Source organism: Cebidichthys violaceus, unplaced genomic scaffold (genome assembly GCF_023349555.1).
Source record: "Cebidichthys violaceus isolate CVI_PGR_0920_01 unplaced genomic scaffold, fCebVio1.0.p SCAF_9, whole genome shotgun sequence".
NCBI lineage: Eukaryota > Metazoa > Chordata > Actinopteri > Perciformes > Stichaeidae > Cebidichthys > Cebidichthys violaceus.
Window position 1 is genome coordinate 3,223,939 of NW_027176975.1, and position 69,270 is coordinate 3,293,208.

Genomic DNA, 69,270 nt, shown 5'->3' on the forward strand with positions numbered 1-69,270 from the left:
CCTCTTCTTCGTTGAGTCCCTCAAAGTTCCAGTATCTGACGACGTGACAACACTCACAATTTCCACAGCTGTAAAAAACAGAACGAAACATAATGAGGTGGTGGTCTGGTCTGTGGAGAGCATTGGTGGTGGTGTTTGTGGCAAAGAGAGGAGAGGGAAACGGTGCTCAACGATGTCTGGTCACGCCCCCCTGCCGACACTCCAGTCGCTCCGCTCTCGCAACAAACGGCGTTGAGGTGTTCGTCGGCGTGTCTGGGGCTGCGGCACCGGTAAAAACAACCCCCCCCCCCCCCCCAAAAAAAAGCACTGTATTCACTCTGAAACCGGCCGGCCCTCCTCCGCCTCCGCCTCCTCCTCGACGCCGGCGGGGCTCAGGGCGGAGCGGCGCGGCTGGGTCGGGCCGGAGTTGGAGCCCAGGGGGCTGACGGGGTCGTGGCTGGAGCAGCAGGGGCGGCCTTCGAGGGCGGAGGAGGCGAGCGCCCCCGCCTCGTGTTCCCGGCAGAAGGAGCGCGGGCAGAAGTCGCAGAGAGACGAGGCCGGGGCGCCGCACACGCTGCAGTCGTGCCACGGACACTCCCAGCGTCCTGCGGACAGAGACGGAGAAGAGAAAACATTTCAGATGCGTTCTTATCTCTGATATTTCACGTGTCTCTTCGTCACACGGGCTCAGCGTGTCCTTACCGTACGGCGGCTTGGTGAGGTTGAGACACAGCAGGTGGTACGCCTTCGGACACTCCTTCCTGTCGCACATCACCAGCTCGCCTCCCTCTCCGCAGCAGAAGCAGAAGTACTCGTGCGTGTGCTTGCCCTCCGGCCGCAGCTTCCGCTTCTTGGGCTTCAGCTTGGCGTTCCTGGCCTTCTCCTCCTTCTCCATCACCACGGCGCTCTGGAGGAAAGAAACGAGTGGTATCAGACAGCCAGGGTTGCTCGAGAAACACGCGTGACGACGAGAGCCCAACGTCCTCACCGTCGGCTGCACCCCGAGGAATCCAGAGCAGTTGTCTGATCCGCAGTGACAAGACGACCTCCGGTTGCCCACGCAGTGCAGGTTGTAGTTGAACGTCAGCTCCGTGTCTGCGGGAACACCAGAGACCGGGGTTTTCAAGAGAGCCCGTAACGTAGGAACGCAAAACAGAACGTACGCGCCGAGAGGAGAGAGAGAGAGAGAGAGAGAGAGAGAGAGAGAGAGAGAGAGAGAGAGAGAGAGAGAGAGAGAGAGAGAGAGAGAGAGAGAGTGTTTCTACGTAACTCACCAGCCTCGATGTCACAAAGGGTGAAGAGTCCGATGCGAACGTCCCCGTTCACCGTCCACTTCTGGGTCTCGCAGTTCGGGCTGCAGCTGTGGTTCATGAAGCGGGCGGAGTTCCCCTTCGGGCCGGCGTCGATCACGCGATCCTGCGAGGACAGTAGGGACGATTGAGACGACCGGGTGTTTTAAAAAACAACAACAACAACAACAACAACAACAACAACAACAACAACAACAACGTTCGCCAGCATCACTGCTGTTACCTTGGTGAGGGTGAGCATGTAGAAGTTGGCCGTGTGATTCTCGTGGGCGCGTTTGATCCGCTGCTGGCACTCCTCCGAGTCGATCACCTCGCCCACGTACTCCGTCACAAAGTCGCCCTGGAGGGAAGAAATAGCTTCAGCGATCTTCTCCTAAAACACTACTGCGGTGCAGGGATGTCAACTCTGATGCCTGCATCGTTTATCACCTCCAGTGCGGTCGGGTCTTTAGTTTCCACTTGTGAAATTCAAGGTGGATCCTGATAACCTGATGTGTCTGTTTTGTAATCCGATGACCCCACTGATGCCCGTTTTGGATAAAATACAGGACTGAGCTCAACACCCACCTTCCTGAGAGCCTGGGTGGTCCTGAGGCCCCAGCCGCGGCCGTCCGTCTTGATCACTTCCGTCTCTGCGTACAGCCGCTTGGAGAAACACTGGTTCTCACAGCTGTCTCCTGCAGGACACACCTGACGACGGCAACACACACACACACACACACACACACACACACACAAATAAATAAGAAGGTAAGGTGTCCCTTCAGAGGGGCGTCTCGCTGGTTTTTAAAGTTTCAGAGAGGTGAGCTAAATAACAGATATGCAGACCTGTGGGTGACACTCGTACTGCAGCATGCGGTTGAGACACTGAGAGTGGAGGCTGCAAGGATGCTCGTCCGCCGGTCTGCAGTTGCATCGCGGGATTTCCGACAAGTCAGCGACGTGCACCTGCACTTTCCCCACCGGTTTGTTGGACTGGTGCAAGAAGACGGCAAAAGCAGAAGTAAAAACGCAGAACTTATACAGTTTTGGGCTTATTTGTCCGAAGCGGGATTTTAAAAAATCACCTTAATGATTTTGTAGGGCGGAGGTTTGCGAGAGTTGCGTTCCTGCTCCAGAGCCTCCCTGCTCTCCCTCTGCGCCTTGAGCTCCTGAAACCGCCGGGCCGCTTCCTCCAGAGCTGAAACGCACCAGCAACCTCTCAGACGTCTCATCCTTGAACATAACAGAATATTTGGCCCAAAAGCAGGGGGAAGAAGTTACCTTTCTTGAAAGTTTTGTTGATGTTGATCTGACCCGTGACAAAGTTCTTGTCGTTCTCCACGTAAGGGAAGACGCGGCCCTGGTTGATCCAGTAGTAGTCGTGGGAGCCGAAGAAGAAGACGGGGAAGTCTCCGACGTCGTGGCGGAGGCTCTGGATGTTGGACGGCACCAGGCGAGGGTTGCAGATCTCTGCTGGCCACCACCTGCGAGGGAAGCGGGACGTTGAAAAGTGAAGAAGAGCGCGGTGAAACAACCAATTTGTTTGCACTGAACTTCTACAATAAGACTGTATTTTCACATATCTAATGCTAATGCTAGTGGCCATAAATCTGTGGTTGGTTTTGATGTTCTGGCAAAAAACACAGAACATCACCAGACTTATCCTTTAAAAAAAAGTCACCGTACCATTAACTGACTGCACAACCCCCACAGCAGGCCCGTGACCGCTGCTCTGTGTGTGTGTGTGTGTGTGTGTGTGTGTGTGTGTGTGCGTACCTGTAGTTGCCCAGTTTGACCCAGACAATCTGTTTGTAGTGCGGCTTCTTCCCCGCCCTGCAATCGCTGCAGGACCACGCCCCCGCCGGCATCTCCATCTCCAGACACTCCGGGTGGAAGGAAGCCGGGCATGTGTCGCAGCACAGCAACTTGCCTCCTACATTGGTAAGATGTATACGTGTGTGTGTGTGTGTGTGTGTGTGTGTGTGTGTGTGTGTGTGTGTGTGTGTGTGTGTGTGTGTGTGTGTGTGTGCATGCGTTGTGGTAAATGGGTATGCAAAGAGAGGAGCAGTGTATGATTAGGTGATGCACCTTAAAACCTGGACAAACTCTGAATCTCATTTGCAGACAAGCCCGAGAGAAAAAGTACAAATACTACAAACACATCTGGTGCGATATGAAAATAGCGTTCATGTCGGGAACATGTTCTGATCAATAAGCTATCATAATTGATTTTTTTTTTTCCCCTGTTTGAGTGGAGGCTCCTGTGCGGTTTACGGCGTGTCTGGCAATCAGATTCAGAGCAATGTACCAAGACCAGTCTAAAGGGAAACACATGCGGCAGCACAGGAATAACAACAAACAAAGAAATTAAATAAATCAGCCAGCGAGTTAACAATGAATCAGGGTTATACTTAAAAAGCAGGCATGCAGTCCTGCTAGTAAAGCAAACGTTTCCCCATCACACAAACCGCATCCTGCACAGACCAGCTTGCATGGAATCATGGATCTTTAGAATTTCGCAATACGCGAAACCGCTTTCACGCATCTTTGAAAGAGAGAGCGATCTCACTATTCTCGCGCTGATCTTTGCTCGACTGTGATCAGATCGCGTCCCGATTGAGATTACATTCCATCCAAGGCAGGTCAAAGCTCGAGGAAATGAGGTGAGCAGAATTTTTTGTTTTTTCGTCTGAGAATTTCAGTCGAAAATAATAAAAAAAAAAAAGTTGCAGTCAGCATAAAAAAAAAAAAAAAAAAAGGTGCGAGGCCTTCCAAATAAAAAAAATGAAGCCCAGAGTGCTGAAGCAGAGAAGCAGTGTCTGCCCCTCCAGCAGCGATAAGCTCCACAAACCACAGACAGGACCTGGACTAGTCCACGGCATCCTACAGTACTTTAAGTACCGGAGGTTTGGTGACCAAACAAAGAAATTTCACTTGTTGAAAATGAAAAGAAAAGTTTGGATTTAACTTGTTCGTAGCAGCTTTATTGCAGAGATTGTTCATGCACAGCGCGAAATAATCTCACAATGGGCCATCGTGCAAGAACCACGAGCAGACTGGTCGTTAAGTACGAGTGATTCAAGAGAACCTGTCGCGGTACCGTCTCCCTGTACAGAGACAAATGTACAGTCAGTCCATTCTCCACAGGAAGAACAAAACGGACCTTCAGAACTCCAAAGGAGAATGATAATGCTATAATAAATTATAGATTTATATATGAAGGTTAAAAAAAACCAAAACGTCTTCTTTGAAAGTTGAGGTTCATTTTAGACTTCAGAATAAATCCTACGATTTCTCCACTCAATGTTGTCCTCCAACGGGACGTCCCATTGGAGGACAACAGAGAGAGACGGGGGCTATGTGCCCACCTGTTGTGACTAGGGACGCTCCAATCTGACGGGTTTTGTCCGTCCCGACACAGACAGCGACACCTGTGCTTAAAAAGTGCTTCCTTAGCTTTGTAAAACAAAATGCATCAACTAAATGTATAGTATTGTTGTTTATTATTTAAATATGAATCGTCTTAAATTAAAGCATTACAGTATATATATATTGCAATTCTGGGGGATCAATTATCCTAACTGTGATTGCGACGAGCTTTTTCCCCCCCAAAAGCAGGTGTTGATAACATTATTAACATGGTTCTCTGTTCTATTCTAACCGGACTATGAAAACTGCAGCTAAATTGGATTCATTCATGTTATTTACACCCGTGTTGTTCCTACTGTGACGAGTCCAAAAAAAACACAACACGTCCAGCTCCGTTTGGTAAATCCCACTTCAGAAAAGAGAGGCTGGGAATAACAATAGAAGAGCGTTCTTGCATGAGGCCCATTGTCTTCTGTTAATGTGTTAGGGAACTTGGCTGAAGTTACTTTGCGCCACTCTGCATTGAAATTAACTGCATTCTTTTTTTTTTTAACCAGTTAATTAACTTTGCACCTCAAGGCTTTGAAATGAAAGATGCCTACAAAAAAAAAGGGAGGGGGGGGGGGGGGGGGGGGGGGGGTATGCAGGCACGACACAAACACAGACCAGTGGGACAAAAGGAGAAAGAGAAAAACGGTTCAGTTACCTTTCCCAACATTCTTTTTGGTAGCTGACGAAGGAGAGGGAATCATAGGTAATTTCAACTCAGCACGATTTGACTCAGTCAGAAGGTAGTGGGACTTATAGGCATATGAACTTAATATGGTGTCAGTAAGGTCTTGCACTAACAGTCCTACACAAGACACACAGGAAGAGACGGGGGTGAGCCGCAGTCAAAACTCGAAAGTACCCAAAATTCACAAAAGAGAGAAAGAGCAAACACTCACAGTCTCTCTCACACACACACACACACACACACACACACACACACACACACACACACACACACACACACACACACACACACACACAGAACAAACAAGTAAAATAAAGTTTGTTCCGACACAAAAAGGCTAAACAGTGCACTCAACCTGGACAGGAAAACACATCAGATCTAAACCGGTTGAAACTGGTGGATCCAGTGTTTTCTCACTGGTCACCATCCAGGACCGGCGGGACCGGCGGGACCGGCGGGACCCGGTCTAAGCAGAGTGCAGTGTAGCCGCCCGGATCATTCAGAGTATTAGTATCGTGATGGAACACAAACATTACATCTCATGAAACACGTAATATTAAAAGATTAAAATGATCTTAATGTTTATGAGATGTTACTGCTGTTGTGACTTTGTGGAAAAAAAAAAGGTTGTATTCCTGAAAAAGAAATGGTGGGCGATCACGTCCTGCTGATGCAAGACAGAAGAACTGATTGTTGCCGTTTTGTGGCGAGTGTGGAGATATTAAGAACGCCCCAAAAAAAATGTGTTTGCTTGCTTCTTTTTTTGTTGTTGTTGTTGTTTGGAATAACTAAAACACGGCTGCAGGTGCTCAGTGGCGAGAGCTTACCTCTGGCACACAGGAAGCACCAGCCCACGTTGATGGGGGAGGTGAGGAGGCCGTTCCGCTTGGCGCCGCCGTGGCTGCTGCAGATCATGATGTGGTGGGTGAGGGCCACGCTGCCCGCCGCCACGCAGCTGTCCCCCGTGTGATAGGCCACCGGGCAGCGGATGCAGCGCATCAGGCGACCTGGAAGGAAGGAAGGGGGGGGGGGGGTCAAAGCAGTCAAGCAGCTGTGATAGTGTGCAGCACACACACACACACACGATTCCCTCCTTATCACTGCAGAGTCTATAATGAATTAGGTCAGACTCCTTTACGGGTTTCTGCTGTAATTAAAAAGGGATTCAGAAAGTCTCTGGTGGCCGAAACAATCAAGTCCTCAGCTATTAAAATGTCCCCCCCCCCCCCCCCCACCCCCCACCCCCCTTTTGCCTCATCGTACTTGAAACAAACCAAACAAAAAACGTGGAACATGATCTCACATTAAACATTTACGCTTGATGTTTTGGACCAGTGGGTCTCAGCCAAAGGGGTCTTATAAACCTGGAGGGTTGTGAGGGTCTAATGGGGTCTAAAGATGGGTGATTTCCAGCAAACACAATGCAGGAACATCACTTTAAAAACACAAATGGAGCACTTTAAGCTTCAGGTGAAACCGGATGTTTGCAGCAACAATTGCGTCGCCGAACCCTCTGCAGGATGTGCAGTGCAAGATCTGTAAAGTCCTCTCTTTCTCAATCCGATTTCCCTCGAAAAAAAAACACCATTTCTTCCTCTCGCACTTCTTCTCTCTCCCATATTCTAACAGGGAAGTGCAGCTTTTCGAAAGTTTTGTTTTTCACACACTTTGCTGATGTGGCACCGGCTCGTTGCCCCACAGCTTCCACTGCAGCCTCAAAGAGGAAGTCAGAGGAGCTTGAGAGCAAAGCCGAGGCCGCTTTACCTTTGCTGGCCCGCTGCAGGTCTCTCTCCAGGCAGCAGGTGGAGCAGCTGTGCTGGGGGCAGCAGAAGCCTCCGTCCGAGCCGCCGGTCGTGCCCGGGAGCTTGCGGACGCAGTCCTCGTGGTAGTAACAACCGCACCCGGACACGGAGCAGCGCGTCACCTCCCGGCCCGCCGTTTTACAGCTAAAACAAGTATGATTGCCTGGAGAGAAGAAAAAATGAAAAAAAAAATGAGAGAGAAGTCGGTGAACGCACAACGGCTGCGACGGTTGCGCGTCCAGAGTCGCTCACCGTTTCTGCATTCCAGGCAGGTGAACCTGCCTTCAGGCAGCGACGTCAGGCCGAGACAGTCCAGGTGAAACTGTCTGCCGCAGTCGCCTTCGCACACCGCCAAGCCGTCTCCGTACACCTCGCAGATCTACGCACAAGAGAGAGAGAGAGACACACACACAAAAAAGAAACCCGATGAGTGGAAGCTCGTTGAGAGAGTCCGACGCGACGGAGAATCGCTGACCTGGCAGACGGTGTCCCTCTTGCCGGTGCTGCCGTCCTGACGGGACAAGCCAGAGTCCACGGACTGAGTGTCGGAAGCGTCGGCGTCGGCCGCCGCCGGACTGTCGAGACTCTTCCCGAACAGACCCTGCGAGACGGAGAAAGAGCGGCGAGCTTAGTGTGAAGAAGCGCAGGTGTGACCACATGTATATAATGAATGAATCATTTGATTCATGGTTCGCAACTTTCAAGAGCCCCTGATGATGTTTTCAGGTACAGAGCCGCGAAATATTCAGATCACAATCAGAACAATAACAACACACAATCATGCGTGTGTGTGTGTGTGTGTGTGTGTGTGTGTGTGTGTGTGTTGTTGTGAGTCTACCTGTGGGTCGTTGAGGCCTCTAGAGTCGGAGTCAGAGGTGTCTCTGTACTGAGAAGAAGCCATCTCCACGTCCGTCGACGCTCTGCTTCTCTTCTTCAGGGGCTTGCAGGCATCCGAGATCTCACTGGCTCCTAGAGGGTGGCGAAAAAAAAAAAATGACCTTAGACTTTCCTACAGCAGAGGTTTAAAAAAAAAAAAAAGGAGCCATGACTGAAGGATCCCCTACCTTTCTGTGAACCGGTCCTCAGCGTGGTCTCAGGAGCCATCTCAGCCTGTGAGGGGGTTAAAACGAGGAAGTACGCCCCCTTTTAACAACCCTTGTAATTTTGTATTTTTTATAATTTGCTTTCATTTTATAGCTGACACAGTTGAGAAAGAGTGTTCAGGAAAAGTGGGGAGGGAACGATATGACGTGTACGGGACGGATACCTGTTCTTTTTTGGTTTTCTTCTTCGGGATGGGATCGCTGCCTCTCTCCGACTCAGACCTGCTCCTGACTGAGCGCCGCTGCAGCTTCCTCTCCTGAGAGCCTGAAAAACACATTTTAAAGAAATCTGGTATTGACCTGACAAACACGTCAAAGATTCGGCAAAAACACGCCCTGTGCGTCGGTGCGTTACCAACCGTGTGGACTGCTGTGGTGTGATCCAGGAGAGGAGGTCTGCTGCGTTCCTCCCTCCTCACTCCTCCGACTGGCGGGGGAGCCTCTCCTCTCCTCCCCCTCTTCCTCCCCCTCGTCCCCGTCCTCCTCCTCCTCCGGACTGGGCTCGGGTTTAGCTCGGCTGTCCTCGGGCGAGCAGTATCCCAGGTCGGGCTGCCGGGCCTCCCTCGCCCCCGTCTCCTCCTTCTCCTCCTCCTCCTCCTCTTCTTCCTCTTCATCTTCTTCCTCCTCTTCTTCTTCTTCTTCCGGCTCTTTTTTCGGAGACGGAGCGGCTTTTTTCTGCAGCAGAGGCCAGTCGCACTTCGTGATCTCCACGTTCAGCCTCTTCATGGTGATGGAGAGAGGCAGCAGCTTCCTGGCGGCCGCCGTTTTCCAGGCCCTGACCGGCGGCGGCGAGTCGCTGCTGGCGTTGGGCTTCGGGGAGCCGGCCTTGCGCTGGTCCCCCCTCTGGCTCTTCTCTTCCTGCGAGGCCTGGGAGTTCGCGCTGTCGTCCGTGTTCGAAATGCTACACTGGCGGCGCGGCAGCAGTCGTCGCGGCGGCTGCTCTCTCTCCGGCGACTTCACCCCCCCCTCTTCCTTCTTACCGACCGAGCCGCTGGAGCGCCGGTTTCGCTTCTCGGCTCTGATGCCGGGTTTCCTGCCGGACGGACCTTCGATGGGGTCTGGGTCGACGTAGATGAAGGTGTAGTTGTCGATGCGCTCCTGCCGCGACATCGCGAGGGCGTCCTCGGCGTGGCCCACGCCCACCTCCCACTGAGAGCGCTCCCGCTGAGGGATGGGCTTCAGGAGCTGGAGGAGGAAACACAGGTTAGACACCAAACAGCTGACGAGCTTTATTTCTGAATGGAACCTGATATTATCAATATTGGCTTACCCAAATATGTACCCATACATGATGGTTCAAAAATGAAAAAAAACCAAAACACACATACATGGGATCATTCAGTGTCATCTACAGAGTTTGATCAAATTTTCCATAGAAAGTGATTTTGTGTTTTGCAAGTTATTAAGTGAATGCATGAGAGTTTAGGGAAAGAAACTGTTGAACTATGAATATTAATTTTTTTGTTTTGTTTTGAATGGATGAGCCATGTGATGGTATAACATAAATAAAAGTAAATTCAGTCATTTATACAGTAAAGAGCCCCGAATAAGTCTTTAGAAATAAGATAAATTTGAGATTGGTATGATTGGTTTATACAAATAAAGAGGCATTTTTCCAAATACAAACACCAATAAATAACAAAAAAAATGTAAATAACGCGCCCTGATAATCCAATGCATTGAGTTGAACTGTGAAATACTTCTCCTCTGACTTATGTCTTTCTGACAGCTGCACTTATCCTGAAAAACAACATAAGAAAAGGAGGAGCGGCTAACATGTTGTCACTCCTAAAGATCTGCATCAGGTCTCAGAAGTCCAGCATGAATCGGGTTCTACTTTTACCAAAATGTTCATCTTTTTCTACACGTTATATCCAGCATATACTCGTTACTACGAGCACTGGACTCCTGGAACCACAATACTGGAAGCTGAGATCTGAAAAGACTCTGGTCTTCATACTGGACCGGGCTGACAGCACTTCTCTGGTGGATCCGTACGTACTTTGTGTTTCTCTACAGGGTTCGAGGCCTTGCGCAGAGTCTCGGCCTGAAGGTCCTCGTACTGCTGCTTGCCCTGGTACAGGACTATCCTCTTCTCGTGGATCCACGCTCGCTCCGCGACGCTGCCGAAGAACTGGACGTGGTACTCCCTGTGACCTGCACAGAGACACAGAGAGGAAGACGAGGAGCACGTTCAGACGTTTGTCAGAGGAAACGAGAAGATCCCGTTGAGTGATATTATTTTTTTTCTGTGCCCGTACCTCTGGTGTTGATGCGAGTGTGGACCTTCATCTGCGGGTCAGAGGAGACCATGCAGGGCCACCAGGGGTAGGTGCCCACCTTGGACCACACCAGATCTCCTATCACAAACTCCTTACAGAAGCCCGTCTCCTGGATCACTGACGGATGGTGGACCTTCGGAACCTAAAACGGGGAAAACAGGAGCGGGTCACCGATTGTTCTCTACAAGCTACGGGGATTTGCGTGGACAGAATTTCAAAAAACGGCCACGGAGCGTGAACCGCCGCGCTCTTGCCTTCGGCGTCTTTGGTTCGGTTTTGATGACGGTCTTCGGAGGCTTCTCCGTCTGGGCCGGGGGCGTCTCCGTCGGCCGGGGCAGGACGTGGGTGTCCTCCGTCTGCTCCGCGGTACCGGCCTGCGCCCGCGCTGGGCTCTGGTCCAGGTTCCGTTCCTCGACCTGCAGCTGCAGCCGCGCGCTCTTTTTCCTCTTCTCCTTCTTCCTCTCGTGGCGGCGCTGAATCGGAGTGGCCTCGTTCTTCTGAGACTCCTTCTGAAGAGCAGAAAATAGAAAAGCAAACAGCAGTGGTGATGAGACATCGGTTGACTTTTCTTCTTTTTTACATAAAAGGCAGCTCAAAAATGGATCTGTGTGTGTGTGTGTCTGCTGAAATCACAACTCCCTCAGAGCTCCACGAGCAAAAGAAAACAGCGTTACAATTCCATATGAATATTAATGGCTGTGTGTGTGTGTGTGTGTGTGTGTTTAACTAAGACATTACCTGCAGTTCTTGCAGCAGGTCTCCGCACAGCGCAGACTCAAACAGCTCTTTCCCGTTCTGATACGTCTTTATGATCTTCAGCTTGATCTCCGGAGAGCTGGTCTTCTTCAGAACCCCGCCGGGGGTGCTGGACAGACCGTGGGCGGGTTGAGAGGACGGGGTGCTGTCCACGAGGGAGGGCGGGGGACTGGAGGAAGGCAGGAGCAGCGGGGGAGGCGGGGGAAGCGTGTGGGTCATGATGTGAGGCGTGTGGGGCAGGTGGTGCTGGGAGGGCGGCGGCGGCGGCAGCGGGGGACTCTGCGGGTGCGGCTGGGTTTGTAAGTGAGGCGGGTTCGAGTGGAAGTGGTGCGCGCCGTGGTGCAGGGGGTGGTGGTGGTGGTGATGGGGGTGATGGTGGTGGTGGTGGAGGTGCGGGTGCAGAGGCGGGGACACGGGGGACAAAGGCCTCTCCTGGAGACCCGGGCCCCTCAGGACCGTCCCCTCCCCCGGCATGAGGCCGTGATCGCCGTAGCTCCGTATGGCCCCGTAGCCGTTGGCCGAGCCGTTGGGGAACTGCGAGTACATGGAGAACTTGGCCTGCGGCTCGTACATGCCCAGGCCGGGCGGGTAGCCGTTGGAGACGTGAGACATGTCCTCCGAGGCCGACGGCGGGTAGGAGAACTCTGCATCCAGGGCAGCATCGTAGGAGGGACCACCATCCTCGCCGGGGTCACTGCCGGTGTCGCAGGTGCCTTCCTGTCTGATGTTGGCTGAGTCAATGAGCTGAGGGGGTTGCTGAATTGTATTTCCCATGATCCCTTGCATGAAAGAGAAGGAGAAATCCATTGTTGGGCTCCTGCATCCTTAACTGTCTTTTTCTTTGACTGGACCTGATGACAGAGACGTATGCAGTTAGAAGAGGCTCCGATTGAATCCTCGTCAGCGTTCATCACAGTCATCACACCAGAACCAAGACGCACAAATACCTCGTTCAGGATCGTCTCATTTATCCTGTAAGAAATGATGCGACATGTGGCACCAGCTCCATATCACACACATCAAACCTGCTCTCTGCATGACCCCTGGAGGGCCCCTGTTGACCCCACTGGCTCCTGTCACATTCTATTCATTATGCACGTATATATACACACGGGATGCACAAGTTCATCTGAATTCCAGTATGGCCAACTGCAAATTTTCAGATCGCAGAATAGCATTTTAGCTTAAATACCGTGGTCCTGGTCTACACAGCCTAGTCCACAGACTTCAGGAAACATCTTTGTTCGGTACAGATCCACGCAAATATCACACCATTCAAAATGAAAATGAGAGCAATGATGGAAAAGATACAATTCCCTCTGCCGTCGCAAATCATAAACGCACACAGAGGTGGCAGCTCCAGAAACCGGATTACCAGGTAATCCAGCATTGATGCTTTATGAAGTCACAGCATATTATGTGACACTGACGAATACATACGGTACCCTAACCCTCAGCTACCAAGACACTGAAGAGCTGAAAATCACATGTTGTTGTTTTCTATGATAATAAACTGAATTATCTTTGAGTTGTTGACTTGGACATTTAGTTAGGTTTCCTTGGGCTCTGGGCAATTTTGATCAAATGATTCATCCATGTATTTAAAAAAAAAAAAGAAGATCTGCAGATATTCTAATAAAACAAGGTTGTTCGTCGAAGCGCTGATAAACTCACTGGGCTGTCTGGATGCTGGGAGACAATAAGAGGACCTGTGTGGTCCAACTCTCTCCAAAATAACAGATCCACAAATCACAGTCAACTACCGTAAAATGTATCTCCAATTAAACCCAAAAACTAATTCCAGGCAGCTCCTACTTCTAATTAAGAAGTTTCTCTCTCTCTCTCTCTCTCTGACAGCCATTAACCATCTGTGCAGTGCCTCTCCTCACGAGATCATTTAGTGTTTCACCAACACAAACACATGGTGGCCTGCGATCACAACACAAAACAAAGAGCAGCTACCTGCTGCCCGCGTAGCTCTCAACTCAACACTTTTAAATATACATGCATATAAAATGATCAACTGATCAGGTTAAAAAAAAAAAAAAAGGTGTCGGCGCGTGCATGCTCACGGTGAATCGACTCCACTGATCGTGGATCCGTTTTGTGAACACGCTCGGGTTTTTTTTTTTTTATCCCAGCGGTTGGCAAAGGTGGATAACGGTGATGTAAACATCCATAAAGGTGTCAACTAACGGCCACTAGCTACCTATAACTTGTCGTGTTACCATGTTAGGGTTCGTGCGTGTCGTGGGAAACATTGATAGCCGCTCACAACTGTGACAAAAAACCACTGCGCACACAGAAAGAAGAAGAAAAAAATGTTTCTCTGAATGATCTTATAGCTTTCTGCGATGTTAGCCTAAAGCTACCTGCCATCAAAGGGGGGCTAGTCTTGGGAGAAAGGAAAAAAAGATGTGGACCGTTTTTAGCCGTTAGAAAACAACCACGACACAAGAGGGGGGGGGGGCACCATTTATCTGTTAGTCTTATAAGCGTTGACAGTTATTATTTATCCGTTTGTGTGCGCCACACATGGAATAAGATGAAATGGGGGGGGAGCTAACGGTGGCTAAGCTAACGCTCCGTTGCCAATATGGCTGCCTTTGCCCCTTTAAATCAAATTGTCTGGCGTTGATTATACCTCCATCGCTGGCGGCTTTGGTGAGAAATGTGCCCGAAAATAAGCTAGCTACGTCCCCCCAAAAAACAAATGGTCCGAGCGGACGGAGACACGGAGAGAGAGGGAGAGAGAGAGAGAGAAGAGGAGGTGGGGGGGGGGGGGGGACAACAACATGCAGCAGCGATGGCCAACACGCTTATCGCTAAAGAGGAGAGCGAAGGAGCAGTACAGATTTAGATGCCGAGCAGAGAAGATGCAGGGAAATATAAATATATATATATATATTAGAAAATATCAATACCTTCAGCGTGTCCCATTCTAAACACATACACCAGCCAGCAACGGTTCCTCGTATAATATATAAGGAGAAAGAAAAAAAACGTCCTGTTATATAGATAAAGCTCAGGCCTTTTTCCCTTTCTCGATTTAACGCAATTCTCCACAGAGAGGAGGAGGGGGTGTTACGCTATCTGGTCTCTGCCCAATCCCAAAGCTGGGCTCTTCTTCAGTGTAGGGACTGGAGCCTTTAGCAGAACCACTGCTACAGACAGATGTGTGTTCAATTGTCGTCGACCTCCTGTAGTCTTCTTATTAATAATAGTCTCTAGCTCCCTCTTCCTCTGGTTTAACAAAAGCACCCAGCTTTTTCCTTTTTTTTTTTCTTCTTCTTCTTCTTCTTCTTCTTCTTCTTCTTCTTCTTCTTCTTCTTCTTCTTCTTCTTCTTCTTCTTTTTTTTTTTTAGTCTAGGCCTAGTGGTCGATCTCTCCTGCAGCTCAGCGCCAAAAATCCCACAGATCCGGACCCGGAGGGGTTACGAGGAGCACTCCGGGATGTGTAGTTTACTTCTGAAGGCATCTGCGTTCATGGGAAAGAATGTGGGCCAGAAGAAAAGGGAGGTAGAGGAAGCAAATGTAATATAAGTCTCTCTCACACACACACACACACACACACACACACACACATATACACACACACACACAGACTGAAATGAAAGGAGGAAATGTCTTTTGAGGAGGGGATAGTGTAAAAAAAAAAAGAAAAGAAAAGAAAGAAACCTTAACTGTTTAAAATATATATTTCAATACCGCCATATAATTAAAGGATGTGAACAGTATTAAAATATTTGTTTTGATTATTTCTATTTCATGCTGACCACAACGTGATGCAGATCCCGTAGTGACGTTTGCACCAACGTCCAGTCGAGTCTGATTGGCTTTTATACGCCTCCTCTCCTGATCCGTGGCTGAGAGGAGCGGGACACGACAGACCTCTCACTCTGCCTCAAAATTCCTGGCACCACAAATGCTGCGTAGTCCACAGATTATTGGCGCCACGGAAACCAGTTGGACATAAGAAACAGAATGCATTTCTACATATAGCTTGTTATATGATAGTACTACTTAGATTAAAGTGAACTCAAAACCCACGTACTTACGTATTCAGTAAAGTTTGGGACAAGGGGCTACAAGTTGTTCAGAATATTTTGAGATGTTAAGTCGGCATGTAGACTGGCTTTGCAAGAAATTAAACTTCACTTCAGCTTTGGGACCCTGTATAATAATAACCATTATTGATATATATTAAATACACACCAGTTTCACCTGTGTTTGGCGTTCATATCATATATGTCTCTCTTGGTATTGTACTATACCACAGTTTACCATGTGATATTTGATATTCTATTACATTATTGTTGTACTATACTACATATTATAGTATGTTATTATACATTATACTGGGTCTCTACCCATACTATATCATCATGTACCATAGTATGCAACAGTATGTTACATTGACTCACTATATTCTATTATATTCATACAGACACTGATTTCATAGACTTGTTGACCCAGCTGATATTAAACACGCCACTGTCACTTTATCAGCGCCACTCGCTTTACCATGTGTTTGTCTCCAAATGCTGTTGTGTTTCTATTTTTGTTTTATTCTTATTCTACTGTATGTACCTCCTAGTATTTATATATGCATCTGTTCTTAGTTCAGTACTTGTAAAGCTGCAACAACCACATTTCAACCACAATCAGTAGACGTGTGTACTTTCCAATTCAATGATTTTGCCATAAGGAGGAAAATTATGAGAATTACAACTCTGGCAAGCTTAAAGATACTTTTTTTTAACAGAAACGTTATTATTTTTAACCACAGAGTAATTCATCCTTCCAAAACATAGACGATCTTCGGTGGGACCGCACACAACATTCACGCATGTACAGTGTGACCTTTCAGTGCAGCTGCCTGGGAAGGCTGCGCACAACGAGGAGCCGAAACACGACGAACTTTAGAAGTGTAAACCCACCGTAAATGGGTTTATCAGCACATCAGCCGTTACTTTCGTCACTCCCGATTACCTCGACCGATTTTTGTGGATGGATTATTATTATTCACGTCTCACCGAGAAGCCTTACAACGCCCAGTCAGCAGCGGCAGCCATAGCTCCGTCATTGACGCTGGAGGTTAGCGAAGCTCGTCATCCGCCTACTGCCATTTCAGTAGCTAGCGTTAGCTTAGCCAGCAGCAAAGCTAACGTTAGCTTAGACAGCAGCAAGCTAACCCGCTAGGATAGCCGAGGTGTCCTAGCTAGCGTTAATGGTTGAATCTCCTAGCACGATGCTAATGTGAATCTTAACCGTACCGGCAACTGTCAAAGGTTTCGAGAGTAAAATTCTTTATTTGTTTTTAGATATTTGGGATTTGGTTTGTACACCAGTAACCTCAGTTAACGTTACTGGTACATTATCAAATGGTTGAGGATTTTCTTCCAGAGTTTAGCATTATGTAAACGTTACGTCCATTTAGCACAACAGACGCCGTATCACTCAAACTGACGTTCGGCAGAAAGCACGGTCTGTGCAACTCATGGTGAGGTTATTCTCCAAATACATATGATCCATTAAGAGTATTGGTGGATTTTAACGGTGAGTTAATCCGTTGTGCGTTTACAGTGACCGGGTTGATATATGCGATATCTGTCGGATAAGCAGCGAGCCGGTGTTCCTGTAGAGCTGTTACATAATGTTGAGCTAACCTGCTGTCTGGTGCGCTCAATGCTAATGTTAGCTCGGTCGTATTTCAACCATAGCTAGCTCACTTGCACAGCATAATATCTGTCATGTGTTAGCTAGGTGTGTGTGTGTGTGTGTGTGTTTGCGTGTGTGAGATCTGACAGATGTTGCTCGTTGTATTTTTCAATGTTTGCCTGTTGCTGCACCGTTCGAGTGAGTTGCAACCAGACACCTAACATTACTCTCTGTCTGTCTGTCTGTCTGTCTGTCTGTCTCCGTGTGTGCTTTAACAGAGTACTGTAACCTGCCCCTGCAATGGCAGTCTTTAGTCACCAGGTGCTCCTTGCAGTCACAAGATCACGGTAAGTAAGCAGCACGTGGCTACATTTACGTTCCGTAAGTTAGGAAAACACGAATTTCTAGCAATGCAAAGCAGACTGAGTCCCACTAATTCATTACCAAAAACGCAGAGTTCAGTGACGGTATCTTCAAGCTCTTACGCTTTCCGTTGTGTCTTAAGGAGAGTCCCAAGCTGTCTTTGTTTACCTGCTGTGAGTCTATTCAATGTCTCACGTGACGTGAGGTAAACACACCACTGCTGTGGCTTCGACTGATGATGCAAGATCAGAACCTGGCAGCTGATAGGCCAGCATTGTCCTCACTGTCACTACCCTAAATTCCCCCATTGCTACACAATGTAACTCGGTTGTACATCAGGGTTTTGGCAACATGGCAATATATGATCATGAGAAGATCTTCCAATTAGTCAACTTAACCATACGATGGATACTAAGTTAGCTCTGCTTTTCATGTCTCTAGGTTAATAAGGCCACCAACTATATTGAATTTACAGGTATTTGATCAGCCATTCCTATGTGGTTATTTTATCTGGAGGAAATGTTTTATTTATTTAAACTGAGGTTACAGAGACGTTTCCCTTCTCTGTTACTTATTAAGATTTCTATCCATATTGCCCAACCTTTGGACACATGTGCGTCCCACTAAAGGTTGACGTTTTTGTAGTAGTGCCGTGGAGCCCTTTGCAATGAATGGCTCCATGTTTTGTTTGTATTTTGCACACAAGGGACGTATTTCACATTATTCCACGGAGCAATTTTGGGGTTAAGTCATTGACATGAGACTAGTGGAGCAGGAGCCGGGGATCGAACCGCCGACCCTGTGATTGCAAGGCTCTGCTCTCCACTTAGCCACGTAGTAGTAGTAGCCGCCAAGTAGTAAAGCTCCAAGAGACGTAGCCGTGCGCCAGCAAAGGCTGGGAAGAAGAAGCCTGAAATGACGTAAACAATTAACCATTACAATAGTCGCCAGTTGCTAATTGTTGCAGCTCTATTATCTGAATTCATGAGTTTTCCAAATTGTAGTTGTTTATTGTAAATGTTTGAGCTCTATTGTATTCTTTCTTTGCTTTTTTGAAGTGCATCATATCATGTAATCACTAACCGCTCTCTCTTGTTGCTGTCAACAGGGGATCCTATTTGTTATCCAAGAGGAACAGCTGCTCCTCTCTGTCTTCCAAAGCCTATCTCCACGTCGACCCTCCTCGTCAGGCCTCGTCCCCGCTCGCACTCAGGCACTCCCGCTACGGCTCCGCCCACTGTTACCGAGGCCACGCCATCGGCCGCGGCCACAACCCGGCCCTGCTCGCCCGCTCTCTGCACAGCTCGGCCGTTTGGCTCCAAGAGTTAAAGCAGGAGGACACTAAAACTTCACCGCCCGCCGCCGCCACCGCCGCCGCCACCGCCACACAGGATGCTTCGCCGGAAGCTAAAAAGCCCCAGCCTCCGTCGGCGGCCGCTGCGACGTCCGCCGGCGCCGCCACAACGGCCGCCGTCCCTCCGGTGCAGGAGAGGGCGGTCGTGAAGAAGGCTCTGTATCAGAGGATCGTGGACGAGTTGAAGCACTACTACAACGGCTTCCGGTTGCTCGGCATCGACATCAAGATCGCGGGCAGGATGGTGTGGAGGCTGCTGCACGGACAGCTGCTCACGCGCAGGGAGAGGAGAAGGGTAAGAGAAGCTTCTTCCACTTGTCACACAGGAAGCTTCGCTCAAAAGTGTGGCTCTAAAATCATCAGTTAATGAACGACATTTAAGAGAAACGGGTGCAGCATTAAACCTCCTGAAAGTAATTGAGCTCATGGAGATCTTTAGGCTCCACACACTACTTTTTCATGAGGTATTGTAACTCAGACTTCCCACACCTGTTTCCCAAGTTTAGGCCTCAGGTGTTCTTTGTCTTGGCCCGGTCTTCTGCACGGAATCCTCCTCCGTCGCCCTCTGGTCACAGCAGCACCGTCTGTCTAGCTGCCTTTACAATCCTCTGGTTTTTTTTTTTTATCTTGACCAGAAGACTCCAGAAGTAGTTCTCCCGGTTCTTCCTCTGTGTTGTGATCAGCGAGAAGAAGTATAACTTATGGCCTCAGGGTTGAGTTGAATGTCTCACACCTTCGCGTGTCAAATAGTCATGTGTACAGCGTGTTCCCGAAGCCGCAACTCGCGCGAGCAGCGCCAGGTATGCAGCCATGCGGCGCAGCGGCGAGACCGACATTCCTGTAAATAATCATTCACAGTGTAGTCACAATACTTAAAACACACTATTAATAATCCTGAAGTAGGTTTACTGTGAGACGTTCAGCTCTAGTGTTGGTCTGTGTTTTAGCGGTGTTTAGTTTCACACTGATCATCTGCAAAAGTTTGATCAATTATTCAGCCTGAGTCACTTTGGTTTCCTCCTGAGGCCAATCGGAGCTCTTGAATATTGATCTGAATTGATATTATTTTATTCTCTCACATTTTTAATAACACTCTAGTAATGGATCTGGACACGAACAACAATAGAAACATACTAATGCTGTTTTTAACTCGGAGCGTCCCTGCAGAGGAACATGTTGCAGACATGTATCCAACATGGATGTGTCTTTATTAAAGCCTGGAATCTTCAGGCAGATATTCATATTTTGAGACTCTAAAACATCCGATATCGGTCAGTATTCATTGCTTTACATGAATGCTATTTTTGTTTTAAAGAAGAATCCTTGAAATTTAATGAATTATCAAATTCATTAAATTTGATAATTAACAGTAAAAAAGAAAATAAAGTTTTCAGTGCTCTTTGGTGGACAAACTATATAACAGAGACATTTTTGTTTTAAATTCCTCAAACATCCTGGCTGCTACTTGTCACTTATTGGTCGACTCCCACTGATCAGATCTGTGATCAGCTAGTCAGCCGATCAGTTCTGAAAAGTGATGGCTGTGTTTTTAATCTGCGCCGTTTACTGGATCACAACTCTGAGCAATTCAAATGTCAGCAATTATGAAATTGTTCATTTTCAGGTTCTGTTATGAAACAGCGGATCGCATGACGCGGTCAGCTGAGCCGGTCTTGGTTGCGTTCAACAAACCGTGACAAGAGTTGTTAATACCGGCTGGCTCTGCTCAGACGTTCTGTCTTCAGACTAGATCTTCCCTGAACTCAAATCTATGCAGACGTCAGACGAGAAGACGCCGGTAGATCGTTGAGAAAAGGACAAACTGAGACTGATTGGTGTACACAATATTTGTCTTGTGCCGATCTTGCCGCCCTCTTGAAAACAGAAACGATCTCCTAACCCTAATATATGCAGCCTCATATCTCTCTCTCTCTCTCTCTCTCTCTCTCTCTCTCTCTCTCTCTCTCTCTCTCTCTCTCTCTCTCTCTCTCTCTCTCTCTCTCTCTCTCTCTCAGTGTCCCAAGTTGTGCACAGTGGTAAAACTATATTTCGGCTATTTAAAGACTGGCAGAGTAATGGATCTCACATGCAAAGACCCCTCTGAAGACGACCGCTCATGCCCGTCGTCCACATTTCCTCACGTTGACCTCCGTTTTTTTTTTTTTTTTCTTTTTTTTGTCTCTCTTGCTTCCAGCTGTTGCGGACCTGCGCTGACCTGTTCCGCCTGGTCCCCTTCACGGTCTTCATCATCGTCCCGTTCATGGAGTTCCTCCTCCCCGTCTTCCTCAAACTCTTCCCGGAGATGTTGCCCTCCACCTTCGAGACGGAGTCCAAAAAGGCACGAACGAACACACACACACACACACACACACACACACACACACACACACACACACACACACACACACACACACACACACACACACACACACACACACACACACACACCACACACACACACACACACACACCACACACGCCTGCATGACCTCGCCAAAGGGTTCATTGTAATTACATGTCTGCTGAACTAAGAGCCTCAGGCAGCCGACTTTATCTAACCTTCATTTACTTCAGGAGTCGTAACATACATGTGTTCTGTAGCCTTTGTTTAAAGAGCTATTGTTCCTGTAATTATAAGGATGCCACATTCCTTTTGTTAGCTTCTACGCTCCTGTAAAAGTCCAGCAGCAGGTGTCTGTGCTTGGCCTGTCCTCTCTGGTGGTTCTGGAGGACGGTTGAGTGATTCACTGAAACGCTCTCGTGCTCCTGGACGGTGCGGACGCGTCCGGCCTTTAAAAATGTGACTGCCGTAAGTGAAGAATAGTTAGTTTCTAACTAACCGGTCTCTCCCTCGTTCATGCAGGAGGAGAAGCAGAAGAAAGGTCTGGCGGCGAAGCTGGAGCTGGCCAAGTTCCTCCAAGAGACCATCGCCGAGATGGCTCGACGGAACAAAGCGAAAGCTCAAACGGAGGACGAGACGCAGCGCTTCTCCACCTACGTTCAGAAGGTAAAAGTACAAGACGGCGCTCCGACGTCTCGTGCGTCGGTTCATAACGAGCTCCTACGAGGCTGACTCTTTGTGCGTCCTCGTCAGGTCCGGGGCACCGGCGAGCAGCCCACCACGAAGGACATCGTCCGGTTCGCGAAGCTGTTCGAGGACGAGCTGACGCTGGAGCACCTGGAGCGCCCCCAGCTGGTGGCTCTGTGTAAACTGCTGGAGCTGCAGCCCATCGGCACGAACAACTTGCTGCGTTTCCAGCTGATGATGCAGCTCCGCACCATCAAGTCAGACGACGAGGTGAGACGGAGGACCGGGACGCGCCGGTGTTTTACGGTCTGAAGGGACTGTCGGCGTGAAACGTGTGACTTTTATATCGTAGCGAACAAAGACATTGTGTTTTTAGGTAAAACCAGTGTAAAGTTTCAGATCGGGTTCTTCCCGTCCCTCTCAGTGTGTGATTCTTTCCCGAGCTTGTGCGACAGTGTCGGACTTCCCTCTCCGTCTCTTCACAGATGATTGCAGCGGAGGGCGTGGCAGCTCTGAGTGTGTCCGAGTTACAGGCCGCGTGCCGCAGTCGAGGGATGAGGTCTCTGGGTCTCACCACCGAGCAGCTCCACCAGCAGATGCAGCAGGTGAGCAAGGCGGCGTTGGGCTTGTAGCTTTTAGTTTGTTGATGAAGCTTTCTATGTTTTGTCATTTGTTCCCTAAATAATACATGTTCCTCTCGTCTAGTGGCTGGACCTGCACCTGAAGGAGAACGTTCCTCCGTCGCTGCTGCTGCTCTCCAGAGCCATGTACCTGACGGACCTCAAACCAAAACCTCCAGTCATCCCGCCGGTTCCCAAGCTCGAGGTTCGGCCTTTTACGACCTACATAACGTCTTTAGTGCGTGTCCGCTTGAATGTACGGATTAGAGAAAGCTTAACGTCCATGCTGGTAAATCTCCAGCATGCAGGTCACTGACGTTTGGTGCCGTTCGGTGGTCGCTCTGCTTATGGAAAGCACCAGGTGTTTCATAACTATCTATGTTTCTGGTGCCTGGGCTCAAACTAGCGATCGTATTGATTTATTGATACATTTTTTTAGTCGATCAAATCTAAAATCTATTAAGCAGGGAATCTCTTTCTGTCTATATGTGTGTGTGTGTGTGTGTGTGTGTCCTTTGCGTATCTCAAGAAGCGTTCGTCCGATCTACCTCACACTTGGTGGGTGTGTTGCTGGCGATCCGAGGGAGTGCAGGGATGAATTTGGTGCGATTTGGATCTCGCGACGCGCTTGATATTGATACGTTTTGATAAGCGAACAGCGGCGGTGGCAGGGCTTCAGGGATCTGAGAAGAGCGCGTCGTCCGTACGCGGCGGGCCTTTTGTAGGAGTGTGGTTAACCTTCGCTGCTTGATTGACTAACGTTAGAACCAAACTCTTCACTCTTCAGCAGCTCTAGTGAAAATGTTAAAAAAGCACGGTCAAACGGCAGACCCAGAAGAGGCGTCTTCAAGCTACTTTGTCTCACCAACAGTCCGAAACCCAGAGACCTCTTATGTGCTGCCATATACAAACACCAGACGTCTCCTACTTAACGGACTTTAACACAGCCGTCGAACAATCACTTACTTGTGCGATGTGGTCTTCTTATCGGATGTTTGTTGTTGTTGTTTTCTGCAGAAATCTACCCCCCCTCCAGCGGAGAACACGGGAGCAAACACGACCTCGGTCAGCACGGACATGTTGGCGGACCCTGCCCTCATCATCAAAGACAGACCGGTCAGTAACGCACACAGATAACATCAGCTTGTGTTGACGACGGAGAGGAAATAAGGTCATCGCTGCAGAATAGATTCCCGTTAAAAACAGAGAACTTGCTACATGTAGAACTACAAAAGGTGCAATCAGTAGAGTGCAGATCTCCACCAGGTGTCTCTACAAACGACCACTGTAGTCTTGTGTGATTTGAGGGAATACAACCCACAACTGGCTAAACCCCCGTCTAGACACCGACGGCCTGTAAAGCGCCGTTTATACTCGTACGGGACACGGTAGCGCGAGCCGCCACAGACGCCATACACACAGCTGTGTTATCACCAGCGTCCCCTACCAGCAGGCCGTCAACGGGCAACACAAGGTATTTAGAAAACGTTTGAGTCACTGCAACTGCGAGAAGCCCTCGATCATGCAGCCGTAGCTGGCCGCCCAAAGTATGATGCAGTTTTGCTGCAGCAGAATGCGAGACTAGCGGCGGACAGACGCAAGAGGCGCACGCTCACTCACTCACGACACCGAGCGCATGACCTTCCTGGCGGAGATGAAGAGAAAAATGTACGGTTCCTTAAAGTCACTGATCTTCACAGTATTGGTCCAGTTGCCTGAAGGCGTGTTCGTAGTTGCAGATTTACTTCACTTAAGGTGGACCGACCTTTTAAGGTGGACCAGCTGTTCTCGTCGCTCCTCCGAGTTTTGCATAATCTTATGCATGTTTTGTTTTTTTTATCCGTCTGTCGTAGGTGGAGGAGATGAGAGACAAGGCTCCGATTGTGTCGGACAAACCTCTGACTCCTGCCGAAGTCCTTCAGGTGAGCGCCCCGTTGTCTCTTGGACCTGTGGAATCCACAGAAACCAGCATGAGACGTTATGCATCACGGGGTTTCCATAATCCAGTTAGTTCCCCCTGGCTCTGATCTTCCTCACATGACGTGCTAATCTCTACACTTCTAGAAAGTGCTTGAACACAATAGAGAGACTTTTGTAGGGAATCTGTTTCAGTTCAGATGTACAGACGTGACGACGAAGAGGTTTGACAGAATCGCAAATACAAAAAAAAAAAAAGCTACCGGCTGAATTGGAACTGAACATCTCAAGTGAATCTGCGTGAGGTTTAAAAATAGCTGATAAATATAGAGCTGCCACACACGCTCTTAAGAGACTCTTCTTTAAACCAACCAGTCACTTAAAGAGACACTACGTCTCTCTTTCTCACACTCGTTCTGACACTCTGTCTCTGTCTTAACACTACTGGGTTAGTGCGTTTAAATGTCTGTACCAGTCAACCATAAACTAAATGCTGTACACATTAAAAAGACTAATACGATTTTAATGTTAGTAATGCAGAAAAACTGGATATTGCTGTTGTGCTGACCTCTGCGACCTCTTCTGCTCCGCAGGCTAAAGCAGCGACAGAGCTGTCCCAGAAGAGCAAGATGAGTGCCAACGGTGTGTAAAGTGGAGCGGGAGACTCTGGACTGGAGAGAGGAGTGACTCGGCTCTGTGTCCTCAGGGCGGGGGGGGTGGAGGGGGGATGACAGGGACGTGGATGACATCTAGGAGTCCCGTCCTCTGCTCGTCCCTCTCTCTGTCCACACCCACAGGAAGGTCTGCTGCCTCTCTCTCTCTCCCCAGTTGTCCCCGCAGGTTTGTCTCCGCACCGTCAAACCCTCTCGCTTCCACATTTTGTAGCACTCCGTTCTCCGTCGGTCTCCGTCGGAGCTGGACGAAACCGGCCCGACGCCTCACCGGACTGGCAGACCGTTTTCTTTAAAAGGCGCGATAACTTTTGACCCTGACGTCCTGGAAATTGACGCCCAAAACCGGGAAGAGTCCCCTCAACAGTCCAGACGGTCTCCTCCTCCTCCTCCTCCTGTACATTTGTAAATATCCTGTATATTTGCGTCTCCGTCGTGCAGCGCAGCGGCAGCGGCTCTGTACATTTTGCTGTGCAAAGGCAAACGCTCATCTCTCTCTCTGCAGTTTTACTTTTGTTTTTATCTGGATACCTGTTTTTCGCTCCTCTTCAGGGTTTTATAAGAGAAGTCATCTATTTTTTTTTTTTTTTTTTAAATATGTTGCTGAACTTTTGGGTTCAGTAGCTCCTCCCCCTTTCCCAAACAGGGTGACATAGCGTAGCTGCTTGCTGCTGCATTTAACAAATGAAGACTGGTGTATTATTAAAGAGAGAGGTCACTCCTAAAAGCCAGAGGTCACCGTGGTAACTGGTGGACCACTGGACATAAAAGTGATTTTATTTGCAAATACAGTTCATGTATTGAGTTTTAACACTATGATACTAAGATTTCTTTAAACTGAAGAGAACAAATACTTGATGTTGTCCATTGAGAGATATTATTAATATGGGGGAGCTGCTTAAATCCTCGAAGCCACTAATGAGATGCATGTTTTATTCAGCATTGCGTCTCCAGAAGATTCTCCTAACTATCCGACTGCATTATAAGACCCTGACCGCTGTAATTGGAAGGTTTACCACATCATCGTGTTGCTGCATAAATTCAGGGTTGTGTGTGTGTGTTTTGACAGTGGTTAACATTTCCCCATCCCTCTTCATACATTTTGACAGTGTTGGAGTAACTTTCTGTCTCCACACATTTGCTATTTTATCCGTCGACACGTCCCACAAGCGGATGCAATAAGTGAAAGGATATTTTTTAAACAAAAAAAAAAAACCCATTGCAAATGAAGATTTATATTATTGGTTTCTACATATGTGCCTACAGTTAAAGGGCGATTGTGTTTGTGTTTGCATTTTTCATCAGAGTTTCTATATTGTACCATTTGTCAGTTTGTCATTGATCCGTCACCTCCGTGTGTTTAAAGCGCCCAGTTAAATGTTTTCCTTTCCATATTTGATCCAAATTTAATAATTTCCTCATAATCCAATGTGTTGATACTGATGAGAAAGCAATCACCTTTTCAATCAGCTCTGCACAAATGAATTAAATGAATCGCAGTAGTTGCTTTATCACATCTGGTTTGTAATCTGCTGCCATATTACAACAGAAAGTCACATTTCTGACCTTGATGAGTGGTAGCGCCTACTGCGACGTCTCTGCTGTGCCTCTGAGACCCTGGAACTGAAAAAGGAAAAAGTGTAAATTTCTGTCCCAGTTGTTGGAGAGAATGCATTATTCTGCATCCACAGATATTACATGTCGTGCTGGATGATCTTCCCTTTTATCCCAGTGTGTGTGTTAACAACAACACGACGCCTGTGTGGAAACCTACTGCCGTCTCACGTTGGTACATCGCTGCCATCAGGATGTGTCCTCCTTGTCTTTAAGGATTGTTTCTTTTAGTTTAAAAAAAAGAAAAAGAAGAAAAAAGAAAAAAAAAAAGAATGCACTGCTGTCCAGTTTCCATCTTACCCTGCATTGAATGTATGCATCACTTGACCGGGGCAAATGAGTGTGTGTGTGATGGAAAAAACAACAAATTCACACAATTAAAATCATTAAACCCTTTGCAGACTGTGTCTTCTCTCTCCAATTCATTTAGATCATCACTAGGAAACCACTGAAGTTTATTGCTTTGCTCTCTCTACATATTAAGGTCACATGGTTACCCTCGCGTCAGGATTTTAAAATGTATTTCTTATCATGGCCAGCAGGTGGCACCATCTGCTCAAGAATCCACGTCTACACCTGCAGTCACAGGAGAGTCTACAACGTCTCTATATCGAAATATAATGGAGCAGAAGTACAGCAACTTCAGTCACTTCCAGTTCAGATACTTCAATGAAATGACCCTTTAATTCACACCGTCACCTGTGCGGCGTTCAAATCCCACGGAATATGAAAAGTTAGGAAATGCAACTCTCAATCGCGTTGTTACTTTTACCCTCAAAAAGCTAATATATCCGACTTTGACACCCATAACACTAAGTAACGTTAAAACAAACAAGTCTGTCACTCAAAGCTCAGGCTAAAAGACAATTAAGTTAAATTGAAATACTAATTTGATAAAATGCACATTATCCTTCACCACCAACAACTAACTTACTCTGTCCAAACATTAACATTACCGTTTATGGTCGAGAGGTTTAAAAATATGTTACCCTCAAGGGAAGAAGAAGAAGGGGGGTGGGGGTCTACATAAAGTCCTGGAGGCTCCGTCTCTTAAAGAGAGAGAGACGCCGGTGAAGTGGACACCAACGTGACAAGGTCAGTGTTATGTGTCCACGTTGTCAAGAATATGCAGTTTTCCAGTTGAGAGTTGTCTCGTAACTTTTTCCACAGCTAGTGTTTTTAGAGAATAACATTATATAATTAAAATCAAGCGTGTAAAGAGCAAAACGTCTCCTCCTCGTGCTATTTTAAGCCTGGCAGCTCGCGTCATGTTGCTTCATGTCTAATGTTAAAGGACTACAAGCAAACAGGTGCACAAAGAAGTGGTGCACAATAACATGTTTTCAGCGCCCGTGACCATCAAATGAAATACAATAAAAAACAAACCGGCGCTGGTAAGTCACCTGATACACAACCGTTCAGTCCTCTAATGCAAATATTGACTTGCTGTTCCTCTGGAGACAAACTCATTACGTTTATGATACGTTGACGGAAAAAAAAGGCAGAAAACACCTGCTGTGGAATAAGTGACGCGTGCAAAAGCACTTCAAGGTTGTTGACGTAAGTGTAAATAATGAAATGTGTGGTGAACATGATTTAGGTCAATATATCCTCTCCAAAAAGAAACGTTGCCATGTGAAGTAATGTATTCTATTTTAATGTAGATCATATGCTGTGTGCTCAACAGGAAGACTTCTTACATTTTAAATAATATAATCTAACTTTTTCTCTTTATATTTTCTCTACCTCTTGTTCTCTTTTATGTTTCCTTCCATGGATCCTCTCAGCAGCTCAAAAAGATGGAGCTGACTGTAACACATCTGTTGTGTCTGTCCCTTCTTTTGGTTCATACGAATGTTTCGTTGGCCAAGAAAAGTGGAGGGTTTGGTGGGAAAATAAGTCTCTTTAAGAAGACCCCCAAAACAGATAGTCTGGACAAGAAGTCCAAGGGTGGAACCCTCAAACAACCTAAACAAACTGAACAGTTCAACCAGGGAGGCCAGCCTCAGCAACCAGACCGACCAGGAAGCTACCCTAATCAAGGAAGCTACCCTAATCAAGGAAGTTACCCTAATCAAGGAAGCTACCCTAATCAAGGAAGTAACCCTAATCAAGGAAGCTACCCTAATCAAGGAAGCTACCCTCAGCAACCAGGCCAACCAGTAGGTCACCCTAATCAAGGAGGTTACCCTAATCAAGGAGGTTACCCTAATCAAGGAGGTTACCCTAATCAAGGAAGCTACCCTCAGCAACCAGGCCGACCAGTGGGTTACCCTAATCAAGGAGGTTACCCTAATCAAGGAAGTTACCCTAATCAAGGAGGTTACCCTAATCAAGGAGGTTACCCTAATCAAGGAGGTTACCCTAATCAAGGAAGCTACCCTAATCAAGGGGGTTACCCTAATCAAGGAAGCTACCCTCAGCAACCAGGCCGACCAGTGGGTTACCCTAATCAAGGAGGTTACCCTAATCACGGAAGCTACCCTAATCAAGGACGCTACCCTAATCAAGGAGGTTACCCTAATCAAGGAGGTTACCCTAATCAGGGAGGTTACCCTAATCAAGGAGTCAGACCAGGATTCCCAGCTGGAGGTTACCCAGCACAGGGCTCCCCATACGGAGGAGGTTACGGCAGTTATGGTGGTCAGGGCGGATATGGCGGTTATGGAGGTTATCCAGGTGGACACATGAACTACAACCCAAACAACAAAGTCCTGAGCCCTCACTACGGGGGCAGCTTTGGATACGGGGGCCACGGTGCCGGTGGCGGCTCTCCCTTTTCCCACTCGGTTCAGGCAATGGGCATGCGTCCCTCTGACAGATCCAGAGGGTTCGGACGCGGCGCGGTGATGGCAGCAGCTGGAGGGGCTATGGCAGGGATGGCCTTGGGCTACGGGCTTGGGAGGTTCCCCCGTCCTCCCTTCAGCTTCCACAACCCCCAGGAGGAGCATTACTACAACCACTACATGTACAGGAGGTATGGGGCCAAGTCCACCGACGCCAACGACTACAGCAGAGACTACCGGTACAGCCAGCCCCCTCGAACCTACGACAGCTACATGGACTCCTGCATGAAGAGGACCGACCTTCTGCCAGCGGGGAACCCAAAGCCAAACAACAACCCGGCTGCTGCTACCACAACCACAACTACAACCACAACCACCACAACTACAGGTACTCCTGTAACTAACACAACTACTTCCGCTGCCCCAGACTCTGGCATCGACAGCAACACAACAAAGAGCAACGGCACCGCAGCAGAAAACTCCTCGACCTCCACACCCTCCACTCCACGCCTTCTAAATGAGTCTAAAGCCGACCCAGTGCCTCCAGCTTCACGGGTTCTCAGAAAAACTGCTACTGCCGACGACAATGACGACGACACGGTCAGCATCGTGGAGATCGGCTACCCGGCACTGATTGAGCAGGTGAAGGCCAGGAGATGTGTGGAGCTGTACATGGTGTACTCTGAAAAGTACCTGAAGAAAACGACAGAGCCCAGCCCCACCGGTGGGGTGCAGGGACTGGAGATGGGTTTGGGAGGTCTAATAGCTGTGATCACCAGTTCTACACTGATGCTGCTGAGCTGAGTCCTTCAGTAAGAGTTAAAGTGATGGAGAGTGTTTGGAAATGAAGTGCACAATAAAGAACGTGTTAAAGATATTAAGTACACAGCGTGGCTCTACGGATGAATCCCAATAACACGAGGCCAATTTGTTTTGATTTAGAGCAACACATCTTGATGAGCTTTGGGTAGATTGCCGTGATGAATTGATCTCCAGACTCATCTGAACTTGCAAATTTTAGGATGGAAACACACTCAACTAAAACAGTGAACATGGCAGTGGCAGATCTAGAGAAATATCCATGGTATGACATGGAGAAATATAGATATAGATAGATATGTATGGGGGCTTGGATCCTCTCTTGCTGCATACACATGCACTCAGACATCAGAGTTTCTCTCTTATAAATTTACGACCAGCCACAACTTTTCATGTATGTATTTTTTTCTTTTCTTAAATGAATGTTAATTATGTTAAACGTTGTGAACACGTTAGCAGGCCGACACTATAGCATCCAGCTCAAAGCACCACTGGACCCTCTGGACGGCCCCACAGAGACACGAGCATGCTGTAGCTGTAGACTCAGTCCAGGGATTAGTCTGTACCCTGGGGCTGGAACATGGTGTCTGTCATGGTGATGGATCTGTGTACATAAACAGCTCTGCTATAATGAGGACGCGCTAATAGTAATGGTTCTAACTCGTGTTGGAGTCCTGCCTAATTCAAGGACGGTCCAAAGCAGAAACGAGTGATTATATTAGATAATAAGAATATAGTTCATATCAGAAGATTAATAATATTGGTGATTTAGACAGAGAGGTTTTACATTGAGAGTAATTGTAATGGATTGTATCAATTCATACAGGTCATACAATTATACAGTTTATTAAAATATAAGAAATTCAATCAGAACCCTACTTAAAACTTTTTCTAAATATGTATGTATGGTGGATAATTATTGTAAAAAAACCAATATATATATATATATATATATATATATATATATAAAAAAAACAATATCTCCATCCAATATTCTGCCTCTCTCTGGTAAAATGCTCTTAAAGACCTCTGATTCACTAATGACATCCGATTAATCCTGTTAATTGAGTTTAATTTATCTGTGAAAATATTGCTTTTGTCCTGCGTTATAAGAGTAGTACAAATATATATTCATATGAGCATGTAGCATTATAACTGCAATAAAGACGCCATAACCAAAAGATATAACGAATCGTTGGTCTGAATTATTAACTGAATTAAGAGGGGTTTTTTTTAATGTCATGACAGATTTTTTTATTTTATAGAAACTGGTGGTTATGGCTTCACAGAACACATTAATTATTAGAGTTTTGAATGTTGGACTTTCGTCTGTATTGAAGACTGTGTAGTGCACCACTGAGCTGTTTTGTTCTGGCACCTGAAGCAACCATTAGCTCAGCTACCTCCATTGAAGTTCTTTGCACTCTGCTTTTAAGAATAAAACACAATGCTGCTAACTAGCCAGCAGCTGGGAGCTTCTGAGTTGGACGGCGAGTGGCTAAAAGGTTTAGTCTGCGTCGTGTCAGTGGGTCTCCTTTTACAGAGCACATTAAAAATGAATGAAACCGGCATCGTGTTCAATGAGACTCTGGGTTTTTTTCCCTTTTCTGAGGGTCATCGCTAATTTAAGCATGAAGCATTTAGATCTTTTATGTAAATAAACGTGGCAATGCCCCAATACCACAGTAAATAAGTATGCCCAGTGTACACGTCCTGCATAAAAGTACACAGGTATTATCAGCACTTTTTACCTCAAGTAAAACACACATTATATGTTCCCTTTCAGATATTGGCTTATTTTTTTATAAAATAACATGCAAGCAGCAGTTTAATGTTTAATCTGAATCTTACACTATCTTATACTGTACTGCCTTGCATCACATTTTAAAAGGTCATATGTTTTATATCTGCAGTTTGTTTTCACATTAAGGTAGTGTTCAACGCGTCCTGGAATGTATAGGATAAGTGGATTAAATGGGTATATACACAGTACTTCATAGTTGTACTTAAGTACAGTAAATGTAGTTAATTTGAACGTAATGTGTAGAATTGATTACATTTTACCACCACGTTTTGCTCCATACGACTCATTTACGTGTGGTGATTTTCCGAATATAATCAACATCATCACAGGTTTGAGGATGCTGGGAAATGTTGTCAGGTGAAACCACGCCCCTGTGTCCTGTGTCTACGCACGAGACAGACCAGAGACCGCTCACAACCGGGTTCAAACGAGCTTTTTTCTTTTTTGACATATAAACAAAATATAAACATTTAACAAAAACAGAAAATGCCAGCGAATCAAAACACCGACAGCGATCTTAACTCAATAAATAAAAGTGTTTTATGTTTCTATTTTTATAATCTAGGATTGATGAAATACATTTGATTGAATCCATTTTTTTTTTCTTGTGATGAAAAACCGATGGTTCATTGGCGGAGCTTGCGCGACCACGTCCCCTCGTGCCACGTGACGTCATTCGGATTTTAACCAGTTTCCAAACTCGAGCCGTTGTGAGCTCGCGCTACATCAACACTCGAGTGGAGGGAGACAAACCCGGGACGCTGCTTGAGGCTCAACAACCAAAATACATCCGCACGGTCACCACCACGGTAATGCTGCTCCTTTATCTAAAGAATGTAGTGCCGCTCTGAGGGATGAAATACACAGTGTTGTTGTTGTTGTTGTTTACCTCACGCGACCATCTCTGTCTGTAATTTAAAAAAAACGTAGTATTTAGCTAAATTACTCGATAGTTTATTGAAGCCATGTTGTGCCGGAATAAAAGGACATTGTCATCATTGACAGGTGACGTTAAAGTGAGTGCTCTGTCCACACACGGTCTAGTGGTCTAGTGTGAACACAGCGGGGTACTGATGGATAATCCCGGTCTGGGTCGCTTCTGTCCGGAGCCGGGACTGGTTATTGTTGCATCACCGGCGACACCTTGAGGTCCTGTGCCGCTGTGTCATTGTGACTCGTGCGTGATTATTAATGAGCATCTCGTTGCTCGCGATTATTAAAAACCTAATCTCACGAGGACAAAGACACGGATCTCGTCATAATGCTAGTGATTGAATATGTTGCATCGCGGTGAGTTCACACACAAAGACTCGCAGCCCTCGAGAGGCGAAAGGAGATTTCAACGTTCAGCAGATCAGCCACAGCCGGTGCTCGCGTTGCTGTGGAAACAGCGCGAGTTTACTCGCTGCCGCCGGTGTGACGTCACAACACGCTGGAACTGCACGAGCCATTCTTATAAACTCCATTACTCGTGTTTGAAATCTGTGAAATCATCTAGGAGACCAAAAGTGTCAAGACATCACGAGGAGCTATGAACTCTGGGAAATTATGATGGGCGTTTTAAATAAAATAATAAAGTCACATCTTTATAGTTTGATATATCGATACACAGTAAAGCATGATGGATACAAGAGATGCTGATGACACTGATGCGACTACAGTTTTGCACCATTGCCCACAATAATCCTTCACATCCAGGAATATTGAAGTGATAGCTTCTCTAATATAAACAAGATGGCAATAGACATATTTCTATAATCTCATAAAACCGGGTGAGCGTCTTTATGGTTCATGGATACAGATTTGTAATAAGGAGATCTTGCAGTAACAGAGCACTGAGCTATTTGGAGCCAACCTGGAAACCTCATTTTGTGGCCCCAGAGCTCTGTGTTCCCTGAGGGGAACTAGGTGGGCTCGAGTTAGCAGAAGACGGTAGCCAAAATACAGCAGGGCTGTTTCCAGTCCACTGCAGCGTTGGGTGCACGCTCTCTTGTAAGTCAAAGTTGAAGCGATGTGCAACTCAACGACTATTTAAGGGTACGATGATAAATCCAAGTATTATCTCATGTTTTCCTCTCCCTGCAGGGCGAAGATGAAGCTGCAGTCGCTCTCTGTGCTGTGTCTGACGCTCCTGTTGTTTCATTCTTCTCTGGCCAAGAGAGGAGGCGGCTTCGGGAAGGGCTTCGGCTCCAAGAAGTACCCCACGTCCAACCGAGGCAGCACCAACAGCAACCGGAATAATGCGGGCTCCAGCTCTCAGGGTGGGTACCCCAAGCAGCCCGGACAACCCAATCAGGGAGGCTACCCTCCGCAGTCGGGCAGGCCTGGGAATCCGGGTGGAGGCTACCCGAACCAGTATCCAGCGCGGGGCTCCCCATACGGAGGAGGCTATGGCGGTTACGGTGGTCACGGTGGTTATGGAGGTGGATTCATCAACCAAAACCCGAACAACAAAGTCCTGAGCCCTCACTACGGGGGCAGCTTTGGATACGGGGGCCACGGTGCCGGTGGCGGCTCTCCCTTTTCCCACTCGGTCCAGGCAATGGGCATGCGTCCCTCTGACAGATCCAGAGGGTTCGGACGCGGCGCGGTGATGGCAGCAGCTGGAGGGGCTATGGCAGGGATGGCCTTGGGCTACGGGCTTGGGAGGTTCCCCCGTCCTCCCTTCAGCTTCCACAACCCCCAGGAGGAGCATTACTACAACCACTACATGTACAGGAGGTATGGGGCCAAGTCCACCGACGCCAACGACTACAGCAGAGACTACCGGTACAGCCAGCCCCCTCGAACCTACGACAGCTACATGGACTCCTGCATGAAGAGGACCGACCTTCTGCCGGCGGGGAACCCAAAGCCAAACAACGACCCGGCTGCCGCCACCACAACCACAACCACTGCTGTCGCCTCAGGTCCAGACGCCGGCTCAGGCAGCAACACAACGGAGACCAACGGCACCGCGGCAGATAACTCCTCGACCGCCGCACCTTGGCCTCCGCGCCCTCTCAATCGGCCAGCAGATCCCGAGCCGCCGGCGTCGCAGGTTGTCGGGGGCGCCGAAGACGACGACGACGACACGGTCAGCATCGTGGAGATCGGCTACCCGGCTCTGATCGAGCAGGTGAAGGCCAGGAGGTGCATGGAGCTGTACATGGTGTACTCTGAAAGGTACCTGAAGGGGCCGACCGATGGGGCGCAGCGGCCGGAGACGGGCCGGCTGGGGTTAGTAGCCGCGGTCACCAGCACTACCCTGATGCTGCTGAATAGCAACATGCTAATGTCGCTCCACTGAGGCCTTTGGTGACGGAGCGTTTATTAAATATAAGGAGTGGAGAATGATCGGGGAGAGAGGACCTTCTTTATCGTGTGTGGATTTTCTACTTTTTTTTTCTTAATATTTAGGCATCGCATCCTCATCGTGGAACTGTGTGTTCAAAGAAAGGAACGGAAATGGTTCAGCCAGCGATGGAACAGATTGCTCTTGTGTTTTTTCCTCTTCTGAGACACAAAGGGGCCCATTTACTGTCCAGAACGCTCCAGGCTTCTGGACCGAGGGGAAATCCGACCCATTGATGTCCATCTAGATGCTCTCTACCCAGGACAGATTCAACTACAACAAACTATAAGTGTTAAAACTACTCGCACTGTGCACCTCTCGCCATCGAGATCAAGAGCGGCACTCATCTCAGTCGCTACATTTATGTGCTGCCCGTTTCGGGACAGATATCGAGGTTGATTCACTCGCATCAAAAAAAAAAATTGCAACGCTGTTTCACCTGAACTCGTCTGGAGTGGAGGATGACATTTTGACGCTAACATTCTGACATTCGGCTGAAGTCCAGCTCTCACGGACGGTTTACTCACAGAGGAAAAGTACCCCCAACAAAAAAAAAGCTCCCATCTCGACTGCGTTATTCGGCTCTACTTATTTACGCGAGTCAGCCGCTTCCCCACGTGAAGAATACCAAACACCGTTCCACCGTGACTGATGGTCATTTGAAGTCTGCTCGAGGCTGAGGCTGGCTACCAGCAGCCACTGTCCGGACTATGCAACTCCTGGCCGATTCCATTCAGTGCAAGTCATCAGAGTACGGGAATGACCGAAAATGTACAGAATTGTATTGTGCCATAAGGATTCATGCAGTTATACGAGGTACGCCAACATATACCGTAAATATAAAGCATATACGTTCATATAAACAAATAGATATTTAGCATTTTGAATGCCCCTGGTTTAAAGAGATGGAAAACACAAACCATGAACGTACTTATTGTATGTGTAAACACAGACAGTAGTATGCATGCTGGTGTACACAATTACTTTGGAAGTGCGCTTTTCCCCCCAAGTATGTATGGAACCACGTGTACTGCTCAGTACTGTGTGACGTATATTTTCCAGGTACTTTTTTTTTTATATACACTGGCGTCTGTCCGTTGTTCTGCCTCCCTGGTAGCTTGCGATCCCCCTTGAAGTACTTAAATCCTGAGCCGGAGAGTCCTCTCCAAATCCTCCTGAATGTTCTCTTGCGATATCAGCCGAGTTTATGATCGTTAAGGCCGGCGGATCCAGATGTGTGATTTTTTTTCTCTCTCACTTAAAAAAAAACCCAAACTATTTATAAAAAGGTACACTGTGGCGTTTTAACAGTTCCCATTCAAAATGCCTACAAACCCATTTTAAGTGACTAACACTCATTTCAGAGCTCATAATGTATGACGTGAACACGGATCATCTGTAACTGCAATAGATCTGAATGAGCCGTTTGAGGTGAGAATTATGAGCTCGATTAAAAACAATGCCATGTGATCCTCGCTTTACTGTTATAGCTGATGTTTTGGGGTTAATATTTCAGGTACATTAAAGTGTACGTTTAATCTAGAGCAATGCATCATATTCAATAAGATCATTATATGTTTCTCGGGTCATTAAAATAACAAAGAAGCTTAACTCTTCAGTTGATCAGAAAACTAAATAATCTCATTTAAAATGTGGAAGGTTTTCATGAATTGTAATCTGAAATGTATCAGATGCAGTGGAGTAAAAAGCAGAATATTTTGCCTCTGAGATGCAGCGGAGTAGAAGTAGAAAAGCAGCATAACATGGGAAATACTCAAGTGAAATACCTTTAAATTTGTAGAAGTATTTAGTGACGTTCCACCTCTACAACCAGGAGGTTCACCTTTCAATCACTGAACTGCAATCACAACCAACAGGTTTTCATAGATGGACCCCACAGTGTACCTTTAATGTGCTGTCACATGTGAACTTTGAATGTGTTTGAAAATGCTGACGTGGCTCTTTTAAACGGACCCTTTTTAACTCTGTTCTGTCCCGCCGGAGCTCCTGCTGAACACTGAGGGTCGACGTCGCACCTTTTTGGATTTGTTCTTATCAAATAAACTTTAACTTTACTAACGTGAACCTGCAGACTTTTGTTTCATGACTTTCAGAGTTTGGGTTCGGGGAACTTTACAAAAGTGTGGCGATTCCATCTGAATTTCGTCTTCGTACCGAAGGACTAACTTGAGGACGGGGTTTCGGGTCTGAGCGTGTGGTGAAGCGTGATTATCGGATGCGAGCGGTCCAAAGAACACACGGCTGGATGCCGCTTTAGGACAGCAGTGGTGTGATCTGATTGGCTGTGAGCTCATGAAGCCGAGACAAGTCATGCGAGCGCTTCAAAGGCCCCATCAGAGTTTCCATGTGTTCATTAACTATAGCTTAATAATAATAACAGTAGCTTATTGGAACTGATGCATTAGGGATGCATTCAATGTCAAAAGTAGCCTCGACTGTAACCAGTTGAATAACGTCAACAACATAACCTGTTTGTACGTACAAACAATCATAGTCTAACCGTCTGTATATACAGCCGATTATCAATGAGTCACACTAGTATACTGGAATAACCGGTCCACTCAGCCTCTATGTCCCGGTACAACCGGTCCACTCATCCTCTATGTCCCGGTATAACCGGTCCACTCATCCTCTATGTCCCGGTACAACCGGTCCACTCAGCCTCTATGTCCCAGTATAACCGGTCCACTCATCCTCTATGTCCCGGTATAACCGGTCCACTCATCCTCTATGTCCCGGTACAACCGGTCCACTCAGCCTCTCTGTCCAGTGACGTACGGTGAGGCTCGTGTCTGGTGAGGTACTGACGCTACATAAGTCAGATTCACAAATATATGAACCCAATAGAGTAGTTTAAATCACCATTCAATTGGCAGCTTGCACTTTGACTACTGGTTGTTTTTCATATTTCATATCAGCATTCTTTACACACACATATAGGTAAAATACATATTTGGTTCCACCGGGAGGGTTTCAGAAGCGGAGCGCTCGCGGGCACCACCCGCGAACATCGTGAGATTCCGCGATAATCTGCGTAACAACCCCGGATGTATAAAGAGAACAAGAAACACGTAAAAGGTTACTTTACCTGTCCGACGTTGAATTGATGTTGATTTGTTCATATTTCCCTGTTTTTTGAGACATTTTTAAGCTTATAAGATATAGAATCTTACATTATTGTGGTCAAAGCAAAATATAAGAAGAAAAGTGTAGAAGAAGAGCAACGACAGAACAAGCATGAACCCGACCCGTGGGCTCTCGCACGCCCTCTTCAGTGAGGCAGAGGTACAGTTTGCCCCTCTGTGCTTTTTCACTGCGGTTTAATGTCGGATCAGCAACACTAAATATGTTCTACACACACGTGACATACATTACCTATTAAAATAAATGCCTCACCTGTCAACCTCTCGGTCCCGGTATAACCGGTCCACTCAGCCTCTATGTCCCGGTATAACCGGTCCACTCAGCCTCTATGTCCCGGTATAACCGGTCCACTCAACAGAGCTGAATGAGGCTCCGCCGACAGGAAAAGCGTCCCACTCGGCACATGTTAGCATTTAGCGTGTTAACTGGATCCAGCGTGCACCTGTTGATGACGCGACATCGTCGGAGGTGCGTTTGATTCGAGTCACGTGAGCTTGCTGACCGGGTGGTAGACTGCAGTAGATCAGTGGCTGATTAGGGAAGAATAAAGTGAAGGTAGCATCTGAGCATTACTGAGCTGAGCCACATTACTGCTACTCACACTCCGTCATGACGTAATCCTCAATGTTATTGCGTTGGAGTTGCAAATCCAAAGCAGTGGATTTAGTAAATTGTTGACTAACTAAAGGCCCTGGTCCAGATGTGGCCCTGGTCCAGATGTGGACCTGCGTCCCCTGACACCGACTGAAGCCAGTGAAGCTACACATTGAACAGCTGAGCGTCTTCTTTGTGGAGCTCTGCTCTTCTACCAGATGCTTCTTCTCTGCTGCTGATAATTTGACTCGCGTGACTAAAATGACCTATTTTCTAAAAAGTCTGTTCGTATAAAATCTATTGCATGTATCGTAGTAATACATTATTGCTTTTTTACATCAACTTAAAGGATGGACTCGAAACGGCAGCGGAGACCGATGTGCTGATTAAAGACCATGAGATACAGCTGAAAGCTCTGGAACAAGAAAGGCAGCGGCGCTCGTGTCGAGAATAAAGTCAGATTTAAACACCGTCTCTTCTCACAATAACGTAGACAATAAAATTCAACACAAAAGTTTGTCCTAAGTTATTTTTTTTATTGTTTTAACAATAATAAACATGGAAGCACATTTTGCTCTTTTTAACATAAAAGTCAAAATGGCATAAAACATGTACTTTAAGTAGGTAAAGTATACATAAACAAGCAAAGTACTGAAAAAAGTAAGACTGGAATACACTGTTTAATATGCAGAGTTCTAGAATATAGGTATAATGAAATACACTGAGAAATGGCATCATCATAGCTGCTCTCAAACTCTCGTCCTGACTTGTTGAGGTAGACTTAACCTAATTACACATCCAACCTGTTCTATCTTCACGGAGACATATCGATCAGAAAACAATCATCAAAAGTATAAAAAGAGAGAGAGACTGCCCTGGGGGAGAGGAAACCATGTTCCTGACTTATTTCTACAGGAGGTGGTTTTGTCGGGCTGCAGAGTGAAGCTTGGTGTCGTGTTGTGGAGGTCAGAGGTCCTCACAGACTCACTGAGGAGCAGAAGGGAAACACAGCGGCCACGTCTCTCCATCAATCCGTCATTCAAAAGGTCATATTTCAGGTCACGTTGGACTATTTTATGTCAGGTTGAAGGGTTGTTTCGTTTAGTCAGGGTTTGTTCGGACCCGTGTGTGTGTGTGTGTGTGTGTTTTTTGTTGGGATCCCAGCTCCGGCTCCGGGCTCTACATGAAGGCCCCCCAGTGGCCCATCAGCAGGGCCATCAGGGAGCCGATGACCACGATGATGCTGTTGTAGATGGGCCCGCTGGACGCTCCGGTGTAGTACTCCATGTCTCCGGAGCCCTCTGCGTCGTAGCCGGGCCTGCGGCCGCCGCCTCCGTATCGCTGGGAGCCATAACCACCTCCATATCCTCCATAACCGCCTCCATATCCTCCATAGCCCCCTCCATACCCTCCATACCCTCCATACCCTCCATACCCTCCACCGTACCCGGGGCGGCTCAGGGCAGACCCGATCACGGCTCCTCCTATGGCGCCCGCTGCAGCCGCCCCGGCTACTTTCCCCACGCTGGAGCCGCCGCTCTGGACCGGCCTGTAGCCTCCGCCTCCGCCTCGGCCGAAGCCTCCACCCCGGCCAAAGCCTCCACCTCGGCCGCCTCCGAAGCCTCCGCGACCGCGTGCCTCCGAGCCGGGCAGCAGCGTGCCGAGGAGCAGCAGGCAGAGAGCTGCCGTGAGGGGGGCTTTATGCAGGACACGCATCATTGTTTTATCCTGCAACAAGAAGACAAAGGAAGCAGTATGAGGAGGAGGGACGGTGTCGCTTCTCTGGGTCTGTTGCTCCTGTTGCTGGACGCTGATGGAGGAAGTATTTAGTTGCAACACCACAGTACATCAGTACCCTGTAACAACAATTCATTTCAAGAGAACTTTTCAAGCAAGAAACATTTGCCTCACAAATGCTGCAGATAATGAACATACTAGTGTATGTACTTGGCTGTACTTGGCTGTACTTGGTTGTACTTGGTTGCACTTGGCTGCACTTGGCTGCACTTGGCTGTACTTAATTTTACTTGGCTGTACTTGGCTGTACTTGATTTTACTTGGCTGTACTTGGCTGTGGCTGTACTTGGCTGAACTTGGTTGTACTTGGCTGCACTTGGCTGTACTTGGCTGTACTTAATTTTACTTGGCTGTACTTGGCTGTACTTGAATTTACTTGGCTGTACTTGGCTGTGGCTGTACTTGGCTGAACTTGGTTGTACTTGGCTGCACTTGGCTGTACTTGGCTGTACTTAATTTTACTTGGCTGTACTTGATTTTACTTGGCTGTACTTGGCTGTGGCTGTACTTGGCTGAACTTGGTTGTACTTGGCTGCACTTGGCTGTACTTGGCTGTACTTAATTTTACTTGGCTGTACTTGGCTGTACTTGATTTTACTTGGCTGTACTTGGCTGTGGCTGTACTTGGCTGTGGCTGTACTTGGCTGAACTTGGTTGTACTTGGCTGTACTTAATTGTACTTGGCTGTACTTGATTTTACTTGGCTGTACTTGGCTGTACTTGGCTGTACTTGGTTGAACTTGGTTGAACTTGGCTGTGGCTGTACTTGGCTGTACTTGGTTGTATTTGGTCGTACTGCTCCCTGAAGGTACACGCTGCTCATGAACGATGGGGAGATGTTCTCTTTGCCGCTTTAGTCCGGCTGCATGTTATTTTTACGTCGCTGATGAATTAAGAGCAGGACAGATCACGGCTCGTAATCCAGCTTTGACAAACGCATCTTACACAAGCGGCGTCACAATGCGACACCGCGGCTGACCTGGGATCAGATGGCTTTGATAATCTCTAACGCCCTTTCATTAGGGTCTACTGGAGGAGGCGAGGTCTGGTTCTACAGACCTGCTGCAATAATGAGCCCCAATATATACGACTAAATATATATATATATATATATATATATATATACACATAAATACACATCAGTGTTTAAACCCAACGCCTATCAAACAGAGAGAATAACGTACAACTTCAGGGGAGTGACAGAACTAATGGAACGAAATAAATAGAAATAAGGGAAATGATGACATTAAAAAGCTATTTACAATATATGCCTCACAATACTATACAAGAAATATATATCAGAAAATTGTGCATGTATAGTGCAAGTATAAACAAGACATAATAAAGTATTTAAGTAGTGTTATACATTATGTTATATATTATAGCATATGTGTGCAACATATGTAATAAACACGTGTTACACAGTAATAATATAGTCCTACAACATGGTGGAAAGTAACTACAGCAAGTACATGTACTTTATACTCATATTTCACCATATTTAAGACAGAAATGTTGTATTATATATATTGCAAAATACATAATCGGTTTGTAAAACATAACGCATTACTTTAGATTAAAGCACAAAGTGCTTGCTCGCGTATTAAAACGTGGCGCTGAAGTAAACAATGAGATTACTTCCTCCAACCGTCCAGCAGCATGACATCATTTGCTCCGCCGTCGACCAAACAGTACGCGGTCTAATCTGCGTCCTCTACGAAGACGAGTCGAGCTATAATTACACGAGGTCACTTAGTCTGACAATAATCCAGATTAAAGACGCAGCAGCAGCAGCAGCAGCAGCAGCAGCGACTCACAAAAGGAGGATTGAAAACATTTCATTGTGAAACTCGGAGCCCTGAGATGTGTTCACGAGAGAAGAGAACTTTATTCACACAATCAGACGAGGAAACTACGTGCTGCTCAGATCCTGAAGTACTGAATTCAAAAGGTTACTTCAGTAAAAAGTACACAAGTATTATCCCCAGAATGAAGCTGAAATATCAAAAGTAAAAATACTTACGGCTCCTTTCAAAGTGTTAAACATATATTATGATATAATATCACACATGAATACATGTATGATAGTTTGTCAACGTGGAGCACCTTCTTGATACTTTGTGTACTATTGGGTAGATTAGTAGTACAGTACCGCTTCAGTAAATAAATGTAGTGGAGTTAACAGTACAAGACAAAACAGTGTTTAAGTACAACACTTAATAAATGTACTTTTGTTACACATCGTTAAAACCCGCTCAGCTCGATAGAAGCTTGTATTAAAGAAGTAGAAGTGAGAATGAACGAGCTCACCTGTCCACTGTCTGTCTGTCTGTCCGTCTGTCTGTCTGCGATGGACACAAAGAAGACGGTCCTCTTCCACGCTGCGTTCGCTGACGGCCGCTCAGACTCTTCTGACCGAGAGAAGCAGCGTTTTCGGTGACCAGACGATCTCCAGCAGGTGAAGCGGATCACCGTCTCACACCTGCTCATTGGCTGGGCGAGCAGTAAGCCGCTGTAGCGCCGGCATCATAAATACCTCTGTGGGTGTGTGTGTGTACATGTGTGTGTACATGTGTGTGTACATGTGTGTGTACGTGTGTCCTAATTTAGTCTGAATTATTTAACCACTTAGTGAATAAACCAGAACACTTAACGAACTCTCCCGAAGCTTTGACTCCTCCAACTACTCCTGTTATTTTTCCTCTGTCATTTTGAATTATGCAACACGATTTACAGTACATTACAGTCATTTAGCAGACGCTTTGATCCAGTATCTATCTACACACCGTAGGCACAGATACAGGAGCAATTTTTGGGGTTAAGTGTCTTGCTCAAAGGACACGTTGACATGAGACTAGCAGGAGCCGGAGCCGGGGATCGAACCACCGATCCTCCGATTGAAGGATGGCCCTGCTCTCCACTTAACCATGGTCACCCATTTAAAGCTCATTATATAACATGCCGGGCTTTTCCCCCACTGACCTGAACGAGATTACAGATTATATATAAATAAATATATATATATAAATAAATATATATATATAAATAAATTATATATATATATATATATATATATATATATATATAAATAAATTATATATATATATATATATAAAATACATATGTATTTATATATATATATATATATATATAAATAAATATAAATATATATATAAATAAATAAATAAATAAATATATATATATATCTTCTTTTTTTTTTTTTTCTTTCTTGTATTAAATAATCATTGTATGAAAAAAAACATTTTCCAAGTCGTGGCATGAGTTCTTAAAATCTTTAAAGATCATTATTTTGTAAAAGACACAATACAAAAAGCAGGCAAGTCTTCAAAGAGTCACTAAAAATAGAACATGCTCTCTCTCTCTCTCTCTCTCTCTCTCTCTCTCTCTCTCTCTCTCTCTCTCTCTCACACTCTCTCACTCTCTCACTCTCCGTTCTGTACGGCGAGGCTTTGAACGACGACGATGGGAGACGTCGAGCGGACGAAAGCGCAGAGCCGTACGCTCGGAGGCAACGTTGTGCTTCTTTGAAACGCTCACTCGTACATTCACACAACATTCTTCAAAACAAAAGACGGCTCGGCATACTTCACAGTCTTTTGGGATTTCACTCGTGTCATTCTCTGTTGGATGGAAAATAAAAAATAAAAATAGCCGGTCCCAACGCCTACCAGGAGTCATGGCGTGAAGAATGACATTGAGTGTTGTTCGTGGATCTTACGGTACTTCACTGTGCTTGTTACTTTACATCTTCTCGTTGTGTTTCATAAGGCAGGACTACAAGTCACCAGAAAACCTCAACGTCTGGTTTCTTCCTGGAAAGGAATAGTTTCGGGGGCATTTTTTACTTCTTGATGAGCGTTTGATGAGTGGATTAATACCATGAAGTAAATAAGAAGCTATCACAAGCAGCTGGTTAGCTTAGCTTAGCACAAGGACTGGTGGCTAGCTAGCTAGCCTGACTGTTTCTAAAGAGCTGAAGCTCACAAACACTTTATTCGTTTCGTCTGCAACAAAAAACCCAAAAGTGTAACACAACACACTTTGTTTTTTTTTTGAAGAGATTAACATGAGATATGACGTATTAATATGTGAGCGTTAGCTTTCGGAAAGAGCCAGACTTGCTTAGCAGCTACCAGTCTTTGCGCTATGCTAAGCTAACCAAGCGCTGTTGTACAAATACGCGACAGGCGGCTAACTCTCGGCGAGAAAATGTTTCCCCAAAATGTCAAACTATTCCTTTGACCTCAACAGTTACAACATAATACAGATTATCAGCTCAGACGACCGTCAATAATCCCCGCGGTGAACTTCTCGGCCGAGATAATATTGAGAGGGCGACGGTGTGGTCTGACGTTGTTCTGTTGTACTTTCTGTACTTTCTGTACTTTTCTGCAGGCCAATAAGTTCAGAACACGGAACACGTGTCTTTGTGCTTGGAGAAACCTTTTAACAGGCACTTAATTCAGATCATATTCTATGACGTCGGTGCTTTAAAATAGATTTTGGGTCGAGACAGACGACTCGGCGTCTCGTTCCGTAGGCTCATTCTGCACAGGAACGTCTGTGCGCGACGACAAGGAGGTGAGACCGGGTCTGAAGACTGCTGCTGCTAACATGCAAACAATACGGCATGTCGACGTTTTGTCTGTAGGATCCATTGATTGGATGATTTGAAGGAAGAAAAAAAAAAAAAGGCTCCATGCAGTTCAGGAGGAGCAGGATAATCGCTGAAACATACGTCGGTGTTCTCGTCAGCTGATCCCGGGGTCAGCGTCTCGGTCACAGCTGGGCAGATGTGGTGCGGTGCTTCCGACGGTCCGGTGAGCAGATCACATACACGTCCCCCCCTCAGGAAGACAACCGAGCTGCTTCTCAATTCTACAGCGCAGGTACGTATACCTGCAGGCAAGGCAGGCGAGTGCAGACGGAGAAAAAAAGGAACGAATGTGTTACAATGCTGTGTTCTGAAAGCTCGTAACAGCTGGTGAACATGTGGAAGACAGAAAGGAGAGACAGGGTTTTCGTGGAGAATATAAAAGTGTTACGATTCTCTCGTACCTTCTCGTGAGTTTCACCACCTCTCTGTCCTCCTCCTCCTTCAGTTTGGTGATGAAACTCTTCAGCACGGGCATTTCAAACTTGATGTACTGCGCCACCTGGTGGAAGGAGAGGAGAGCACACCAACAGAGAGCAGCGGGAGGTCAACAGGGGGATTACAGAAGAGAGGAGCGAGACGTGTTCACAGTGAACGCGGCGACTTACGTCATACGTGACTTCTTCTCCGAGGTCTTCCTCCATGAGGAAGACCTTGGAGACCTGCTCGCACGGCCCCTGCATGACCCTGAGCACCAGAGGGTAGTCAGTCCGCTTCAGCTTCACGCGCTCTGAAAACAAACGGGGACAACGTCCGTCAACAAAAAGGCATCGATCGACATCTTTCAGCGACGCTTCTTTCTCTTCTGAGCTGAATGATTTCACACTCGCCTCCGCTCGCGTGGACGAGGTAGAGCGCAAAATCGTCCGGGCTGTTTTCGATTTTAAACTTGTTGAGGAGAACTCGAAGCACCTGCGGTGTCCTCATGCAGCTGTTGATGCGGACGTTAGTCACTGAGCCGAACGCAGGGGTAAACACGGACGTCTGAAGAAAAAGGAAAAGACAGGAATTTATTTTCCTCTATTACTTTATTTGTTTAGACACACACACACACACACACACACACACACACACACACACACACACACACACACACACACACACACACACACACACACACACACACACACACACACACACAGCACGTGTTTAAGACTCTCAGACTTCACCTTGTGGTTGTAGAAGTGTCCGTTGATGGAGAAGCGATGGCGTCTGATCTTCCTCTGGTCGCTGGGTGAGCGCCGCTGGCCCCGCCTCAAGACGCCGGCGTCGCTCTTCGTCCTGAGCAGCTGGGCGGAGCTCTCGCTGTCCTCTGTCGCACAACACCAGCCGTCATCTCAGTGTTATTTTCAGACGCATCGTTAAATGAAGGTCGTGGCGGAGAAGCGGCGCTCAGATTGATTGTATTGTCGTGACTCACCTTCTTCCGCCTGTTCTTCCATCACATCCGAGTCCTCTGGTTGGCTGTCGGGCGGCGTCACTTCCACTGTGGGCGGGCTCTGCTGTGTCGTCTGTTGACCGTCTGTGCTGTTGGGGGAACTTTTAAAAAGAAACACCGTTGTTGTTATTAGACCTCCTGTCAAGCAGCAGACGTTCGTTAACCACATAAGACACACACACACACACACACACACACACACACACACACACACACACACACACACACACACACACACACACACACACACACACACACACACACACACACACACACAGACAGACAGACAGACAGACAGACACACACACACACACACGTCTCCGTTTGGTCAGTTTCAGCTTGTGTCAGCTGTTCCTCTTTATAGATGCAGTTTTTTCGGTGATATGTGAAAGTATTTCCTTTAATGTGTGAAGTACCGGTGCTTTAGTTTTGGACTGAAGCTTCAGTAACATCAGCACGGATGGTTTGGCTCTGTTTTTAATGGAACAAGAGTAGCTTCTCCTGATGAACGAATACAGGAAGGGGCTTCAAGCCTATCGACGCTAACTGATCTGTGGTAGCTTGGGGCAAAATCCACAACCGGAGCCAGTAGTGTTAAAAGGTTCCTCTTTGTCTCTGGACCGTCGCCAATAGGATTTAGCAAACTGTGGAAATCAATTATCTAATTCAACTTCATTTTCTCATCAGAACAACCTAGACATGATCCATATCTGACCCCCCCCCCCTGCTGACCCGCCCATGCTTCACCATTTCCGGTCAGCGATGCGTAACCGGAGCCCTTACCCTTGACTGTCCAGATTGCAACCCGAGTGCCAGGAGGTGGAGGAGGGGGGCGGGCGGATCCGCTCGTGGTCGTCCTGCATCTGAAGCCTGATTGGTCGCCGCAGGCCCCAAAAGATATTCAGCAAGCCCTCGACGATCAGCTCCCCCTCTTCCTGTTGGGGGAGAGGAGCCGTGGTCAACACACACACACACACATATATATACACACACACACACACACACACACACACACACACACACACACACACACACACACACACACATATATACACACATAAACACACACACACACACACACACACACACACACACACACACACACACACACACACACACACACGGCTGTTATTGCCCCTCTGGGATACAGTGCATAGGGCACATTAAATTACAATTGACTGAGAGTCAATTGGTGACAGGAAGGCAGACGGTGGTGAAAGTGCTTCTGTTGAAGAAACATTAAAATAAGAGTAATCACACACACACACACACACACACACACACACACACACACACACACACACACACACACACACACACACACACACCCCCCTACCTCTCTGTGTCTGAGCTGTAGGTTCTGTCCCTCATAGTAGAGGTTGTACGTCTTCAGATGTGAGAGGACTGTTGCCCTGGAGACAGAGAGGAGGAAATGCTGATTTCACATATTTGTAGCCCACTTATGTAAATATATATGTGTGTGTGTGTGTGTGTGTGTGTGTGTGTGTGTGTGTGTGTGTGTGTGTGTGTGTGTGTGTGTGTGTCATGTGAACTACATTCTACAAAGCATCAGATGTGGGTTGATTGATGTCATGCTGTCAAGGCAGCCTTTGAAATACAAAATAAATCTTCTTTCAGAGACTAGAAGTATGAGACGGTGTTTTACAGCGAGCTGTAGTACTCGCGTATTCTCAAGTCAAGTACTGACATACTACACACTTAAAAAGGTATTCAGAGCCTGGCTACTGACTCCACGCGGCTCTCAACATGGCGACGGCTCACAGCTAACGCCGCTAACGGTGACGAATTACGGTAAGAAGACGGCCGTTGTGCTTCCGTGACGACTGGCTGGGGGACGTTTATCAGCAGCCACCGTATATCAATGCTCTGCATATTGTACGAGAAGCTTTAAATACATCAATAAATGCTCCGACGCCTAGTAAAAGGTCAGCAGTGAAGTAAAGTGCGCACACTTTAACAACATCCCAAAAGTTAATAAAGGGTAAGAAGACAGTTTGGGGTTTTGAATCCTTACTTCCTGATGAACTTGTTCTCGCCGATCTGAACCCCGTACTCTGGATCATCCATTCTCAGTCAGCATGAGAGGAGCTGAGACACAAACAAGCAACACAGAGAGTTTAACACAGTTCCTCCCTCTGTCTCATGACTCCTCATGACCGGCCGGGCTGCTGCTGGAGGAGGAGGAGGAGGAGGAGGAGGAGGAGGTGAGGGACTGCAGGAAGAGAAGGAGGAGGTAAAGCAACGATCACAGCAGAGCATATCTAGTTTCCTGTCAAGACAGATCAACTCATGGTGAACAGTTAAACACAGTCACAACATCTGGCCTGTGATGGAGGGAGAACAGCTGCTTTCCTACAGTACATCTTTTCTTTCTCTCTCTCTCTCTCTCTCTCTCTCTCTCTCTCTCTCTCTCTCTCTCTCTCTCTCTCTCTCTCTCTCTCCCCTTGTGTCTGTGTCTCTCCTCGCACACATGCAGCTGTTTAAAACATGGCAGCCGGCCATCACCGCTGAGGGCTTTTCCTCTTCGCTGAACGTTGGTGTATTTGTCCTTGTGTGTCAGCGGAGGAGGAAGGACAGAAGGAGACGAACAGGTGGAGGACACATGTGCCACCCTCACAGCCTAATCATTACAAAACATTCATCTGTGAGCAAACCATCACATGTGTTTATCTACCCATCACATGTGTGTCTATACAGGCAGTACATGTTCTAAAGAACACATCATTTACATTTCTAGTAACACTCTGTGGATGGAAATGTCAGTGTGTCACGTCTGTCTGTCCACCGCTTTGGTCCGGACTGAAACATGGAACAGAAATATTGAATGGACTGACCATGAAATGACACGGTCATGGTCCCCAGAAGGTGAATCCTATTGACTTTCATCTTTGTGCTTAATGCTAATCAGCGAGCGTTAGCGTGTTAGCAGGCTGAAGATGTGTACGCCGCGTATTCCACCACAGAGAACATCCAGTCTCTGCATTCACTCATTCATATCAATTGTTATACTATTGTTGGAGCTCTGTAACGTATCGACTCACGAGAGTATTAATACTTAAAGTCAGAGGGACAATACCTGCCAAATAAACGTGGTGTAAATGTCAGTTACAAGAGTGCAAGAGATCTTACCGTAGTGAAGACTGTGTGATCTTTGTTGAGTCACCAGAGACAGCTGCAGATGTGGAGAGAGAGAGAGGGAGAGGGAGGGAGGGAGAGAGAGGTTAAGAGAGGTAGACTCTGTACGTATCCTCAGGTTTGTCACTCAGGTGTCGGGATCAAAAACGCCTTTTCTTGCGAGTCTGACAGCGAACAGACGAGGAAGCATCAGGGGCGTTTTAAAAGGAAGTGCTCCCCTTCCGTTGAATCACTTCCTCCTTTGCTCAGTCAGTCACACAGGAAACTGACACTGGCCCCGAAACTTCCTCAATTCAAGCAGAGCGGCTGCAACACACACACACACACACACACACACACACACTAAACATTGTAATGTAGCAGCTTTAAACACAGAGTGCTGATAAATAAAGCGAGCCTGTCAATCACTGATATGAATGTGTTCAGTTGTTGTGGCCGAATTAAATATTAAAACACCAATCAGCCCAGCCCCATCAATATTTCAGCGCCTGTATTTGCCCTGTCAAGCGCTCGAAAAGATCAAGCGTTCAGCTGCACAATGGAGACCATTAGTCTTTAATACGGCGGCCGCGGTCACTGGCCGGCGGTCGCAGACGGACATGCGGCCGACTGTCAAACCCGAGACACAGTGTCGTAATTGTGTCTCGCGAGACCAACGTGGATTTTAAAGTCAACCGGCTCGACGACCGATTACGAAATCGAACCGCTTCCCGACGTCACCACAGGACACCGAGATCAAAATCTTGACATTTAACCTTTGAAGCTGCAGCTGGAGCATCAGCGGCTGTTGTGCGAAATGTGGACCCAGTTCACTGTTTGCTGTTGGTGACAGTTTGCAGAATAAACGGCCTCCTATGCAAACCCCCCCTCTTTACCGAACACCTCCACCGTGACCTTTCCTACGCCGTGTCCAGCGTCTCCTCCAGAATCGAGCCTGTAGAATCGTTTTAAAATCACCTTGACGGTTCACCAAAGCGGTCCGTTATCACCAGAACTCCTCGTCTGTGTGCAGATCATCTCCGTGACATTCAGACCTCAGAAGAAGCCTCCGTCTCTCTTTGCTTTGAAGCCGACAGCGGCGTCTGAACGCAGTCGGACTGACCCCGGTTCTAGTCTCCGATCAGGGAGCTCTTCTGCTCATAATGTAGACCTCATTGACTCCCTCCCCTCTGCCTCACACGCCTTCATCTGCTCACACACAGTAACTCCTTTTATTCTAATGTTTTCTGATTAGGGAATTCTTTCCTCTCTGCTGTCTGGACTGTTTTTACCATTTAGCTTTCTCCTTTGTGATTCCCTCGTGGAGGACTAGAAACCATCCACCATGCTATTAAAACTCATGACCACAACTTCCTGACCGCCCTCCTCCCCCTCTCTCTTTCATTGACACACATGCACGCTTGTTTTCTGCCCTCTTGCCCTGTTGTCTCTGAACCTCCTCTGTCAAAGTCTTTGGCTGAAATGGACGATGAATAGCTCCAGACCTGCTCCCGTCTGCTTTCAAACCCTCCTCCTCCTCCTCCTCCTCCTCCTCCTCCTCCTCCTCCTCCTCCTCCAGTCTCCACATTACTACAGCTCTGCCTCACTATTGTCACCATTGTCATAGCAACACTGAAAACATCTGAGCTCCCAGAAACCAAAAATAGTGTGTGTGTGTGTGTGTGTGTGTGTGTGTGTCTCCTGCTCCTCATTAGGCATACAACACGTTGCAAGAATCTAAATATGGCGTCCAGATTCTCCAGATCAAGCAGAAACTATTCGTGCCTCTTTGTTGACTGTGGAGCTGCAGAGATCAGTCGATCCACGAGAAAAATACATCAGCAACTAGTATGATAATCGATTAATCATCCTGTCATTTTGCCAAAAACACAGAATGGCAAAATATGCTCACTGGTGTAAGCCATTTAAAGATGACTTCTTCTTCTATAATGGTGAACATGTGTGCTTTGAGCTGGTCGGTCAGACCCGACACAACGTTCACAGAGCTCTTTTTGTGCTATTGATCGCAGCTCATGTTGACCGGATACTTCATTAAAGACGATAGAGTTCACTCATGACAGTTCATCAGACCCACGGACCTCAGACTAACGCGGTCTGGTGTAAAGATCCTCCACGTAATGTTGATTCCACTTCATGAACATGTTGAATTGTCTTGTTTTTAATAAATGATCCAACCCCCAATGCAGGTAGACAGAAACATCAATACAAACTGAGCATGCGCAGACAGTAGGATACGGTCTACCTTTCCTGGAGGGCTGTCGTTTACTTACTAATAAACAGCTGAATGGACATTTAAAAGACAGAAGACTCACTTCACGTCTAGCCAGCCTTGGGTGTGTGTGTGTGTGTGGTGAGGAATCTCAACCATCTACTGCTTGTTACGTAACCTTTTATACTAACACACAGCTGTGTGCACACTCCCTGCTAGAGACCAGACGTGGATAAATAGGGCATGTTTTTTTATCATCTTCTGCTCAACGCTCAGGCTCCAGTGTTACACGGAGCGTGCCCATTAAGTACGTCACACACGGCTCTGTATTCGAGATTTTGAGTCCATAAATGTGTCCCCCGTGCTTTTATAAAATAAATGAATGTCGCTGTTGCGAATTTAATGTTGTCTAAACGTGTCGAAGTCTTCTTTAGCAGGCTAACGTTACAAACAATCACGCTATCAAACTACACGCAGTCCACGTCCCACGTGAACCCGCAGACAAGCATCACGAGCCGCCCGCTACAGCGACGCTTCTGTCTGATTCACCTCGACTTTTGGAGATCTATCTCGGCTCACCAAAATCCCGGCGGAAGCAGGCTCTCCGGTTGTCCTCGTCCGCCGTTCTCCTTCTCCCGTCTTTCCTCTTCTCGCTCGTGACGGCTGAACTATCCGTTAACGGGTGAAACTCCTCGGTCAACTCGCTCGCCCTCCTGCCGCTGGAAACAATCGCTGGGGCGCGTGCATCCAGGAGGAGGAGGAGGAGAGCGCGAGAGAGGTCCATCTGCTGTGGCGGAGCTCGCGGAACGGCGGCGTCCCGACGGGAGCCAATCAGAAGGCGAGCCTCACGCCCCTTTGTTCGCGCTGCGTACAGAGATGAATGAAAACACCGAAACAATAGGAGAGCCGAGCATGCGCACACCGTCTCACTAATGAATTAATATCCAGTGGAAAGAAACCATCATTTACTAAAGTTAGAAATGTAAATAACTGATTTTAAACAAATTTAAAACTCTGTCGACCCAAAGAAAAACAACAGTATTGAGATATTAACTACATTTATTATTATTTACTGTTGAAAATGACAAATATTTGCTGGTTCCACTTTCTCAAATGATTTATTTGTCTTTACAAATATCGTGGTAAATGATTTTTCGACCTAACAAGCAATTTGAGGACATACATTTTGGGCTCTAGGGAGTTTTGAGAGGCGACTTTCACTACTTTAGTCTTTCATAGACTTAAATGATCAAATGATCATGTATATAATCTATAGTTGCAGCCCTCATATTTAACTAAAGTAACACTGAAATGTAATATTCAGTCGAAAACCGTGGAGCATTGTGGCCCATGTGAAGTTCAAGTCTTCACTAAAATCTCACAAATAATACATTTCTTAAAACTAGATTTTCAAGAGAAGGGCTCAACATTCAGGGCTCAAACAAGGAAGATGGGGAAGTTTCTGCTTTGCCTGGATTATAATCCATTTTAAACTGCATGTAATACGAATGTGAATCTAATAACTTATAATAATTTGTATATATAACTTTGATAGTGACATATTAGGGTACCATTGCCTGAAGTCCTTTACCAGTGTTCCCTGTATGCTGTGATCTAATTAGACCATGGTGACACAGGCACAGCTGTCATTAAATAGACTGTGAAACAAACTGATGGAGGAAACTGATAGTCAGTCGTGTGGAGATCTTTCCGTACAGCACAATATTTAAATGTGTCCATCACAGTTAAATCAAACCTGTGACCGGCTAAGTAGTTCAGTTTTATTACCAATAAAGACAAAAGACTGCGTTCATTCAGTAACATCTTATTAAATAGTTTTAGGAACAAAGATTAAAACATTTTGTTGCTACAATTAGTGAACACAATTTCTCTTCCAGAAGGTTTAGCAAACGTTACTCCGTTAAATATACATTTATTTTTGTCTGGTTTTGTTTTTACATCTATTTAAAGTTTCTTAGCTTGTTCTTTCATTTGTACTTTAATGTGTTAACATGGACATGAGTAAAAAAATACAATATGAAAAAAAAAAGGTCCAAACAAAAACACACAAAAGGATTCCACCAAACCACAGATTCATAAAGGATCAAAATGTATTTACTTTTAAATACAAAAAAAAAAAAAACTACAACATAATGATGCGATTTCCAGCATGGTTTATGATTAAAAGTTATAATCTGTTTCTTACAAATATTTGCTTGAAAAAAAAAAACAACATAAAAATGTATATATAAAAAAAAAAAAAAGAAAAAAAAAAAAAAAAACATTGAAAAAGATAAAACACACAATAGTATATTCTTCAGGTAGCACCCCCTTCAAAACAACTGAAAGGGATGGATGTCTGTGTGTCACACCTCGTGGCCACCTTCTTAAGAGAGGCTGGACACGTGTAAAGGAAGAGAGTGTGTGCTTGTGAAGTCGTGTTTACTGTAACAAACACACACGTGTGTGTTTATCGGACCCTAACGGCTCAAACCGGGAGGAGGCTGCCTGTAGGTGCAAAGACGCCCCCCCCCCCCCAGGATGACCAACGGGGTCTTAATAAGGTGACCAGCCGGTGTCTTCTTCTGCATCCAGAAAAACGTCGACGGTTACAATTCCCTGGGGAGGAAACCGGGAACACTAAACACGAGAGGACACCAGTATGTTGTCGCCGCAGGACCGAGGGGTCCAACAGAGTGTGTGTGTGTGTGTGTGTGTGTGTGTGTGTGTGTGTGTGTGTGTGTGTGTGTGTAGAGATAGAGGATGTGATGGGAGACGTAAGTGCTGGTTGCATGAATGTCCCACACAGACCACGAGGTGTGCGTGATTATTTTGTCGTTCTAATAAAGAATTCACTACGAGTCTCTCTCAAACCACCTCCATCCACTCTCCTCTCTACGAGGAGGTGTCGGAGGAGGCCGCTCACACGTTCACACGGAGGACGGTGAGGTTTGTGCACACGTCAGCGGCCCCGAGCCTCTTTCACGACTTCAGCGCCGCGTGATTCGGATCACAGATGGATCAAATACTTCCAACATTTCCAGACTCTTAGATCAATTCCTACCGTTAACAAACATGTCTTTCTTACTTGATTACACGCTGCGTGTGCGAACATCCGTGTCCGTGGAAATACACGACTTTAACTCCGTGTCCGAGGGTCAAACGCTTAAATCAACCCGGCGCAGACAGCAGACATCTGTTGCATCATTCAAATACCTTTTGAAGACGCAACCTTCCCACCGCTGGGTAAAAAAAAAGAAAAGAAAAAAGTTTGATTGTTCCACCAAGGTTTGCGTTACGTGACCCGAACCACCAGGGTGACGTACAGAGGTCACAGATGGGGCTTATAGCCGACCATGAAGGCCCAAAAAACGTCCAATCACAACCAGCCACTTGTCCTCGAGCCATCAAACGAGACAAACGGTCTCACTTTACGGATGATAGATCCTACACACGTTAGGTTGGCACCATTACACGTGCAAACAGTACTTGTAGTAAAAAGGCCCTGATTATGAACTTTGACGAAACTGTTCAGTTCCCAAACGTATACTTTTTTTTTTCAGTGTTTTTTTTCTCTTGTTTCTAAAAACAACATGACATGAATGGAATGACACAGAAGCAGCTCACATTGAGAAACTGTCTCTAGAAGACGCCGCCGTTTCCAGGTGAGTTTCTAAAAAAAAAAAAAGCACCGAGTGTAGCTTAGAGTCCTTCGTCGTCGTCGTCAACGCGGATCTTTGCGCGGCATGAAGGAGTAAACTAATAAATATACGTTCAACATTGTGCAAGAGACACATAGACCTGCAAGCAATCACTAATCGTCTGGTCATAAATAAATAAATAGCTTTGACAAAAAATAAGCGAGGGAATTTGGGATGAGATTTCAAAACTTTTTTTTTTTTTTTAAGTTTCTTAATAGCGACAAATGCCAATGCTTTTGGTTTGTGGTAACAGATCAATAAGAGCAGATTTAAATAAAGAACTTTTTAGCATTTTGGTTTAGTGAAAATCTCAGCTGGCTAAATATTTCCTTTTCATTTAGCTAATACTTTTCTCATTGTGCAACTATTTTTTTTCTAGACATTTACCAAGATTTTAATGTTGCAAACTTTTCTTTCAAGGTGTTTTTTTTTTTTTTTTAAATGTATTTATTTAAAATAGGCACACATTGTGGTCAAATCAGAGACTCGCTCTTCAGGGTCACGCCTGTGTTTGTAAGTCACAGGCTGCTGATGCTCCCAAACTGCTAAATGTGCCGCCTGAACTACAACAGACACGGACGGTAACAAACACCAGCAGCTATTTAAAGTGGGATAAGAGTGAAGGGGATGAGGAGGAATGTAAAGGAATCAACATCGTTACATAAAGAGGAACTTGTTCATGACGTCTGCATCGCTTGTAAGTCCATAAGAACAAAATAACTACATTTAAATACTCCACGTCCAGACAAGAACCCTCCACCTTTACTTCTTAGCACAGTTATGTAGGAGCCAACTGAACGCACTGATGGAGTGGGTTTGGGTAGTGGCAGAGGCGTTGACACGCTGGGGGAGGAGCCTCTGTCTGTGGGAGGAGCCTCCGTCTGTCTGTCTCTCAACGACCGTTCGTCCGATCAACTTCACACTCGGTGGGTGCTTTGCTTTGTGTTCGAGCGCGAGATCTTCAGACACATTCATTAGTATGGTGTCACGTACATAGTGTAGTGTATTGAGGGGGGGAGGGGGGCTATTAACTGTTACACCGCCGAACGGCATGCTGGGTGCAGCTTGCTGGATTCAGAATCTTATACCTTATCTTTTTACTTTCAGCAAATGCTGCAGCCGCCCTTAAACAGTACGCACTGTTGCATGCAGTACGCATTCAATCGGGACGCACTACTTCGTCATAACGTTGCACTTTGACCCTGTTGCTCATGTATCTGCTGCACAGAGGATTGTGGGTCAGAATAGCCAGAAAAGCACGCTGGTTTGCATACATGTATATCTAATAATATACTTCTTTTAATATACTCTTCTGATTCTGCAAAATAAGACCGGATGCAGTCAAACATCCTGGTATTTCTAGCATACTGCATTTGATCTTTTTCTGAACACACAGAGGTTAACTGTTACACCGCCGAACGGCATGCTGGGAACACCTTGCTATGGAAGCACAGCGTTGAGTGTGAAGTTGTTTGGATGAGAGGTTCTCCAGAGAGCTTCAAGCAGCAACAAAAGAACGGAGGCTGAGCAGCCGACCCGTTCTGGACAGTGTTTCATTAAAAGCTTGTTCCGCTTTTTGTAAGTGCCCTTGTGTGTTAGAGGAGGATGTAAAATAAGCAAATCAAGGTAATCAAATAAAAATTAAATACTGATTTAGTTCCATTCGACAGACAAAACGAGACAACGGCGTGTCCGGGAAAAGTCTCGATGGTAACCGATGCATAATACGACGCGTTAAAAGAGCTGTAAACCGGTTCGTCACGCTGGAGGTCTTTGAGGAGAGGAACGACGACGGGAGTTTTCTTCAGCGCGAGGTGAGAGGAGGTGAGAGGAGGTGAGCGGAGGTGAGAGGAGGTGAGAGGAGGTGAGAGGAGGTGAGAGGAGGTGATGTGCTGCTAAGCGGGTCTCTGAGGAGGTTTCACTGAAGGAATGGGGGCGCGACCTTCAGAGTGACATTCTGCTTTTGAACTCAGGAGGCAGATAAAAAGGCAAAAAAAAAAAAAAAAAATATTGAAATTTCACAATCACTTTGCATGGCTAAAGGGGGGACCTGACAAACCACTTCCATCTATCTGCATGACACCCCCCCCCCGACGTGCATTGTGGCGCTCAAGCTAGTTCTGGTGAGGCCGTTGGTGTGTGTGTGTGTGTGTGTGTGTGTGTGTGTGTGTGTGTGTGTGTGTCTCCAATGTGGCTGCATAACGAGCCGAGAGGCGAACGAAATTTTTGCATAATCCTCGACTGATATAATCTACTTTGAATAGAGAATGTCTTTCATAAAAATTGGGCAGTAAACATTATCATGTAGTCATCAAACACTCAGCTTCAGATCGTTTGACGTCCGTCTGTCTCCTTCTAGATTAAAGTGCACATAGGTTAATGCACACACCCGCTATTCTCTCGCTGCAAACACACACGCACACGCACACACGCACACACATACACACACACACACACACACACACACACACACACACACCAACTAACCTCCACATGGTGACGTCTTTTATAGCATGCTGTGACTTGCTATAGCATGCTTAAAATAGCATAGTGGGAAAAGACAAGCTAAAGAAAATGCTGACAGGGGGGGGGGGGGGGGGGGGGGGGGTTGGTGCATCACAATTTTCTTCCACACAATCCCGAATCCTGCACCGCTTCCGTCCTCCACTCTTCCATCCTTAGTGTACCATCCCTTGCTCCCCAAATTCATCCACATTTTAGGATCTCGCAGTGCCTCGTCAGCTATACCCCGCTCTCCCCCGCTGCTGTTGCGTCTCCCTCCCCTCCCGCTCCTCCTCCTCCTCCTCCCCCCCTCGCCGCATCCCCGTGTCCCAGTCTGCTCCTGCAGACTTCCCGTATCCTCCCCCACTGGTAGCCTTGGAAGGTGGGGCTGATCGGGATGTACTTGAAGACGGGGTGTCTGCGGATGAAGTCCATTCCAAACGGCAGGTCGTAGGACCTCATCCCCTCCAGCTCTGCTACGCTGAGACCAGCGCCACGTTTCAGCTTCTTGACGCCTCGCTCTTCGAGGGTGCCTGTGGAGAACGGGAAGATCGATCGGAGTCACGACACCGGATATGTTCCGACTTTGTATCTACACCTGTGCATGCTCGCCATTCACAGCCACGTTTCTCCTTCCTTAAAAATGTTTTGAGCACTAAACTACCATTACATTGTCATGAAGATCACTCTGAAGCATAAAGCACATTCATTTTTAGGGTGGACCTCTTTTTTTTTTTTAAATCATCCGTTTGACAAAGAGTGGATTAAAACACCTTACCGGGGATAGTATTGTCCAAAACAAAGGCGACGGAGCCTCCGACGAACATGGCAGTGGTGAGGAGCACGTTCAATACCTGGTCCACCTCGACGATGCCTGAGAAAGACAGAGACGGGGGCTTGATAACAGACCTTGTTACGGCTTAGTTTTCAGTTTCTGTAGCTGAAAAACGACCGAAACCGACACTGTGAATTTCTAAGCGACCTCATTTTAGTCATGTTAGTGTGAATCCCCTCAGACGGGTTGACAACAACCTAATTAGTGAAGTTAACAGAAGCCACATATGTGTTAATCAGCTCACTGTTCTCTCTTTAAAACGGGTTCTTACCAACTGAATGTGTTAAACAAACATTTAATCTCATTTATGTTACTACTGTTTATTGCTCAGCACAAATTCCGAATGGACAGAAGTCCACTGACAGAGATGGACAGAGACTCTTCAGCTCCGTCAATCGTTCTTGCCGAGGTAAGTACGCGAACGCGTTGGGATCGCTCCCCTCCACTCACCGGTGACCAGCGGGTTCTGCTTGAGGTAGCTCGGCAGCATCAGGCCGAAGAAGATGGAGAAACCCAGAACAAAGAGGTTCCTGGAGGAGTTGAGGTCGACGAACTGCAGGTTGGAGAGTCCCACCGCCGTGATCATGCCGAACAGGGTGCAGAACAGAGCTCCCAGCACGGGGTCGGGCAGAGAGGCGAACAGGGCGCTGAATTTACCCACGAGCCCCAGCAGCAGCATCATGGCGGCGCCGTACTGAATCACACGTCGGCTGCCCACCTGGAGAGAGAGAGAGAGAGATCAGAGGGAAGCCAAGTCAGGGAGTGAGACGTGTGGTCTCACATGACCTACAGCTCAACAGAAGGACACTCGTAGGAAGGGACAACGGGTGAGAAAAGCTTATTCTACTGCCTGTTATTTAATCTATGCATGTAATTACAACTGAATTTAAAATAATTACGAGGTGACTTTTTCAAGTTGTGGACCAGAAGATATTTAACTCTAAATGATATAAAACAGTGAAAAGAGGAACGACTGCTTAAATAGTTGGCAATTAACTTTCTAATGACTGACTAACCAATGAGGCAAATTATCTTTTTAGGCTCCCGTTTGATTGTTTGCACAATTAAAGCATCACGGTGAAAAGAAACACAACACCTAGATGAGAGTGTGCAGGAAGAGAAGAAGGAAACTAAGAGAATTACACAAAGTCTACCTGACTGTAAAACAAATAAACCACATAAAAAGTAAAAATACCGGGATGAAAAGTCACATAAAGTGCAGGTGTGCGTTACCTTTGTGATTCCCAGGACGCCTATATTTGGACTGGAGGAGGTGGAGCCATTTCCTGTCCCGAAAAGACCATCCAGCACACAGGAAATACCTTCTACGAAGATCCCCCTACAGAGACAGGGGAACAGAGTCTTTCAGATGAATTCTGAAACATCAGAAAGAAGGAGGAGCGCTAAACCGAAGCGTTACCTATTGATGGCGTGGATCGGAGGTGGCGGAGCGCAGGAGAGGCGCGCGCAGGCGTAGTAATCTCCGATGGACTCGATGATGCTGGCCACCACCGCGCTCATCATGCCGATCACGCCTGCAGCCGTCACCGTTGGAAAGCCCCACTGGACTGTCGAAATTTAAAAAAAAAAAAAAAAAAACACAGAGCGGGTGAGAAACAGGCTGCATTCAAAATGCTTTGTGTCGGGTTTTTTTCCTCCTCCCAAACACACTTACAGGGATATGGGACCTTAAACCAGGGCGCCGCTGCGATGATCCCTTGACGAGCGTCGGTGCGGGCGTAGTAGCCGTACTTGTCCACCTCCGGCGGGAAAACGTCCGTCACGGTGAAAATGAAACACAGCAGCCATGACACCAGGATGGCCATGATGATCTGGGTGGGAAGAAACCAATCAAGAAATTCACATTAAAAGATGAACTGCTACTAATACTATTCAACTCATCACCAGCAGAGGGCAGGAAAACACTGATTTAGACACGGCACAGAGGCAGGCGGAGGGAGAACCTCTTAACCTCCCAGGGAGAAATAGATTAGCTCCGTTGATGAATTTGGGACTTAGACGGGAACCTAGTTAGCGGTGGAGGCAGGGGGTCAGTTGTAAAGGAACCAAATTTAATTAATTAAAAAAGGAGAGCAGAGTTTTTGCGAATCTAAAAACGTGGTGACCAGCCACAGTTTGTGCAACAAGCAAGACACTGGGCATGTACTTGTATTAGTTGGTTACTTACAGGAAACATCTTGAAGACCTGCAGCCTGTAGAAAGTCCAGCCTTTCTTGGCTTTGTAGACCGGCAGAGGGAAGTGAACGTTCCTGGCGTACTGAGAGAAGAGCAGCACCAAGAAGATAGTCCTGCAGACAGAAACAACCTCCCTCAGTTTGGTGGAAGGAATCGGAGAACAAATCCCGTAACAGACGTGATTCATTTACTCCTAGTCTACGGCTCGGAACCCCAGAGGGCCTCAAAGCCGATCAATTATCCTAACTGCCCGAAGAAGAAGAAGCGAATCAGTGGCACATTACAGGCGCATATCCTCCGTCCCTGCGGAGCGAGAGCAGGAAGCCTCCAGCTATCGTGTAAACAGTCGTGAGACAGCAGGAACGGCTGCTCACGCTTTAAAGGGGATCTTCCCCCATGAGTCAACCCTCTGTTTGAGTCTTAACACGATCCAGTGTGATCCTTCCTTGCATAAAAACAAGCGCTCTCTTCATTATCTCTCTAGGAAGTTGATTCCGCTGTACATCAGTGCAGTGAATGACCTTACAAGCTACGAAAACATGTTTTTGTTGCGAGCGTCTGGACTTACAGCATAGCGACGCCCCAGTGTTTTCCAGCCCTCTCCCCCGCGGCCTGGAAACCAGACAGGCCGATGAGGGTCACGGTGGGGGTGATGGTCAGAGGTCCGATGTACTTCAGCAGGATCCCGGGCAGACCCAGCGCTCCGATGCACACCTCGACCAGGGACGACACGATGATGGCCCCTTGGATCTGACAGAGCGTAGACATTGGAGAGAATAGAAGGAAAAAAAACAAGAAAAAAATGAACTCTAATTACATATTGAATCAACTCTTAAAGCACAGGTGCCGGCTCAGAGGTGATGTTGACTGATGCAAATGAAAAAAAGATTTTAATTTAACACTTAAATCAAAATGATCACACCCTGAAATAAAGAGTAACGGCAAAAGAAATGACTACAAAATCTAATATTTGGTTTATTAAAGCTACTACAAGAAACTTTCATTCAGTGTGAAGTTTGGCGCCCCCTGTGGACGACGGCGGTAGTGTTTCTTCAAGCACCAGACTCCCTTTAGAGGTTCTCTTTTTACTGCAGCAAGGTCCCGCTGCCCGGCGCAATTAACCACACTTCACTACTAATAACTGTATAGAGAGAGTCTCGTTAACGTATGCTGGTCAAATAGAGGCATCGGTGGTTTCATAACCAGTTTAGATAATGAGCGGTGGCTCTAAAAATCACAAAGTAAAGTTTATCAATGAGGTCCTTATTAGAACACACGCTCTAGTAACTGATCATAAGATTCAGCCGAGGGCCGATCGATCGCGTTTGCTTTGCAGTTTTTAAAAACGAGCTCCTCTGAATCTGAATCCTGTTCATAACAAAACAACAGGTGAAATGAACTGCATGAATCCTTTGGTCTGCGTCACGGTTGGAGGAGACGAGGTTACAGAACAAATAACCCCCGTTTGCTCTCGTCTTCATCCGTCTCCATGTTCTCTGTCTGTCAAAACACACGTCCCTCCCGCTCAGCCCGTCGTCGTCCCGCTCAACAATTTGATTCGGTGTGATCGAGTTTAGCCTCGTTCGTGCGTTACATAAAAAAACAAAACAAATTACACAACTGGCTTACGCAAACGGAAAAAAGGTTAATGCAAATGAAGGGCTTCTGTCGCGGAGAGCACACAACGCCCGCAGCCATTTACGGACAGCGTTGCCATTTAGCAGCTGGGAGAAAAAAAAGATCCTGTTCGCTTAAGTAACATCAATTATCTAACTACAGCCGTGTAGGAAGTTGTGCAACATCTTACGCAAATATTTATTCAGTTTTAAACAATCTGCCGTTCCACAAAAAGGCGTTTCAGAGCAATTTGATCCCGTCTATCTAGTTTATCTTCCTCCTTCTTAAACCCCCCCCCCCCCCCCCGCTCCGTTACCATCTCTTTTATTTGTCCATCTAAGCCTCACCTCTCGTATCCTGGGGTGCCAGATGTGCTCCGTGTTGAGTAGCTCGGTGCTGTTGAACACTGGAACCTCTGGTCACGGAACAAACAAAAAGGATGGAGGAGAACACGAGACATTTTTAAATCAGATCGCTATCTGAATCATAACTCTTAGAATTCATTTGGAGCGGCAAATCCCCACGCCTGGTTCTCTGCCTCGTAGGCTTCGGTGCCAACAGCGTTCGGAGATGGAATCGCGGTAAACAAAGATACAATAACCGCAGCGCGTGATATCAGATAGGAGCGTCTGTGTCGAGCGAGTCGAGAGGGGAGTTTACCCGTGTTATTGCACTTCCATTTGTCCAGGGACAGGATGGCTCTGGCCGGTGCGAGGAAGGCGAAAGCGCTGGCCTGGAACAGGGGCAACCTGAACAACGAAGGAAAGCACAGATTTAAAAAAAAAAAAAATGAGGTTGACGAGAGTCTGAATAATCGCATGAATGTACAACAAAAAGGAAGCGTTGGAATTGAGCAGAAAGCAAGGCGATGTACTGTGTAGAGCCACCAGGTGACAGCATTTCAGCTCCACAGAGTTATACAAGCTATTCCTACTTATTTGAATATCACTGTGTGGCGTGTGAGAATCCCCCCGGTGGTTTCTGGGTAATCTAAAAAAGGTCAGTCAAACACAGACCGATGCCACAGATTAATCCCCCCCCCCCCCCCCCCCCCCCACACACGGTCTTTTTGTGATTCAGACAATGGTCACGAGTAACCTTTAAAAAATGACAGCTGTAATAAGCGTTCATGACAGCAGAGGGATATCAAAAGATCGTATCGGTGCTAAAAATAGAATACATAAACTGTTATGACATCATATTAGTGGAAATGCCAAAGACAGAAATGAAAGGTTGCGAATAAACTCAAAAAATGAGATGGAGCACTTTTATTTTCCTAAGAAAGAGGAAGTGAACATTCATAAAGGCAGATTTAGATGTACACCTGCACACTGGCTTCAGACCCCCCCCCCAATATGCAGTATGGAATCAGGCCACGGTTAAGCTAGACCGCTACGTATATCTGCTCACAGACTGTGGCTCAAAGGTTTGGGGTGAAGCTTTCAAAAGAAGCCAGTCGGGCTCAGATCACTCTCATGTGTGCTCGAAGAATAACAGCAAACAACAAAATTCAGAGTTCAAACAGATTAAAGAACCGTCAAACTGCCGAATCAGTAAATCAAAAAGCGGACTTTGTGTTCTAAGCAGGCCTCGGTGTTCCTGTGTGGACTAAGCAGCGAGCGTCAAAGGGAGTGATTCTACCGACTGCAGCCACTTATTCATAACATCTGTGGTATTTTAAGTTTGCGGTATTTGTTGCGTCGTTCGGTCAGATGTTGTGTTTCGTCGTTTCCTGTGAAAGTTTTGGGACGCAGCCAGGAAAGCCTGTGGTCCTACTGAAAAACTAAGAGGAAAATAAAGAGGCTTCACTTTTTAATAATGAAAGTAAAGTAGATCGATTATGTGTCTATTTCAGCAAACAAAGAGGAGAGACGGTTAATAAAAAATGCTATAAGAGAGTAAATCCACATTGAATCGTCTTAAATTACAAAAATGTCTGCAGGTGGCAGCTGCTCAGAAGCACAAGGCACCTTTCCTGGAAAAGCATTTTCTTTTCCTCTTAGCTTCACTTGGCAGCATAACGTAACTCCCTCCACCTCCCTCCACCTCCTCTTTCCATCCTCCTCACTGTATTTCTCCCAGGTATTTGACTCTTCAATGACCACCAGACTAAAATGCTTAACTTGAAAGCGTGAGGAGCGACTGAGTGAGAGACGGAAGGGACAGAAGGGCCAATGGCAGACGCTATAGTGTTGCATTATGGGAAGTGTAGGATTCTGTGTGTTTGAAGCTTGAGTCAGGGACTAAAAATGCATTATATCTAGTAGAGCCCCCCCCCTCTACAGAGGAGCGATACAAAAATGGTCCAGAAGTGACCCAACAGTTGAACGAGGCGTAGGTCACTCCTCCGGTCTGCAGCTGCGTGTCTCTTAGTTTCGGTCGCCTCAACTCAGAAAACATAAGAAAAGAAAAACTGCAGTCACATGAACGAAACAAGGAAGTTGAAATGTTATCGACTCATCGCATCCTAGTGGACAATATGCATACAAGACGAAAGAATTTAAAAAGTCAGAAACATCTTGATGTATCTGTGAGATATCCTCAATATCAATTTATATTGGAAAAAAAAAGAGGAGTGTTCAGAAGTTGTGGGAATCTACCATGACAAAAAAAAAGGACTTGTAAGCTTCTGCTTAAATGTGCACACACACACACACACACACACACACACACACACACACACACACACACACACACACACACACACACACTCCAGACTGACATGAAGAGGAAGGATGGAGAAAGGGGAACTTCATGTCAACAATGACCCTTGACATTAGATGGCACTTAGAGATGAGAGGTAGTTGACAATGGGAGGAATAAAAAGGGACGAGGTGAGGAAGTGAAAGACACTTACAGCTTACAGAAAAGCTGCAGAGTGGAGTGTGTGTGTGTGTGTGTGTGTGTGTGTGTGTGTGTGTGTGTGTGTGTGTGTGTGTGTGTGTGTGAGAGAGGGCATGGACCTACTGTCTGACCGGAGGTATGCGAGACAGTATTGCGAGTGTACCTGCAGCCCAGTGTGGTCTGGAGCAGGGTGGTGATCCCCACACAGAAGAAGATGGTCCCGATGAGCTGACTGGTGGCCCACTGATCGAAGCCGACGCACATCGCCTCGGCGAGGAGGAACGGCACGGCGATGGTTCCGCTGAAACAGGTCAAGTAGTGCTGCAAAGACGAGAGGCCACAGAGTCAGAGTGTGTGTGTGTGTGTGTGTGTGTGTGTGTGTGTGTGTGTGTGTGTGTGTGTGTGTGTGTGTGTGTGTGTGTGTCTATTGTTCGACGGTCCATACCTGACACCATAGTGACTTTAGCTATTAGGACGTTCCCAGAATACAACAGATCATCATTACAAACCCTTTTCTTTAGGATCTCTCGGATAGAAAACGTTACCCTCCCTTCTGTTTGGGATATTTTTGTTTGCCTATTACTTTATATATATATATATATATATATATATATATATATATATATATATATATATATAGATCAAATACAGTGACATGATTGTAAGCTCACAATCTGATCCAGTGATGCATTTGGGTGATTTAAAAGTTAACATACAAAGAGTTTGAAATGATTAACATCTCTTTGGATCTTGGCTCAGCAGCATTCAGATGTCAAGAATGCTGATGTTAAAACGCGTTCAGACTATTTAAAAAAAATAAAAATAAAAATAAAAACTCCATTCTGCAGCTGCACCACGATCCTGCTCACTCAGAAATATTGACATATAATCTCCAAAATAACAGGAATTCTGTGGAGTTAGTGACAGCTGACATCATCTGGGCACAGAGTCACAGCGGTGTATATTTGTAGGCTATGAAAAGAACTTCCTGTTCTTTTCTGAGCCGGCGGTGACTTGAAGCTGTGGAATACTTTAAAGTAAAGGCCCGAGGGAAAAAAAAACAACTCCACTGATCAAAGAAATGGCCGACAACACGTGAAAGCAGGAACTTGAGAACTTTGTATTTCTTCAGGCGTGGTAGAACATGCCTTTAGGAGAGAAGAAAGGAGGCTGTTTTTTCACCTTGAGGATCTAGTGACAGAGCAAATATGACTAAGCTATTTGTAGAATAGTTACTAAATGTGGCTTAAACCAAAAGGAACAACCAACATGACGACCACTGTGAGCAAAACCCTATTTCTGTGACATCGCGTCTAGTTGCGCGATGAACCTTGCGGACGGTCGGATGAAAAATACTGCACCGGGATGACAAGTACGACCGCGGAGAAGAAGAAGAAGATGATGACGCACCGTGATTACACAGGGAGCGAGGCGAGACATCGACGGTTTAAAACACGTCCGCTAAGTCAGCTACAGGAAGACACATTCACGACCGATGATACGCACTGTGAGTCAGCCATGAAACAGAGCGGCTATGAGTGGAGATCTACCTGTAAGCCCAGGAACACACACAGGTACCAGGGTGGGGTGTCTTCAATGGTATAGATCATGTCCATCCTCCTCGCGTCCGTGCTGTCTGTGCTGTCCAACGTCTCAGACATTGAGCTCTACAGATAGACAGACACACACACACACACAAAGAGACAGATTAAAACAGAGCTCAGTGTCTTCATAATTCATTTAGACTTTGTTCTGTACACTTTACTTTGTGTAAAAGGGTCAAAATAATGTATTCTAGTGGAATGTGAAAGTATGGGAATATAACTGCAGATCACACTGATCCTGTCAAATGTGGGGGGGGAAGAGAGCGAGAGAGAGAGAGAGAGAGAGAGAGAGAGAGAGAGAGAGAGAGAGACCAAAACAGATGACTTCACTGTCTCATCAAAGAAAAACACACACAGTCACGAGAGAAAATAACGCAGAGACAGTTTGATGAGTCAGCACTTTTCTTTTTTCTTTTTTTTGCACTAGCTTGAGCGGAAATGAGGCAGATCGGTTCCGATTCTTTGGGAGAACTCGTGAAACGAGGAGGAACAGCCACAGGGAGCCGATACGTGGAGGGTTGTGCTCCGTCCACTAGCCGTCCACGTGTGCGTTTGCTGCGGCATCAAACCACATTTTGTTGTCATAACCACACGGCTTATAAATCCAATACGACTGAAATCTGAAGGATTACATCTTTAAGAATGCCGGGTAAAGGTGAGGAGGGGAAAAGGAAAGTGATTGAAACTGTGGTTAGGAGTAATCTTCTGGGACCATGTGAGTAGGCGCCGGTCTGCTTAAAAAAAAAAAAAAGGCTTATTTGCCCTTCGGATCACGTGTTAAACACGAGGTTTGTGTTTCACTCCCTTTGCTCCACGTTACCTTTTCTCCTCCGTGATTGTCTTTAGCGTAGATGGCCATCAGCTCGGTGTTCTCGGTGTCCTGGTCTCCGCTGGCACCGCCCACGCCGTTTACCACCACCTTAACACACACACACACACACACACACACACACACACACACACACACACACACACACACACACACACACACACACACACACACACACACACACACACACACACACACACACACACACGGTTAAGAGCTTTAATTGCTGCCCCTTTTGTCCTTTCACGGAGGCCACACAAGCAGGTTAATCGTGATTACAGTTTGCAAAACTCCCGCTGGCCCAGACAGCTGGCTGATGATGATGATGATGATGATGCTGCTTACAAAACCAAGTGCAAAACACACGTGAGGTTGTGTAACTAGGAGTGTGTGTGCTCTGTCGTGTGAAAAAATCTGAAATGTAAAGTCTGACCAACGGCACGGAACCAAGCCGATGAACAGACTCGCCATTCTGCACGTGGACGCGCGTTTCCTACCGCATGCAAACCGGTCACTTCACAAACAAAATTCATTCCACCCAGAATGAGGGCGAGTGCATGCGATGGGCGTGCTTTTTGTGGCAAGTCCCGTCTTCATTTCGCTCTGCGGCGGAGGCAGATTCTCTACTTAAACCTGCTTTAAACGGACCGTTGGGGCACTTGGAGAATATGGGGAAAGGAGCTGCGAGTCCAACATTATAAAGCTATTTAGCCGATATGTTGAATGCGTTAGCAGACAAGTTACACATCAACACATCCAGCAGACGTGACGCCGTTGGCGTTCACGTAGAGTTGGGTCTCTGAACACCGGACCAATGT

The 69,270-nt window shown here is 46.6% G+C and overlaps 6 protein-coding genes across 14 annotated transcripts in view; 3 read left to right on the plus strand and 3 right to left on the minus strand.

Annotated features, from left to right (window-relative positions):
* Positions 1-311: 311 nt before the first annotated feature.
* On the minus strand, positions 312-14,952 carry nsd3 (nuclear receptor binding SET domain protein 3). Of its 3 annotated transcripts, none has more exons than XM_068703930.1 (24): positions 14,244-14,952; positions 11,302-12,170; positions 10,818-11,069; positions 10,543-10,705; positions 10,284-10,438; positions 8,641-9,466; positions 8,446-8,546; positions 8,243-8,288; positions 8,017-8,147; positions 7,654-7,779; positions 7,431-7,557; positions 7,141-7,341; positions 6,204-6,383; positions 5,347-5,493; positions 3,048-3,204; positions 2,553-2,755; positions 2,357-2,469; positions 2,118-2,264; positions 1,857-1,979; positions 1,513-1,629; positions 1,254-1,395; positions 968-1,074; positions 682-886; positions 312-584 (listed from the first exon to the last, which is right to left on the minus strand). In XM_068703930.1, the coding sequence occupies exons 2-24, from the start codon at positions 12,124-12,126 to the stop codon at positions 313-315; spliced, it is 4,866 nt and encodes a 1,621-aa protein (XP_068560031.1). In that variant the 5' UTR covers positions 12,127-12,170; positions 14,244-14,952; the 3' UTR covers position 312. The 3 variants fall into 3 exon arrangements, with proteins under 3 accessions (XP_068560031.1, XP_068560032.1, XP_068560030.1); XM_068703931.1 differs by having other exon boundaries at positions 5,347-5,370; positions 10,818-11,072; XM_068703929.1 differs by having other exon boundaries at positions 10,818-11,072.
* A 1,259-nt stretch (positions 14,953-16,211) lies between these two features.
* Positions 16,212-26,947, plus strand: letm2 (leucine zipper-EF-hand containing transmembrane protein 2). Of its 2 annotated transcripts, XM_068703681.1 has the most exons (11): positions 16,212-16,416; positions 17,259-17,327; positions 18,452-18,992; positions 20,892-21,035; positions 21,561-21,704; positions 21,792-21,995; positions 22,211-22,330; positions 22,431-22,550; positions 23,363-23,461; positions 24,199-24,267; positions 24,856-26,947. In XM_068703681.1, the coding sequence occupies exons 2-11, from the start codon at positions 17,281-17,283 to the stop codon at positions 24,910-24,912; spliced, it is 1,545 nt and encodes a 514-aa protein (XP_068559782.1). In that variant the 5' UTR covers positions 16,212-16,416; positions 17,259-17,280; the 3' UTR covers positions 24,913-26,947. The 2 variants fall into 2 exon arrangements, with proteins under 2 accessions (XP_068559782.1, XP_068559783.1); XM_068703682.1 differs by lacking the exon at positions 24,199-24,267.
* Positions 26,948-27,581: 634 nt separating this feature from the next.
* On the plus strand, positions 27,582-31,654 carry prnpb (prion protein b). 2 transcript variants are annotated; one of them, XM_068703487.1, is made up of 2 exons: positions 27,582-27,642; positions 28,335-31,654. In XM_068703487.1, the coding sequence occupies exon 2, from the start codon at positions 28,347-28,349 to the stop codon at positions 30,135-30,137; it is 1,791 nt and encodes a 596-aa protein (XP_068559588.1). In that variant the 5' UTR covers positions 27,582-27,642; positions 28,335-28,346; the 3' UTR covers positions 30,138-31,654. The 2 variants fall into 2 exon arrangements, with proteins under 2 accessions (XP_068559588.1, XP_068559589.1); XM_068703488.1 differs by having other exon boundaries at positions 27,613-27,642; positions 28,338-31,654.
* A 1,007-nt stretch (positions 31,655-32,661) lies between these two features.
* Positions 32,662-37,367, plus strand: sprn2 (shadow of prion protein 2). The gene is made up of 2 exons (XM_068704242.1): positions 32,662-32,765; positions 34,042-37,367. The coding sequence occupies exon 2, from the start codon at positions 34,049-34,051 to the stop codon at positions 35,243-35,245; it is 1,197 nt and encodes a 398-aa protein (XP_068560343.1). The 5' UTR covers positions 32,662-32,765; positions 34,042-34,048; the 3' UTR covers positions 35,246-37,367.
* A 6,758-nt stretch (positions 37,368-44,125) lies between these two features.
* Positions 44,126-53,117, minus strand: rassf2b (Ras association domain family member 2b). 2 transcript variants are annotated; one of them, XM_068704185.1, is made up of 11 exons: positions 52,904-53,117; positions 50,110-50,152; positions 48,995-49,068; positions 48,296-48,371; positions 47,743-47,894; positions 46,942-47,060; positions 46,691-46,833; positions 46,352-46,505; positions 46,130-46,251; positions 45,926-46,023; positions 44,126-45,766 (listed from the first exon to the last, which is right to left on the minus strand). In XM_068704185.1, exons 3-11 carry the CDS (start codon positions 49,045-49,047, stop codon positions 45,697-45,699), a joined length of 987 nt encoding a protein of 328 aa, XP_068560286.1. In that variant the 5' UTR covers positions 49,048-49,068; positions 50,110-50,152; positions 52,904-53,117; the 3' UTR covers positions 44,126-45,696. The 2 variants fall into 2 exon arrangements, with proteins under 2 accessions (XP_068560286.1, XP_068560287.1); XM_068704186.1 differs by having other exon boundaries at positions 52,874-53,117.
* A 5,521-nt stretch (positions 53,118-58,638) lies between these two features.
* Positions 58,639-69,270, minus strand: part of slc23a2 (solute carrier family 23 member 2) — a 26,104-nt gene continuing 15,472 nt past the window's right edge. For all 4 annotated transcript variants that reach the window (XM_068704184.1, XM_068704183.1, XM_068704180.1 and 1 more), the window contains 13 exons: positions 68,444-68,542; positions 67,570-67,686; positions 66,183-66,340; positions 63,836-63,924; positions 63,523-63,590; positions 62,127-62,308; positions 61,551-61,671; positions 61,038-61,194; positions 60,783-60,930; positions 60,596-60,701; positions 59,813-60,080; positions 59,306-59,401; positions 58,639-59,060 (listed from right to left, as the gene is read on the minus strand). In XM_068704184.1, the coding sequence (XP_068560285.1) occupies positions 58,768-59,060; positions 59,306-59,401; positions 59,813-60,080; positions 60,596-60,701; positions 60,783-60,930; positions 61,038-61,194; positions 61,551-61,671; positions 62,127-62,308; positions 63,523-63,590; positions 63,836-63,924; positions 66,183-66,340; positions 67,570-67,686; positions 68,444-68,542 (1,902 nt within the window). In that variant the 3' untranslated portion in view covers positions 58,639-58,767. The remainder of the gene's footprint in view (positions 59,061-59,305; positions 59,402-59,812; positions 60,081-60,595; positions 60,702-60,782; positions 60,931-61,037; positions 61,195-61,550; positions 61,672-62,126; positions 62,309-63,522; positions 63,591-63,835; positions 63,925-66,182; positions 66,341-67,569; positions 67,687-68,443; positions 68,543-69,270) is intronic.

Excerpts from the sequence above, each read along its gene's own strand:
- nsd3 (XM_068703929.1), bottom strand. The coding sequence starts at position 12,126 with ATGGATTTCTCCTTCTCTTTCATGCAAGGGATCATGGGAAATACAATT. Across the intron at positions 11,073-11,301 it reads ACCTGCTGCAAGAACTGCAG|AAGGAGTCTCAGAAGAACGA; the intron begins GTAATGTCTTAG and ends TCTGCTCTTCAG. Across the intron at positions 2,470-2,552 it reads CAACAAAACTTTCAAGAAAG|CTCTGGAGGAAGCGGCCCGG; the intron begins GTAACTTCTTCC and ends GGTGCGTTTCAG.
- letm2 (XM_068703681.1), top strand. The coding sequence starts at position 17,281 with ATGGCAGTCTTTAGTCACCAGGTGCTCCTTGCAGTCACAAGATCACG. Across the intron at positions 21,705-21,791 it reads TCTCCACCTACGTTCAGAAG|GTCCGGGGCACCGGCGAGCA; the intron begins GTAAAAGTACAA and ends CGTCCTCGTCAG. Across the intron at positions 24,268-24,855 it reads CTCCTGCCGAAGTCCTTCAG|GCTAAAGCAGCGACAGAGCT; the intron begins GTGAGCGCCCCG and ends TCTGCTCCGCAG.
- rassf2b (XM_068704185.1), bottom strand. The coding sequence starts at position 49,047 with ATGGATGATCCAGAGTACGGGGTTCAGATCGGCGAGAACAAGTTCATC. Across the intron at positions 46,024-46,129 it reads GAGAAGAAGTCACGTATGAC|GTGGCGCAGTACATCAAGTT; the intron begins GTAAGTCGCCGC and ends TCCTTCCACCAG. Across the intron at positions 45,767-45,925 it reads GTGGTGAAACTCACGAGAAG|GTATACGTACCTGCGCTGTA; the intron begins GTACGAGAGAAT and ends CCTTGCCTGCAG.
- sprn2 (XM_068704242.1), top strand. The coding sequence starts at position 34,049 with ATGAAGCTGCAGTCGCTCTCTGTGCTGTGTCTGACGCTCCTGTTGTTT.
- prnpb (XM_068703487.1), top strand. The coding sequence starts at position 28,347 with ATGGAGCTGACTGTAACACATCTGTTGTGTCTGTCCCTTCTTTTGGTT.